Here is a 72,089-nt window from a genome sequence, read left to right on the forward strand (position 1 = left end):
GAGGAATTTGGAGGCTACTTCTAGGAGCGGTTTTGGGTTATTTCTTTCCTTTTTCGTTTTAGTTTTATTTTAATTATGTGTAACTAACTCTTTAGGAGGGCTAGATTGAAGTCCTAATTATGTTTATTTAATATTTCAATATTGGCGCATTTGTGATAATCATATTGTGTTGCTTAACTTGATTAATTCATGTTTTCTTGAATTCCTCATATGTGTTTGCTTGATCAACATATGCATGTAGTATAGACTAGTTAATTAAATCAATTTGGATGACCAAGTCCTGGGTTTAATAAGAGTAACAAAAGAAATCCACACTGGGTTCTTGGGTTAATCAACATGGGGAACCGGGAGTAGACTTTGTTCAATCGAGCACACCTCTGCACGAGTGCGATCGAGCACACTCGGGCAAAGAGTCATGTGACCTATTTTTAGGACACTCTCCCCCATTCCCCTCTCATTTTTTCCCATGCGCCGAGAACTCTCCCCAGCCCCCTTTTCACTCACTGCACACTACAAGTTTGCCTCCACTGGACTTTTCCTGCCACCACCGCACCTCTGCGTCGCCGTTCACCCCCTGACCGCCACTTACTGCCACACATCACTCACAACCCATTCCCCCATTGCCCATCTCCATTCTAACCCGATTCTTACCCACTCCCGCTTTTTCCCAAATTTTTGTTGGTAAAGCAATCTATGGGTGTTTCTCCATGCACGGATTGCTTCTGTGGTTGGTTTTCTCTATTTTTGCAGGAGGTTGGGCCATTTTTGTAGTGGTTTTACAGTTCTAGCTCGAGATACTACACACCACCTGGTCGATAAAAATCCTAAACCAAGCTGCACAATGGCTAAAGATCGAGCTTCGTCCTCTCGGTTTTCTGAAACTCAAGCCACCTCCTCCAGACCCACTTTTGAGCAGAGGGAGCTTCTTTTTAAGAAGAAATTTGCAATTCTAGAAGACTCCCAACACCTTGAAGCTACTAGCTAGGCAATTAAAGAATTCAAACGCCGTGAGTTGAAAAGAATGTACAAGCCCGTCACCTCCACTGCCTACAAGAAATTGATCACTCAGTTCTATGAGCATGTCTCTCTCAACTACACTAGGCCGGGTGTCCTGTCCTCAACAGTTCAAGGCAAGGATCTTGAGGTAACTTCAGTCGACATTGCCATTACTCTAAAATGCAATGATGAGCACCCTCTAGAAGAAGCACCGTTTGAGGCACAACCTCCCAAGTTCTACATTGCAGAAATCATCACGGACATGTGTGAGTGAAAATTTGCGAACAAGTATAACAAAGCTGGCAGTAGAGCAAAGATGCCTCCACGACTCTGGCTTATGGACTCTATTCTGCATCACAATCCATTCCCCTTGGAACACAAAACTCAAAGGCGAGATCTATTCCTCCAAACACTTTACGCCTTTCATAAAGGTTTTTGGTGTTCCATTCCTGCGATCATCTGGAGCTAGATTCACAAGTTCGGGAGTGGGGTGCATTTAGGGGGAGCTGAGAATACCAACTCATGGGGGTTGCTCTCTCCATATTTACTCACTCACATACTTCGAAAAAAGGGCATAAAGGGTATCTCAGAAGATGGACCAGTCACCAAGACCCTGCGGTTTGTCATAAGACAATGGAATCAAAGTTATTCACACATGCCAAGGGTACCTCAAGCACCAATAGCCGAGGCGGAAGAGCCTACGGAAGTAGATGAACCTATAGCTGAGCAGGAAGCAAAAGAAGATGAGGAGACTATCACTATGGGCGCTGCATAATATCGTTCCATCTGTGAAGAGATGGTTGAACTCTAGTCTGAGCTAGCAGATCAAAGACGAGAGGCCCAGGAGGAGAAATTCCTGGCAGACCAAAGATTAGTAAACCTAGAAGTAATGATGTTGGTCCATTATAAACCGATTGCCACCACCTTCAGGAGCATTGATGTACAAATTTAATTGTACTCGTAAGCGCACGAATCGTATGCAGTAAAGTGTGTGTGCAAGTGCGAGGCCGAATCCACAGGGAGACATGTTTGCAAAAATCAATTTTCTAGTTTAAACCAATTTTATCTTAACCTAGTTCCAAATTTTGTATTTATGTCATGCAAAAAAACATAAACTAAACTAAATGATTTGAAAACAATTAATGGGAAAAGTACTAAGGTTATCCGAATCTGCCTCGCCAAATCAAACAACATGTTCTTTTATTTTATGCATACAATAGACAATCAAAAAGTTTATACATTGTTCAAAAGTTGTAAACACACACATTAAATCATTCGATGAATCCATCCGTTAAAAGAATCACAATGGAAACGAAACAGAAGCACAAGAACGACAATAGGTCGTATTTTTGCTCAAAACAGTGCCTCCCGTCCATGGGTTACAAGAGAAAATGTTATATAAATAATTAAAAAAAAAATAGGGTTCGACGCTGCCAGGTCAGCGTGAGTGCGCTCGAGCACATCAGCTCTTCAGGGCTTCTGCGGCGTAGCACTTAAGCGATGTGTGCTAGGGTTGATGTGGACGTGCACTCGAGCATGCCATGCATGGGCTCGAGCGTAGGTGCGCTTGATCGTCGCTCTATGTGCTCGATCGCACTTCCAGGGATCTTCAATTCCTTTGCTTATTTCCACCCTCAAACCGCAATTTTCTCTCAATGACCTGCAACACACCAAAACTAACAAAATACATAAGAAAATAACAAAACTAAGAGCTTAACAAACATAAGTTAAGGGGCCCAAATATACAATATTTGGCACTCATCAATGAGCTCAAGCACGAAGTAAATGGGATCGAGAGCAAGCGCGCTAATTAGTCTAGTGCTGTTGGTGTGCTCGAGCTTGCGCAAAAGGTTGATGAGCGTAGGCGTACACAACTGAACTGGCTACTACCTTGGCTGGGAGTGCTCTCGAGCGTAGTAGGACTGCGCTCGATCGCACTTGCGTTGATGTGCGGAGAGTGCTACGACAGAAACTGGAAAACAGGGAAAACAAAACAAAAACACAAAGAAAAATCTTTTTTTTTTTTTTAATTAGCAACATGAATTAAACAAAACAAAATAAAATAAACTTGCAGATGAAAATCCTAATTATAACTAGTAGAAGGATAAAATCAATTAAGACATAAATTGAATTCAAAAATCAAACAATTCCCCGGCAATGGCGCAAAAAACTTGTTGTGAGTTTTAAATGATACTTGCAAGTGCACGAGTCATTTGCAATATAGCTTTTGCAAGTGCGAGGTCGAATCCATATGGAATTGTGTTTTTAAGAACAAAATATAACTAAAGTAATTTTATCCTAACCTAGTTCCAAAAGATTTTTGATTTTGAATAAAAGAAAGCATAAACTAAATAACAATGACAATAATCAAAAGAGATAAATACTAAAGTTGTGGAATCCACACTCACCAAGTCGGAACAACACATTCCATTTTCATTAATACCATCTGAAGTTCTCACAAATAAACTCCTATGTATGTTTTACTATGTTTCATAAATTAATCAAAACATCTAATGTGTCCATCTATTACACAAATCACAACAGATATCCGGATTAAACCAAATCATCCATTGTATCTGTAAGACAAATCACAAATAGATATCCAATTTCATTTTAATTAATAAAGATCCAAGCAAAAAACTAAATGAAACTCTCCTAAATCATCACATGTATCCGGGAATCACAATAGATATCCAAGAGTAATTTCAATAATTGAATTAAAGCAAAACAATTGAATTCTTAAAAACCCATAAAATCAAATGATAATGACTTACTTCAAAAATGTGTCGTTCTTCATTGGTGAGGCTTCATCCTCAACCTTAGTTGAGGATTTAGCTCCACATGATTATTACAAAATAAAACCTAAACCTAAAAACTAAACTAAAGAGAGAAAAACTATAGAAAATCGGACTTTGTCACCAGCCTACGTTTCTTAAGGCTTAGCCGTCATTTTATAGGGGTCACTAGCATTAAAAACCCTAAAAACCGCGCTGACACATATCTGGCAGACGAGTGTGCTCGAGCGCATGGCCAGTGCGCTTGATCACTCTCGGGCACGAAACTCTTCTCCTGCGGCGCAGCACTTGGGCGCTTATGGCTTGCTGGTGGGCATGGGTGCGCTCGAGTGCAACCCAGCTGGGATCGAGGGCACATGCACTCGAGTACAGGATGGTGCTCTTAATCCTACTTTGATGGCACTTTTTCCACCTTTCGTGCAAAATTCGTATTTTACACATTAAAGGCCCAGTTTTCCCTTACTAACCTACAAAACAACAAAATACCAAAACTAGCTCAAAATATCATAACATAATAAAGTTAAAGGATTAACAACTGGAAATTAAAGGGCCCAAATATACAATATTTGACACTTATCAGCTATTTCGGTCGGCCGTCCGATAGCTCCTATTTTCATGTTCTAGGATTGTTTTAGTCAGAACTAGGACTAATAGAAGGTTTTCCACAGATTTGGAGGACCCGAACTTGTAAAGGAGGTACTCGGAGGATTTAATCGAACCAGGTGAGTTTTAATTCACATAATGCTCGCTGTTATTTTTCATGACTGTACGTCTATTTTGTGTACCAAAATATGCATATTTGAAACTCTCATGATTTACACTTGTTGCACAAGAACTCTAGCATTTTTGAGAAAAACGTTATGTTGAATATGTTAACAAGGTGAGACTTGTAAAAAGCATGCATGTAAAATACAGACAAAGTAAATTGCTTCGTATGACATGGTACACCGGTACATGCAGTATAATGGCCATGGGTTTACTATACATGTTAACTTGATGGTCAAAGGTGTGAGTTATATGGGCCTTGGATCCAATGATTGTTTCGTGGCCGACACAGCCTTAATGGACAGTCACTACAGGACGGACATCATTAGTGGTGTGGGCCATCCGAGGTTGAACTCAGTCGTGCCGCTAGCGTTATGTACGGTTAGCGTACAATGGCTGGGGCACTAGTATTGTATTATAGGTCCCTCGGGACAGCGCCAACCCAGCTGAGAAGCGGTAATATCTAGGGTAGACCATGCTGTTGAACTATGACTGTTACCTTATACCATATGCATTTATCATATATTTATATCACATCTATGGAAAATTATCATGATAGAACTGTTGCATACTTTATAAAAACCAGAGTTCATTACAAAAACTGGCATGGGCATTATATGCGCTAATATTCACTAAGTCTTTAGACTTACCCCTTTATTTTATGTTTTCCCTTCTCCATTACAAATAATTGCGTGATTTAGCTAGCTTAGAGGAAGATGCCTTCAGAGCAGACATGGGTGACCACGCAGGATTTGATTCGCAACATTTTTGAGGACTTCGATCCAGTTTGCTTACATCTATGTGGATTGATGGAGGAAACACCTGAGTAGACATGATTGAGATTGTTATCTCTTTAACTTTTCTTTAACTTAGCATTTGATCTATTGATCTTTTGTTAAGACAATTATATTATGGGTTGTAACCTTATTTGATGATGGTCTGATGACCGGTTCATTTGATGATTATCTTTATATCATGAGGTATTTTGTTTACTCAGGTGTATAAATGTGTGATTGTGTATGTAATGGTCTTTTTTTCCTATAATTTAGAAAGTCTTCTACTGAGGTCTCTCATCTATGAGTGGTTGAAATCCCTGAGTCTTGTCCCGTGAGGGATAGGGCTGGGAGACGAACCATGGGATCAATTACTAGTGAATTGGATTGCCCATCGGGGTCGTTACAAGGTGGGAATACTCCTCCCCCATTCTCTAGGGCCTGGCTTTGCAGATTTGACTAGGCATCGTTGTTCTGCTGGATCTTTGCCCAGTTCTGGTTGTCGGAGTGCGTTTCGACCGCCATACTAGATATTTTTTTTATGACAAATGGAATTATCGTTCCCCCAAACGGCGCCAAACTGTTAGAACAGTTTTTGATACAGTGTGGACACGTCCTCCGAGCTCAATCCTGAAAAAGGTAAACACAAAGAGAAAACACCCTATGTTGAGAATAATCTCCCTCCGATGAAAGTGTATGTCTAAATAATTTAGCATGTCGTTGATACGTGGGGTAGAACTCTTCCTTTGATCTCATTTGAACTCTGATAGGTTTACTCGGTTTAGAACTCTTGCTTTGATCTCATTTGAGCCTTGTGGCGATCTTATCCGAGTCTTGTAGTTTGGTTTGGACTGAGAGTGGTAGCTGTGTGTAAACCCTAACATGATCCTTATGATACTAGATGATAAGCGTCAAATGTGTTTTCAAACTATTACAAAAAGGTGTTGATAGAGGGCCTTTATAATTATTGCAATTGGCTACAAAGGTTTTTAATAGAGGGCCTTTTCCATTGATCATCAATCTTCTTGTTTTCTTTGTTGGGAATAGGATTGCAAATCAAAGTATTTGCACTGCGGAAGGAATCGAATTCAGATGCCAAGATCCTTTATGAAAAACATGTGAAGAACTGTTACTATTTAAAATTAAATTTCAAGGACGAATAACACTTACTTGGATATCAATGGCCACTCATGACTTTGGGAAAAAATCTTTTTGTTCTCCAAGAACATGTTCTTTATTGTTCAAGAACACAAATAACAATTTCTTCTTTCTTTAAGAACACGAATAATGATTTCTTCTTTATTCAAGAACACGAAGAACGATTTCTTCGAACTTGGGGATATAAAGACATTTAGGTCTTCTTACCAATGACTGATAATAACCAAGAGAGTGTAGTCTCTTACTTGGCTTTTCAAATCTTAAATTTTTGTTCTTCGTGAGTTAACACAAAAAACTAATAAAGTTTTCATAGAGTTTCCAAAAACTATGATAAAGAATACTTGATTGAATGATTTGAAGGCCCTAGGCTCCTCTCTATTTATAGGCAAAGAGTAGGGCAAAGAATCAGGTTTAAGGAATGTCGGACAAAGGAGAAATTCTAATCCAATTAGAACTTTGTAATATCAATTCAATGGTTCATATTAGAGTAGCATGGACGGCTAGGATTAAATCCTAGCCTCCATGCTATGGCCGTGTGGTCCATGGAGCACTCTCCATGGGCCACACAGTTTCATGCTCTTGGATTGGGCTTGGGTTTCACCCGAAGCCTTTTTCCTTGTCACTAATACATAGGTCGAGTAATTAATCCATGGACTTATTTTTTCCACTTATGCTCATTTGGCCTTTAGGTTTTATCCCAATTGCAATTACATCTAATTTTTTTAGCCCATGTTTTAATTACATAAAACACTTAGCCCCATAAATAAGAAAGCCTTATGGTTAAATTACATCAGCTTGGTGAGGTACCTAAAGGAAAAAATGTTATTGACTTGAATATGTCCGTAATCATGTCACCTCGACATTTATTACGCAACAATATTCTAACCACAATTAATTCCACTAAATGAATGTGATTGAACTCTAATAAATATTTTTGATTTAAAAACAATTAATTCCTTTGACTTTTTGACTTATGATTCCTCCATGAAATATTCCGCAGCAGAATTAAAGCTTAGGATATTGCCACTTAATTCTCTACCTCTTTATCCTTGAGTCACTGATTTTATGTTATTCTCGTACATGTGAAAAACACATGTATATATATTTTGGTATGCCAACTAAAATACTTGGCCGAAGACTCTGAGAATAATATCCATAAAATCAATCTCAAGGGAAAATTTCTTGTCTTTTTGTTTACTAACAAAAGATTTGGATTCCTCTTGAAGTTGGTGTTCCCACAATGTAAGATGTAATTACCCAATGCACTGAGTTTTTGTTGACCGACGATATGTCTCACTCTATGATACATCTAAGTAATCAACCCTTCACATGTGAGTTCACGAACTTCTCAGGTTTTAAAATCAAGGTCTAAATAGTATTTAGGGAAAAGTACACTTTAACACCCAAAGTTTGAGCCGATTTTTAATTTGACCCCCAATGTTTCAATTTTTGTAATGCACCCCCAAAGTTTAAATTTTTTGCAATTCGACCTATCCGTGAGTGAAAGCCGTTTTGACTGATGGAAAAGTGATCACGTGACTTGCACGTGATCACTTTTGTAGTTTTCTTCTCAAAAATGCCCCCCACCCACATGTACTCTGTATGCCCATTTTTGAAAGCACAACTTTCTGCACTGAAATTTCTATTGCAACCCAAATTCCCTTTCTCCTGGTTTATGAATACAAAACCAAGAGGACAAGTGCAAACAGCCTTTTGATTTATGAGATCACAATACCTATTGATGCCACATATGCCATTAGGAGAGCATGCATCTCCTGGCACAACCCACTCGATTGACCAATTACCATTCCCATTCAAGTGATGAGAATACAGCCGTAATATCCCATCTGCATCAATTGTTGCGTGGTATGTCTTCCCATTAGAGGGGATCCCTTCATTAGTGATATTCTTGTGGTTTATACCAGTACTATTGAGCACATAGAGGTGGCCGTTCTAGTGTCAATGTTGTATTTTCCCCAGCAAAGCTGTATTTGATGCTTGTTGATACACAGCTTTCCGAGGTGGTGACGTGGCACGCCTGGAAGTGGTGCTGCCAACTTGAGGAACGCTGCAAACTACACATAGGAAAGAACAAACAGGATCAGAACCCCCGGTGGGGTCCCGGCGGGGGAGCTCCGATGCCTAAGTTAGACTTTGAGGAAAGAATATTTAAGCAACCCAAGTTTTCAGAGCTAGGATCGCACTTACCTTTGATGGAAATTGGGACCTGTATTTATAGGCATGGAGTGGAATTTTTTCCCCACACATCTCGGGATTCCTATCCCTAAATATCTGTTTTGCAATTATTTGGTAAGGGTAGGAATCCTAGGACAAGGTGATAAGGTTTTGTTTTGAATTAAACAACCTTTTGAATTTGAATAACAGCTTATCCCGCTTGTGTAGGGATTTGTTCGTAGGTGGATAACCTTCTATGTTGTAGAAAGCTTTTTTGAATGGGAGATAATGTTTACTGGGACTAGTTTGAATTTTTGCATATACTTAATTGTAAAATGACCGTTTCACCCTTGGCATCTGACTATTTGCTTTCGAGTTGCATCTCGGACTTCGCATCAGATACCTCCTGAGGAGTGGTCTCGGATTTATGTCTGAGTCTTCCTTGGGGAAAGCTTGTCCGAGACCTCAAGCTTGTCCGAGGCCTTGTCAGGTATTCCGTTTAGTCAAGATCGGGTTTGGAACCCGTTGGGCTTTTAGAACTGATTCATGACCTAATAGTTGCCCCCCAATTTTCTGATCTGAAAGATTATGGAAATTTTTGCCCAATGGATCGGCGTTCAGAAATTACACCCAAGTAAAAATCTGAGACCTTTGAGGTGGGAATTTTGAATTTCAGATTTTGCCGAGACGGTTGACCTGACCAAGGGCGTATCGGTTGCCCCACGCCGGGACAGACGTCCTTTCAGTTACCGGCTGCTAGCTGTCATGCAGGATTCATAGAGCCCCTTTTTGCAGCATTTATTGCACGCGTGCCTCGGGGAATCCTTTGGTATTCTTCGCTCTTATCCTTACTTTATAAAACCTCTCTCTTTTCTTATTTTCTCTTTTATTTGCACCAAGTCATCGCATCGTTTGTTCTTTTCTGATTTGCTCTTTCTTTTCTACTCTGCTTTTTCTCTTTTACTCTTTTCCGACCATGTCTCAAAAGAAGGATCAGGGTCTGATGGCGGTTTGGGCAAAACCTACCCAGCTTTGTGGAAGCCAGATCTGAGCTCGGCTAACGAGCGCCAAATTATATTGGACTGCTATATCCCAAAAATGGTGAAACTCCGTTTTGATGAGGACAGGAAGGGCGCCGTCATGGATGCTGGGAGCCACAAGGTCTGTCTTTAAGAAGAAATGTTTCGTGCAGGCCTCAGGCTTCCTTTCCCCAAGATTGTCCGTGAGATGCTCAGTCGCCTGAATCTGGCTCCCCACCAATTGGTTCCTAATGGCTGGAGGATGTTTTTCGCCTTTGTGGTTGTTTGGCCCATGGCCATTGGAGAAGGAAAGTGCTTGACAGTTTCAAAATTTCTCTGGATGTACCGACTCCAGAAGAATCCCAACAATGATGGGCTATATAACTTCCAATCATGACGGGGAAAACACTTTTTGATAGATAAGACCTTCACCAGTAACCACGGATGGAAAAACAAATACTTCTTTGCGCAGGGGCAATGGGAATTTGCTCCTGGAGAGAAAGTAGAGGGGCCTCGAATGCCCCGGGAGACGACTACACCCCATTTGGGTCTCCATAAGAATTTGTGTTTGTCAGAGGATGAGATGGTCCGAGTTAACACGGTTCTGTCTTGGGTTCAGAGGCATGTGTCTGCTATGACCTTCAAACAATTGATTACAACTAGTGCACTGAACCGCTGCTTATATGCTGGTCGAGAGGACGCCGGTGGGTCTCGGATGAAACCATCTCGTCCAGCCGTTTATTTGGGCCCTCCAGTGGCCAATACCCAAGGTGCTACCCCTCGGAAGCCTACGCTGGATAAAGGCAAGAAGAAGGTAGATGAGTCTCGGGTAAAAAAGGCTTTGCACTTAGTTGACGAGCTCGAGGAGCTCGAGGCTCCTCAACCAAAGAAAAGGCTGCTAGTGAAGGGCAAGGGTCCCGCTGTCGAGGTTGAGAAGGGGAAATCCCTCTTCTCCGATCTATTGGCTGCTCGGAAGAAGGTTAATCCAGAGCCTGACATGGCTCCGATATCGGCTACCAAAATATTCTCGCAAACCATCCTATTGCTACAACTCCTCTAGCAGCAACCCCCTTAGAACCTCCTAGAGCTGCTCCTACTACTGCTATCCCGGTGGGGTCGACATCACCGGTCCATTCGGGTCCCAACATTCAACATCTCTTAATAGACCCATTCTCAAATAGCTCTGTAGGGATGGAGCCGAAAGAGAATGGACTGCGCACCGAGGTAGATGAAGTGAGGCCTCGGGTCTTGTCCCCAATAGCCGAGGAGCGGCCTGGGGTTTCGACTCCGGTAGTTGAGGCCACGTCTCAACCCTGACCTTGATTCTCGAGGCTGAGGCTGGCACTGGTTCTGAGGCTTCCTCTCACTATTCCTTGGTGAAACCTCATAACGTCGAGTGGACTGTGGAAAAGCCCCTTTCTTGGTTTGTTGGACAATTACTGGGGAATCCGTTTTAGGCTTTGGTGGAGTTGGTTCTCCAGGATAGCTTGACAGGTGAACGAGGCATCTCTGCCAGGGGTGTGGCAGAGTCAATGTTATTCAATCAGTTGTGTGTAAGTATCACTCTTCATAGGGCTTTCTTTTTGCCTGAGTTGTATTCTATTTGATTTACTTTGTTTGTTGCAGGGATTTATGAAGTTAGTAGTTTTATACTGCTACTTCAGGAAATTTTTTCAGGAGTCTGGCTCAGAATCCGAGATCCTCCGAAGCAGGCTTGCAGCCTCTGAAGCCGAGAATGCAAAACTGAAGGATATGCTAGCTCAACAGGACAAAGAACTACTTCTTCTTGGCCAACAGTAGTCGGTGACTCAAGCTGAGTTTGCACAAGCCGAATCTGGGGTTTTGGCTCCATCTTCTGAGTTGCAGACCCTTCGTGCTGATCACTCAAAGCTCTAAGAAGATCATTCCATTGTAAAGGAAGATCTGCACCAACTCGAGGAGAAGCATGCAGAGGTTTCGAAGCAACTGAAGGCTTCTCAGGCGGAGGCTGTCGGCCAAAATACTAAGCTTGAAGAGGTTATCAAAGGCCAGGCAATTACTGAGGAGGGACTTAAATTCTTCCAGGGAAAACTCAAAGAAAAGAATCTACGACTCAAAGAAGTTGAGGCCCGATCTTCCAACTATTTACAGCAACTGTCGTATGCTTCCTAGACTCAGGATAGTGCCTGGGCGGATGGGATCATTCTCTGTTGCGAGACCTTTTGGTCTTGGGCTAAGGATCCTGCTTGCACTATTGACCTCGACATGGTGAAACCCGAGACCATCCCTGTTTTTGACAAGGCTTTAAAACAGCTTATCAGTCTCGGGTCGGATCTGATGCCTGATGCCGAGGGGATCAACAGGTTTGCTCATCAGCCGTTCTCGGGTTTCGAGGAGTCCTCGGGCGATGGAGGAACAGCTTCTGGACATGGTGCTGAGACCCCATCTGCTACCAAGGCTCCATCTCCAGACCCCAAGGAAGACTAAACTTTTTCTTTTGGCTTGTAATCAATAGTTAGTACATTTGATTCTTTTGTAAATGACAAACCTGAGACTTGAGTGAGATGTTTTTTATTTATTTATGGGAGTGAACTAGCAATATTTTCCGAACACCCATTCCTTTGAATGAATTAATGTTCTTAATATTTTCTGAAGTTTGTTTAATCTTTTTCAAGCACACCTTTTTTTTTTTTAAGGATTTCTGCTCTTGATAGGCTACTCGTTTGACTTTCTTTGAACACACCTTTTTCGAAGGTTTTACGTTCTTTACAAGTCACTAGTTTAACCTTCTTTGGACACACCTTGTTTGAACGTTTTACGTCCTTTACAGGTTACTAGTCTAAACCTTCTTTGGACACACCTTGTTTGAAGGTTTTATGTCCTTTACAAGTTGTCGGTTTTAACCTTCCTCAGACACACCTCGTTTAAAGGTTTTACGTCCTTTACAGGTTACTAGTCTCGGAAAGTTCTTAATTTGCCGGATGGCCTCTCGGCCGTTTACCCTGAGGGTAATTTCATTTACTTTGCTTTTGAAATACTCGAAAGGTGATTGAAGCTTCAGGGAGATTCTTTTTATTTAATCAAATAAAATGTAATGAAAATTACAAGGAAATAAGAATCAAACAAGAATCACCTTACTGAAATAAGATAGATAAAGTATTTTTTGAGGTGCTCGGCATTCCATGGCCTGGGGAGTACTTTTCCCTCCATGTTTTCAAGGTAGTAAGCTCCTGCCCTTCTGCACTCAATCACTTTGTAGGGTCCTTCCCAGTTTGGGGCTAACTTTCCCTCGGCCGGATCGTTGGTGGTAATGGTGGTCTTGGCAACACCAGGTCTCCGATCTTGAAGCTTTTGTGCTTGACCATTTTATTAAAATACCGAGCCACTTTCTCTTGGTACGCCGACATGGTTACTTGGGCCTGGTCCCGGTTCTCATGTAGCAAGTCTAAATGTAGTTTGAGACCCTCATCATTAGTCTCGGGATGAAAGGTCTCGACTTGGTAACTACCTGAGCCCACTTTGGCTAGTATGACTGCCTCAGTTTCGAAAGCCAAGGCGTACGGGGTCTCCTCGGCGGGTGTTCTTTTCGTTGTTCGGAATGCCCACAAGACTTTTGCAAGATCGTCTGCCCAATCACCCTTTCGATCTCCAAGTTTCTTCTTCAGAACTTTGAAAATTGTCTTGTTGGTAGCTTCTACTTGCCCATTTGCCTGGGGATGAGCTAGAGATGAGTAGTAGTTTCTTATATGAAGCTTTGCACACCATTCTCGAAATGACTCGCAGTCAAATTACTTCCCATTATCCGTCACAAACGCATGTGGAATACCATAGCGGCATACGACGTTCTTCCACAAGAAACGTTCTATGCTTTTGGCTGTTACGTTCACTAGGGCTTCTACTTCTGCCCATTTGGTGAAGTAATCCACTGCGACAACTGTGAACCGCACATTCCCCTTCCCACGAGGTAGTGGTCTAACTATATCTACCCCCCATTGTGAGAAAGGTCATGGCAAAGAGATTGACTTAGATCTTCAGGGGGTTGTTTTGCAATGTTGGCGAAGCATTGGCATTTGTCACAATTTTTGACTGTCTGCACCGAGTCCCGACTCATGTTTGGCAAGTAAAAACCGGCTCTGATCGCCTTATGTGCTAATACTCTTGCTCCCAAGTGACTACCGTAAATTCCTTCGTGGATTTCGCGAAGGACATAATCACCTTCTTCTCTTGAGATACACTTGAGGAGTGGTAGCATGAAGCCTCGTTTGTAAAGAATCCCATTAATGATGGTAAATCTGGCAGCCCTAGTTCTGATTTGCATTGCCGACTTCTTATCCAACGGGAGAATTCCCTGTTCCAAGTATTCCCTTATGCTCCTCTGCCATTCTGGTATGGTCTTGGTAACCGAGACCGAGACTGTCTCGGCTACGGCAGGTCTTGTTAAAGTCTGAATTGGCTCCTACGGTTCTTCAGTTTCGTTAGCTGCTACTGACGCCATCCGGGCTAGCCTGTCAGCTCTTTCACTCTCTTCTCTTGGTATCTTCACGATACAGAATTTCTTGAAAGCATTCTGTAAATCTTGTACTTTTAACAAGTATTGCTTCATTTACCTCCTCTGGGTTCAAACTGTCCTCGGATGTGTTCGACGATTACCTGCGAATTGCTTCGTAGTTCGACGAATTTGGCTCCCATTTCACGAGCTAAACCGAGTCCTGCTAAAACTGCCTCATACTCTGCCTCATTGTTGGTGGTCTTAAAAACCAACCTCAGGGAGCTACATAACTCTTCTCCATCTGGGGTGATTAATACAACACCGGCTCCACCATTTTTCCTCGTAGAGGATCCATTTACGTAGACCACCCATGTTTGATCTTTCTTCCATTCTAAGGTGACAGATAGGTTGGTGAATTCTACCAAGAAATCAGCCAATACCTGCCCCTTGATAGCGTTCCTTGGGAGGAACTCAATATTAAATTCTTCGAGTTCGATTGCCCAGTTAGCTAATCTGCCAGACAGATCTAACTTTCTGAGTACTTTCTTCAATGAATACTCGGTCAAGACTCTTATAGTGTGAGCTTGGAAATACGGGCATAGCTTCTTGGAAGGAATAGTCAGCGCAAATGCTAACTTCTCCATCTGAGGGTACCACTCTTCTACCCCCCTTAATGCTCTGCTGATAAAATAAACCAGTTTCTGAATGCCATCTTCTTCTCGGATGAGGGTAGCACTAACAGCTGTTGGGGAGACAGCTAAGTATAGATACAATGCTTCTCTTGGAACAGTTCTACTTAACGTGGTGTGCTCGTCAGATACTTCTTCAATTGCTCAAAGGCCTCCTCACACTCTTCAGACCACTCAAAAGCGTTCCTCAGGAGTTTAAAAAATTGTAGACACTTGTCAGTCGACCGAGAGATGAAACGGTTCAACGCTGCAATCCTACCCGTCAATTGCTGAAGCTCGTTCATATTCTTAGGTGATTGCATATCCAAGACTACTTGGATCTTCTCGGGATTAGCTTCTATTCCTTGGTTCGACACCATGTAGCCGAGAAACTTTCCCGAGGCCACTCTAAATGTACACTTCGCGGGATTCAGCTTCATCCCATATTTTTTCAATGTTCTAAATGTCTTATGCAGGTTGTCTACATGACCTTCAGGTAGCACACTTTTAACCAGCATGTCATTAACATATACCTTCATATTATGCTCGATCTGGTCTCGGAACATCTTATTCACCAGCCTCTAATACGTTGCTCCTGCATTTTTCAGACCAAAAGGCATCACCTTGTAGCAGTACAGGCCTCAGTCGGTAATAAACGCAGTCTTCTCCTGGTCTTCTGGACGTATATAGATCTGGTTGTAACCAGAAAAAGAGTCCATAAAGCTTAAAAGACCATACCCAGCTGTTGAATCTACCAACGCATCAATGCGGGGTAGAGGAAAGCTGTCTTTTGGGCAAGCTTTGTTGAGGTCTGTAAAGTCCACGCACATTCTCCACTTCCCGTTAGATTTTTTAACCAGCACCACGTTGGCTAACCAATCGGGATAATATACTTCCTTTATAAACCGAGCCTTGAGCAACTTCTCTACTTCCTGAGCGATGGCCATATTCCGCTCGGGGGCAAACTTTCCTCTTTTTTGCCTCACTGGCTTTATGCTTGGGTCCACATTGAGTTGGTGGAGAATGTCACTAGGACTGATTCCCGGCATATCTTCATGAGTCCATGCAAATACTTCAATGGTTTCTTGTAGAAAGGCTACGAGAGCGTCTCGGATTCCCGAGGCGAGCTGTGACCCTATCTTCAGTATTTTTTCGTCTCCCAGGTCCACGTCTTCCAAGGGCTCGGCAGGTTCCCCTTTCAGGGGGTCTTTGTTTCAGCCACCCACCATGCCGACCGTCAATGGAGCAGGATCTACTTTCTTAAGGGAAATATTATAACACTTCCTTGCAGCAGTTTGATCTCCTCTCACCTCTCTGACTCCCTCCTCAGTAGGAAATTTCATCATCAAATGGTAAGTTGAGGTCACAGCCTTCAACTTATTGAGGGACGGTCGACCAATAATCGCATTGTATGCTGACGGTAGGTCGATCACCAAGAAGTCCACCATAGTTGTAGACTGCCTAGGAGTTGTCGCCACTATAACTGGGAGGGAGATGAGTCCTATCAGCTGGACTTGTTCCCCAGCAAACCCTACTAATGGCGAATCAAATGGTTGTAGCCTGTCTCGGTCAACACCCATCTGTTTGAAGACCAGCCAGTACAAAATATCCGCCGAACTACCATTGTCCACCAAGACTCAGTGGATCTTATGGTTGGCGACCGTTAGCGTAACTACTAAGGCATCATCATGAGGGAGTATTACCCCCCTAGCATCCTCTTCAGAGAAGGATATAGCGATCACTTCCTTCTTCGCTACTTTTGAAGGTCTCCCTATTGACAACACTTCGTCATCAACCTTCGTTCTCCTTGCATAAGCTTTTCTAGATGAACTAGAAATTCCTCCACTAGCTAGTCCTCCCGAAATGGTGTGGATTTTCCTTACTACATCCTGATGCTGAGGCTGATGGGCATCCCGGTCTCGTCTCCGTTTTGCCTGCTGATTGTGTAACGGTTCAACATACCGATCTTCTCTCGGCCTTACTTCTCGGTTTCTGGGAGCTTCTCGGTTTCCTTCTAGTAACTGGGGCTCTTCATTTCTTCCTCGATTCCTCTCATCTGCCAGGAATTTCACCAACTTTCCATTTCTGAATTGATTCTCAATCTCTTGCAGCAAGGTTATGCATTCCTCGGTTAAGTGACCGTGGTCACGGTGATATTCGCAGTATTTATGGGGGTCACGCCTCTTAGGGTCACCTTTCAACTTGCTTGGCCATTTGAAGGCAGGATCCCTCCTTATCTCCATGAATACCTTATTCATGCTAGTATTCAATGGAGTGAACTTCGAGCTTTGCAGTTTCCAAGGGTCCATCCTCGGGTACGATGAGACCACCTTCTTTGACTTTTTCACATTCTTCTCTTCTTTCTTTCTACCACTAGCGGATGCTTCCTTCACAGTACTAGCCTTGGCTTCGAGCTCTTCCCTTTGAGATTTCATGAGAGCTTTGACAGTCTCTTCTTGATTAATGTACTCATCAGCCTTCTTCATGAATTGACTGAGAGTCACTAACTTAGTACTTTTCGACAACTCGGCCATCAATGGTCCTTTAGCCCTTACTCCGTGCATCAAAGCATCAAGTACTGTCTACTCATTCGGATTTTCAATTATCAGCTTCTCCTGGTTGAATCTGAGCATGAATTCTTTTAACGACTCCTCCTTCCCCTAGACAAAGGACAGCAAATAAGCTGGATTCTTCTTCCTTTTTCGGGTAGCGAAAAACTAACTTAGGAAGAGACGCCCGAGAGTTTTGAATCATCTATTGAATTGGCTGGGAGTTTTCCGAACCAATCTTTAGCTACTCCAGCCAAAGTTAAGGAGAAAGACCTACATGAAATTTCATCTGGGGTACCATGAAAGATGAAATGGGCATGAAGACTCTCCATATGGTCTGTGCGATCCCCAGTGCCATCATAGGTATTAACTCAGGGCATCTTGAATTTGTTAGGGAGGGAGAAATTCATGACCCGAGGAGTAAAGGGCAGATTTGTGTTCTCCATGAGCTCCCCTGCATTGGACTGATCTCTGCCATTGGCTATCAATAGGACCACCTCTTCGTATTTTTTCTTAAGATCCTGCAAATCAGCATTAACATTGCTCTCGCTATGCCCTTCAGTACGGCGATCCTCCTGGCGAGGAGACTGCTCCAGTCAAGATCTAGTATGACGAGACCTCTCGGGATTCACCCACTGACTGTCTTCTACATTCTGTACAGTTGTGTGATGGCTGACTTGAACTGAACTTGCATCATCCTCGTGATCATAACCTCGAGGCCTCTTCCCCCTATGAATTTCAGCGTGTCTCTCCTTCTCGCGCCTATCTTCGTGTCTTTTAGTCCTCCTTTCTTCTCGCTCTTGATCCCTTCGGCTATTTTGGCCTTTAGAAACCATGAGCCTAGTGGCGACATCTTCGTTATGCTTCTGCAAAGCCTACATGGATTCGGTCATCTGCTTCATGAACCCCGCTAAGTCAGGAGGTGCTCCAGTAGCCGCGCGAGGTATGTTAGGTTGAGGTATCAATTGAGAGTGGGAGTGTGTAGTCACCATATCGGAATGATAAGAATTGATCAAACGAAAAGAAGGATTCCCACAGACGGCGCCAAACTATTGATACACAGTTTTCCGAGGTGGTGACGTGGCACGCCTAGAAGTTGTGCTGCCAACTTGAGGAACGCTGCAAACTACACACAGAAAAGAACAAACAAGATCAGAACCCCGGGTGGTGTCCCGGCGGGGGAGCTCCGATGCCTAAGTTAGAATTTGAGGAAAGAATATTTAAGCAACCCAAGTTTTCAAAGCTAGAATCGCACTTACCTTTGATGGAAATTGGGACCTGTATTTATAGGCATGGAGTGGAATTTTTTCCCCGCATGTCTCGGGATTCCTATCCCTAAATATCTGTTTTGCAATTATTTGGTAAGGGTAGGAATCCTGGGACAAGATGATAAGGTTTTGTTTTGAATTAAACAACCTTTTAAATTTGAATAACAGCTTATCCCGCTTGTGTAGGGATTTGTTCATAGGTGGATAACCTTCTATGCTGTAGAAAGCTTTTTTGAATGTGAGATAATGTTGACTGGGACTAGTTTTAATTTTTGCATATCCTTAATTGTAAAATGACCGTTTCACCCTTGGCATCTAACTATTTGCTTTCGAGTTGCATCTCGGACTTCACATCAAATACCTCCCGAGGAGTGGTCTCGGATTTATGTCCGAGTCCTCCTTGGGAAAAGCTTGTCCGAGACCTCAAGCTTGTCCGAGGCCTTGTCGGGTATTCCCTTTAGTCAAGATCGGGTTTAGAACCCATTGGGCTTTTAGAACTGATCCATGGCCCAACAATGCTCAATACACATAGTCTACTGCAATTGGAGAACCTACTAGATACATCACAATGTTCCCATCATTCTGCATAACTATCCGGAAGTGTTCGGTCGAGTGTAGGGGGCATTTTGGGGAAGAAAGCTACAAAAGTAATCATGTGCGAGTCACGTGATTATTTTTCTGTCAGTCAAAACGACTTTGAATGATGGATAGGTTGAATTGCAAAAAATTTAAAACTTTGGGGGTGCATTGCAAAAATTGAAACATTGGAGGTCGAATTAAAAATTGGCTCAAACTTTGGGAGGGTAAAGTGTACTTTTTCCTAGTCTTTAGGTGATTTATTGTCTTTGCTCAATATACAACATCTTTATGAAAAGACAACTCCTTGGCATGTTTAGTGCTTTAGGTTCTCAGCACACTACACATCCATCCCGAAGTCACCGCTTCGCTTGATTAAGGTAGATAACCAAGATTCAATGTATAATAGTCTTACTCAAAATGGATGCCCAATTCTATTTACTAACTGTAAACTTTATACTTTGAAGATATAAAGATTATGGATTATGACCTTATATGATAACTATGTTACTCACGCCCATAGCTATATTCAATGTAATCGTAGGACCTTTCACATGCATAACAAATATGATTAACATGATAATAAACATGTAAAAGACATTATAAATATTATATGCTAAATTCATTTTAATCGGTGAATATAACATTTATATTCATTATAGACATTTGAATGTTAATATATATATATATATATATATATATATATATATATATAATCATTAGGATTCAGAGTATAATCCCAACATTCTTTTGCTAAGAAACCGAAATATGAGGATGGACTAATAATGGAGGGGACAACATGAGTATAGTTTTTGTTTCGTCTAAATTTCCACGATCTATAATTTTATTTGGGCAATTATTATGTGTTATTAAATTTTCTTTTATAGATTTGCCACGTGGTATTACGGCACCCCATCGACATGTGGCTATGCGTGCCACCCCACTTTTGAGGGTGGCCACCTCCCCTTGCAAGTTTGACACCACTTTCCTCCCTCATTATTTAAATAAAGTAAAAATTACTGTTGAAATCACTTGGCAAAACTGTTTACATGAAATTTTAATGCCACTTTAAAATATACGGCAGTAAATTGGAATAATGAAGCTATTATGAAATTTCCCTAATTTTAAATTGTTTAACTTTTATCACCTCAACACTTATTATATTACATATGATATACCGAGTGGTGTGTTATATTTCTTTTTTTTTTTTTTTTTGAAAAAAACTGTGGTGTTGTTATATATAACTGGATCATTGAAGTGGTGTGTTATATTTCGGTGGTGCATAATTGATGAAACAATTAATAAAAAATATGTCTTATTAATTTATCTTAATTATTTTATTAATTATAGACTGTCACGTAAATTTGTTAGACTTTATAGTAAAAGTTGTAATATTTTCAAACATTTTTCATAAAGAAAATAGTAGTTTTAAGGATACTATAATTTTTACTGTAAATCATTTACAAAGTGACATGGCAATCCATAATTAATGAAATAATTAAGAACACAAAATTTTTCAAAAACCAAAACACAAAACACTTTTCAAAATAAAGATATTATTTGTGTCTTTGAAAACACAAACAATCTTCAAAAAGTTTGCCAAACAATTTTCTTAAGTGCATCCCATAAAAACATTTTCTCAAGAGATATGTTATACATTTAATATTCTCGTAGCATTCTCAGTTGGCGTGGTATACTCTATCTACCCTTAAATCAATTTTAATTTTTTTTTTTTATATAAAAAAAAATATAGGGTAGATTGAGTCTGCCATGTCATCCTATAACACTCCTCAACTCTACATAACATCAAAAGTTTTTTCAAGTAAAAAATAAAAAAAATAAAAATCATTAACAAACATACCTAATTTTATCTTGTTTTTATCTTTCTTTTAAAATTCCGTCCATTCGAATGAGTTCTAGTCATTTCATCGTTTTGGCCTTTTCAATTTGGCATGATTATCATAGATTATTTTTTACTTCTTAAAAATTTAAAAGCTAATTTTGTTAAATTTTCATAGAAATTTGTCTTCATTAATTTTATTTAGAATACAATTAAGTATGAAGAACCTCTAATTACATGTCAATTTTGTGTTAAAATATGAGAAATATATACATAGATATTTGTGTGTGTGTGTGTGAGGAAGAATTGAAATGATAGCCAAAAAGAGCATTAAAAGGGAAATATAAATAAAGATGACAGATGTGGTACTAAAATTGAATTGTGGCCCCAAAGTTACGACGCATGGACAACACGTTTCATAGACCTTTGCAACCAATTGTCAACCAATCGGCAACTAATTTGTCAAACACGCCAAACCCCAAACCCATAAAAACCACCTAATCTTAATTTATGTACACTCTACACTATAATTATCTTCTTACAAATTTAACAATTGTTTAGAAAAAGAGGATTCAACTTTTTTAGTGTTCTTAAAAAAAAAAAAAAAAAAAAATTAGTGTCAATTTTTTAGTATTAAAAATGTTGCAAGATGTACTTAAAAATATTGAGTAATATTTTTTAAAAAAGAGATTTGAAGAGATGTATCCGAAGAGATCTACAATAGATCTAACAAAGAGTATTTATCTTTAAAAAAAAGGAAAAAAAAAAAAAAAAAGTTCACGTACCTCTTCCTCAAACTATAACCCAATTGACAATGTCTCATTTAAACTTTCAATTAGGATAATGTCCTCACAAATTATCAAAAAAATGAACAAAGTTTTCATTCAAATTGGGTTGGAGGAATTTCATTCAATCTAATCTATAAAAATAACACGCGTTCCTCGAACATGTGAGAAATACATGTTTTATTAATAGTATAGACAAAGTTGGAATAAACTTTATTAAAAACTTATGTGCATCTCACATGTTATTAAAAAAACGTGACACATGTTACTTTTATAGACTAAGTTGAAGAAAATTTCTCCAATCCTATTTGAAGGAAAACTTTGTCCCAAAAAAAATTGCCAATGACTTTTCCGAGGACAATGAAAAAACAAAAATAATCATAAACTTTTGTCAAAAATACAAAAATACTCCTATAAGTTGGAAAAAGTTTTTTTATTTTTAGCTTTTTATTTTTTGTATTAAAGTTATTTTCATCATTATGGGGATATTGACAATTTTTAGTAGTACAGATTGGTTATTGTGGCAATTAAAAATTTAAAAAAGTATTATTAATTAAATGATAGTTTGAAGAGTACGTGAACTTACCAACTTTCCAAAATATAAAAAAGAGAAATACTTTTTTATATTCATATATGTGAGATGGACTATAGAAAGCAAAATACAAAATATATATATATATATATATATAAAAAAACTAATAAAGGAATAAAAATAAATAAAACTGCGGCGTTATAATGTAAAATAAGAATAAAAAAAAATTAAATAAGAAAAAGGAAAAGGAAGTAAATAAAGAAAATGGGAATCCCAACAAACTGCCAATCATATCAAATGTATCCATATGCTACAGAGACAGTAACAAAAGCTATTTCTTAAGTCATCTTTACGTTAGCTGTCCTTCTCTTCCCATTTTTGACGCCTTCTACTCTGCACTCACTTTAATACTCTCTCTCTGATTGGAAAAACAAAACGAAAAGTAGAGAGAGAATCAGGCAAAACCCAATTCCTCTTTTCTGTTGATTGTTTCTCCAAAACCCTATATTTCTCTCTACATTTCTTTCCTTTCCGAGTATTTTTTTCCTTGTTTACTCTGCATTTATACTCCTCCAATTCGTTTCTCGTTGACAAAATCGAAAACCAACAAGATTCTCGCACACCCAAATCCTCAATTTTTAAAGCCTCTCAATTTCTCTCCAAAGCAATTCAAGACACCAAAAAAAGGAACCATTTTTTCTCTGAAATTGTAAACTTCATTGTGCGGATTTTTATTTTTATTTTTTATTTATTTATTTTTTCCAAATTTTGGGGTGTGTGATTCTATGGCTGCGGTGGCTGAGGTGTCCGGTGAGGCAGCGGCTGCCAACAACATGGATTCGAGACCCAAATCGGAATCGGAGCTCAATGTGCAGAAGCTTGTCGATATGTTCAAAAAGTTGAATCCTTTGGCCAAGGAGTTCTTTCCCTCCTCTTACTCACATCATCAGAGCAATAATCACTATCACAACAACGGTCAATTGTCGCCCAACTTTTTTCCCACCGCCAATAAGCCCTCCAGCAACGACAATTTTTCGACCAATCGGAGGGTAATGATCATCCTCACTCGATCTCTCATTGTATTTATATCGTTCTTTTCGCTTTTAATTTTTATCCTACGGTATGAATTATGGGGTTTGCTTAATTTTGTCATTTGTTTGGATTGTAGCAAAATGAGTTCTTGTTGGTTTTTGCTTATTGACTCTAGTATTTTATTATTTATTGGTGTAATGTGAATTCAGTTGAGTGACTGAATTGGTATATTAAGGGGTTTCTTTGGATTTTTTGTTTTCCCAATTTTTACTGTAGATTAGTGTGATTTGAATTGAGTACGAGAATTATCTGTAGTAGATAAGGTTCTAGCATCGATACTGTTATTTATTGGGGATCCCAGTAGCATTGGAATGATATCCAATTCCTCTTTGTTCAATTTTTTGAGTTAAACGAAATTCTCCATTTCTATTTGTAGTCTGAAGTTTATGTTGGTTCTTGTTTGTGTTCGTATTTAGTAGGGTTTTGGCTTTTGATCTGTAATTCTCTCTTCTTATTTTTCATCCACAAATTAATTTCTTTGTCATGGCTGTGTTGGAGTCTTTTTTTTCCTGTCCCTTTCGTTTGTAAATTTAATTTTTACTTTTATCAACTTTATTGTTTGTGTAAAGTAGAGTACAGCATTAGGTAATTTTCTAGTGTTCATGATGCCAATTGAATTTTTAACCAGTCCATGGTATGATCCTGAATATTTGTCCAATTATCAGTCTAATTGTTAATTCTGATTGAGATGCTGGAACATTTCAGTGAAGGTAGTTTTCCCAACTGCCCTTTCCTTTAGATGATGATAAAGCTTCATTGTTGGAAAGAAAAAGAAAAATGTTGAGAAATAGTTTCTGAAAAAGTTTCTTGCAATAAGCATTGGAGTTTTACGCTCTTTGTATGAGTTATATTTCTTCATTATATCGCTGAAGCTTTAAGTTTGTAATTCCCAGAGAAGAAACAACTATAACCAAGGGAGGAGAAGGTCAAATGCGAGAGCTTTCAAAGCTCAGCGGGAGGATAGTATTAGACGAACAGTTTATGTTTCTGATATCGACCAGCATGTAAGTGAAAATTATGGGAATTTCTAATAATCTTAATGGTCAAATGTATAAATATAAAGTCTTTCTTTCTTCTGATTTTAGAGCAATAAAATGTATCAATATAAAGACTTTCTCTTGTTCTGATTTTCGAGTAATAACTTCAATAAATCTATTTCTCTCACTGACTTAGGTCACTGAAGAGCGGCTTGCTGCCTTATTTAGTAGTTGTGGCCAAGTAAGTTTCAATGCTCACTCCATCACTGATTGATCCAATCTTCTGTTCAGTAGTTTTAGTACGATTGAAGCTAGGTGTTTGATTTTAATTCGTTGATAATATTTTACTTTGTTTAGAGCATTGTTTTCTGTCATTAGTTTGAACGCAGCTGGTTCATTCTAATTTATTTGTATCGTTCATTTTGTTCTGAAGAAAACTTATATCGTGTAAAGTGGAAGTTGTCACTGTGTTGCTATGCAATCTCCCTTAATCCTTTTACATCTTTAGAGCAGTTTACAAAAAAAGAAGATTGTGGAATACAGTCAGCAACTATAAATATTTTCTTGAGTGCTTTTATGGATGTTTCTCATTGCCATTGCTGCCCACCCTTAGATGCATTTGCTCCTTCAGTAGCTCCAGGATTAATAACATTTTTAGTAGAGAGCCATTGGTTGGCATGATACCTTGGCATGCAACTTCTAGCAGACTGGTTGAATGGTAGTCCCCCATTCTTTGTACTTTTCTTTTCTTTTCCTTACTAAAACAAAACTCATTCTCTTGTTTGGCTCTTTTTATTATTATTAATTTTTATTTCCCACTCTTCTTAAGGTGTGGCGTGTGAGCTGCTGGTGGTGTGTATCTGGGAGTTGAATTCTTCTGCATGTCATCTAGGAGGGTTTGGTGACTATTATAAAGTGTCTGCCTCCTAATACGTGTATTTGGGCATGCCCTTTAATATAGTTTTCTAATGCATGAATGATGTAATGGAACAAGTATATATGAAAACAAGTCAATTGAAGATGATATTGAAAATGTCACTTGAATAAGTACTCTAGTCATGACTGCTGGAAATCTAGAATGTGAAGAACATTGAGTGTAGAGGCCTCATGCATGCTGGAGATGTGTTCTCTCCAAGCATGACTGATTCTTGAGTTATTTACAAATTGGAATTACACGTGTTACTATAATTACCTCACGATTCATCAAAAAAAAGAAAAAAAAAATTACCTCATGGATAGCTAACGTACACTGGTAATGGTTTAACATTACTTCAAAGTCTGAACAATGGTATGCCATTTTCAGTCGTTTTAGGTTGTTTGGGGTTATGCTTAATAGTGTGGTGGATTTGTTTGCATGTTGGTGGACGGGTGGTCATTCTCGGAGTTTTGTCGTGTGGAAAATCGTCTCCCTTTGTCTTAAATGGTACATGTGGAAGGTAAGAAATGAGAGAATGTTCGAAGGAGTAATGTTACAAGTCACTCTTGTGTCCCTCAAAGAATGATGTGGCTCTTAAATCACCATTGAGCTTGTGATTTATCATTATTGGATTTTGATTAAATTGTGATTTTAAAAGTCACATCATTTTTTGAATGACACAAGAGGGACTTCTAAAATTACTATATTCGAAGACCAAGAGAGAACTTTGGAGGAGCTCAAGTCATGTTTCTTTTTTTCTCTTTTTACTTTGACAACTGCTTGTTTAGCTCATTTAGTGATTAGCTTTTCTAATTTCCTTGTTCTCTTTTCTTCTTCTACTTAGGCGTTCTCTTGTATACTTCTTGTGTACTAGTGTTGTGCCCCTATATGCTTTTTAATATATACAACATTACTTATCCAAAAAAAAAAAAACTCTGAACAATGGGTGTGCAGGACATGTGATAACTATGAAAGTCCTCAGGGTTTGGTACTTCATAGCTGTCAAATCAGACTTCACTAGTTAGATAAAGAATTAGTTGTGGTGGGGAGAGCTATAATTATTTTGGCCAGTCAATTGACATAATGACATTCAAATAAAATCAAGCTAGATTTAGTGTGATATACAATTTTTGTAAAACTGATATTCTCTTTTGCTCTGTCATTGTCTATTATATAATTTCCTTGATAGGTGCAATTCTATAAGAAGGTTCATCTTTTCTGATTACTGTTGTATATACCTCCAGTTCTCCATCACCAATTACAGATTCTTTGACTATTACCCCGTGTCTTCAAGTTTTGCCAATTTTATTCTCTTATGATGAGGTTTCAGTAAGTACATTATTTGAAGTTCTTGTTTTTAAGAAGGGTTCAAATCTGTGCCTTTTATGGATATATTTTATGTTATTTATTGGCTGAAAGGGTTTGTGGTATGTGCTTCTTAACAGGGGTGGTATACTTTTTTACCATGTTCTGTGATCATTTGTTGGTTCTTCGAGATAGGTGGTTACTGTGCATGCTAACAATAGTTGGGTTATGTTGCCTTGTGTTTATTCAGTAGTTAATACTTTCTGTTTTATTTTACATGCATTAGATATCCACTAGAACTAGTTATTGGTATTTTTTAGAGAAGTTGGGTGTATCCAGACCTTTCCACATATTATAATTTTTTAAGTCTTGATCTACTTTCTAAGGGAAGTTTAAGGCCATTTTTCTTCACCTTGATTGAGTTTGAAAATACTGCCTCAAATCAGCAAGATGAAGGGTGCTCAAAATTACCCATAACTCCTGAACAACCACCTTTCCCTTGCCAAAGAGCCATATCTAAAATGTCGCCTCCTCTTCTTATAAGTACAGGAAGGAGGGTGTAGTTGTAGGGTCAAAATCAACCTGGTAACATATGAATAAGAAAAAAGAAAAAACAACCGTTACTCTCTCTTTACTGCAATTTCTAAACTTCTCTTTTCTGCAATTTCTAGATATGCTCTTTAAAATTTTCCTACAGTTTAATTTAGCTTGGTCGAAAATCTTCTCATTTTCCAATCTGCACTTCAACTCATTATTCATTAATCTCCCGTGAATGTTCTTTTATATGTTCCAAGTGTCTGATAATGTTAGGTTATCACTTGGGTTGTGTTTTGCAATAGCTTTGACTGAATCTGTTCCTGTATTTTGTTCTTCTTAAAGCATTTGCCATTGTTTAAAAAATTGACTTTTTCGCGTTTTATATAAAAGGACATTATTTAATATTTGATGAAATGTTTACAATATTTCTTTATCTAATTCTTCTTCTGTACTCCTACACTTTCGAAAAGGTTTTGATTTTAAAGTTTCTAATAATTCCTCTCAACTTTCCTCCGCCTGAACAATTTTGTATCTGCCCTGCTCCATGAGGAGTAAAATGCTTAGCTTTATGCCTTTGCCTTTTCGAATATTGATAATATCTTTCTCTACTGATATGGTTTGTATTTTTGAGGGAACTAGGCTTTTTGATAATTGCCATTGCTTTGTACTATATAGTTAATGTGGTGGATGAGATCTGAAGTTCTATTGTCATTTTACTTTTGAAGGTTAACGATTGCCGAATTTGTGGTGATCCACACTCAGTTCTTCGTTTTGCATTTGTGGAGTTTTCTGATGAGCGTAAGTTGATTGTTTGAGCCTGCAAGTCTTCCAACTGGCTCTCTTCCCCCCCTTCCTAAAAATATAAATGGTAACCATATCTTACATGTTACATGGATCTTGTGCTAATAGATGGTGCAAGAGCAGCTCTAAATCTTGGTGGGACAATGCTTGGGTACTATCCAGTTAGGGTCTTACCTTCAAAAACTGCCATTCTTCCAGTGAATCCTACATTCCTTCCTAGGGTATGAATCAATAACTCTTGCCCTTTTTAGTTGTGTTAATTTCTACAAAATGCCAGCACAGCATTTGTGTCGTGAATTGACTAGTTATGAAGTTCATAACTCTTACCCGGACTAATGGTCTTGATTGACCGCTCTGTCAAAACAACTCAAAAGATAAAGAAGTATTGTTAATTTCTTATAAAGATTTTACTTATCAAAATTTCTTATAAATATTTTTGCTGTATTAGTTTTTGATGATTGTAATTTAACTGCAGTCAGAGGATGAACGGGAAATGTGTGCCAGGACAGTCTATTGTACAAATATTGATAAGAAGGTATTTCCCTTGGTTTTATTTGGAAGTATTAGCTTCCAAATATTCTGATGATACTTTTCCTAGTTGCATCTTAGTGTTCTGGATGATGCCCAATAGATTTGTCATTATGACTTTGTGCATGCATATCTAATTATTGTAGTTGAGTTACTTCATGAGTAGTCTTTTTAATTTTTCTGCCTTTTTTTTTGGCTTTGTCCCCCATAAAATGTTTGTTTGTAAATGCAGGTTTCTCAAGCTGAAGTGAAGAACTTCTTTGAATCAGCTTGTGGTGGTGAGGTTGGGACAGTACTTAAACATGATTGTGTTTTGATCAGATGTATTAAGTTTTATGATAGTTGGCATTGTTTTAAATTTACAGGTTACTCGCTTGAGGCTTTTGGGTGATCATGTGCATTCAACTCGCATAGCTTTTGTTGAATTTGCAATTGTAAGTTTTCATTTACAGCCTTGGAAGTTATTTATGTTTTCTGGGAAAAATTCAGTTTGGATATATTTACAATGCTTACACTTCGTATTTTATTCAGTTTGGATATATTTACAATGCTTACGCATCCTATTTTGTACTAGTATTGTTGGATATGTCAATAGTAGGCTACAGAGGCGCTACAGCGCTCCCTCACACTAAAAGCCCTTTCCTCCAACTGTTTAAAACTTGAATAAACTTCCTCTTTCTCTAAGGGTGAGGTGCTGCCTGGCTGTAAAGTTCAGATGTTGAAAATATTTTCAGCATGGAGCTTATGTTCATTATATCAGATGGGGAATGAGCTCTAGCATTTTTGAGGAACTGGGTGGTTCCCTGGAAGTAGCTCTTAAAAAATGGGTTGTCTGTTTGATATAATTGCATATATTGTTCCTCTCGTTTTCTCTGTAATAAATGGGCAATCAGCTCTAGTTTTTCTGAGTAACTGGGTGCTTCTTCCGAAGTAGCTCTTTATAAATGGTATGTATCTGTTTGACTCAATTGCATATACTGTTCTATCTTTTTCTCAGAAATAAAATTGATCCTTCGCCAAAACGAAAACATGTCAGCTGTATCTTGAGGTATATATAAAGAGTAATGTTATATAATCAACTCCCAACCCACTCCCATACAACTTGACTAATGTGGCTATTGGATCAACCTTTGTACCACATAAAGTGACCCTAAAGAGGACGTTAAAGATTTAAGGGAGGGAGTTTGTTACGCCTCGGTCCCATATTGAGAAGATGAGTAGCCTATATAGGGTTGGTGGTTTATAAAAGATATTCATGGGTGCTAAGTCTCATATTGTTTACTTACTATCTCATTGAACCATCAATTCCACATTACGTCAGACACATGCATATGCTTGAATTTGTGTCCATGGTTTATGCATAATAGATGTAGATATGAGTAAAGATTCATCCAAGTATTTATACCATATTGCTCCCAATTCCTCTTACCTTTGCTTGCAGAAAGGGGCTCTTGCCTAATGCTGTCACGTTATTTTGTTTTCCTGAGCAGGCAGAAAGTGCCATTGCCGCTTTGAGTTGCAGTGGGATGGTCTTAGGAACACAACCCATCAGGTGTGCTCCCCAAACTGGATTCTCCTTTAAGTACTCAACTAAGTTGTAAGTCATTATATTTGAATCATGTTGATTTTGTAGGGTAAGTCCTTCGAAGACACCCGTGAGACCGCGAGTTATTCGCCCGACATTGCACTAACTAATCTCATAGTCCCTCCTAGACTCATGGATGGAATTTGGTCAACTTTCCAGTTGAGAGAAACTTTAATGTATCGAAGGGGTGGTGAAACTTCATTTTGATTCAGTATTTCCCTCCTTTTCGTTGCAAGAGTTATATTTTTTTTTTTTATTTTTTTTTTTTTGTGACTCAGCATATCGTGACCTTGCTTCAATTGAAGTTTTTACAAGACCAGGTCTCGATCTTTGAGAATTTCACCTTGTTCCATCCCCTTTGTTTGGTTTAGTAGGCACTTCATGTTGATAAATTGATCAGGGTAGTAATATATTGGGAGTTACTAGAGAGGAAGGATTCAAGCATGTATTCTGTTTAGGTGTGAAGCCAAAGAAATGCAGAAGGCCCTTAACAGCAGTGTTGAAGAAGGGTTCTTTTTTGTGAGCCACTCAGGCAAGAAAACAGAAGGGGGAGCAACTATATAGGAGGGTTGATATCACTAATGGGTACAATTATCACAGAAGGCATTAATGGAAATGCTTTCACTTTGATTAGTAGAGGTGGCCATCTAGCGAGTTTATGCATACCGGCACAGGCTATTAGTGTGACGGCGATGAACTTTTTGGAATGACCAATCCGAAATGAAAATTCAAAAGATGACGAGCTTAGTTGCCAATCCAATGGACAATCTTGATTAATAAAAGGGAAAAATATAAAAAAGCCTTCCAAACTACTAGCAGTTTTTGATTTAGTCCCCCTAATGTTCCAAAAGTGATAAAGTAGCCTCCTAAACTACTAAACTATTGCATTTTTGTCACTCCGTTAGTCAAAATCGTTAGTTTGGACAGAAACTGCAAAATGTCGTCGTTTTATTATGGGTAAGTTATTACAATGCCTTTTTATGAAAAAAAAAAAAAAAAAAAAAAAAAATTGGGAAAAATATAAAAAAGCTCTCCAAATTACCAGCTTTTTTCATTTTAGCTCCATAATGTTCAGAAAGTGATAAAGTAACCTTCAACAAAAAGACGTCGTTTTGCAGTTTTCGTCCAAACTGACGGTTTTAACTAACGGAGTGGCCAAAATGTAATAGTTTGATAGTTTGGGGGATATTTTATCACTTTTGAAACATTAAGGGTCTAAATCGAAAACGGTTAGTAGTTTGGGGGGCTTTTTTTTTTTTTTTTTTTTTTTTATATATTTTTCCCTTAATAAAAAGCATAAATGAGCACTTGGAGTCACTTTCAACTATGATGTTATGAAGGCCTTCTCCCGGAACAACTTTGATGGCAAGTAAAGCAGCCCTGACTTCACCCACCGAAGAATCTAGCCCTAACTTCACCCACTTAGGCATAATTCAAGACTTTCTCCTTTGGGACCACTAGATGCTCTTTATGGTTTAAGTTTCTATACTTGTTTTTTCAATTGGATAAATTGAGGGGACTCTCCATGTTAAACGCTATTTCTTTGAGTCCAAACCATATCTAGGGCAATGGCTATGAACAACAAAAAGGAGTGAGAATTCTATGGATTAAGATTAAACAAATTATTAAGAAATAAAATCATTCTAATCCAATCCTTAATATTAGAACCAACGAAAAAAGATAAAGAGTAGAGGCTGAAGAGATTTGTGCCAAAAAAAATTCTGGAATAATGATAGTCAAGAAAAAGGTGTTCTACAGTTAGGGCTGTAAACAAGCAGAGTTCAGTTTTGGCAATCCTGGGTTTGCTCGTTTAGAGGGCATATAAACAAGCCAGTCTAGAGCTCAAGTCGAGTTGGAAAACCCCTACTCGAACTCGGCTCGTTGGGAAGGTATAGTAGCTCGGGATCGCTACAAGGGCAATTTCGAGCCAAGCCGAGTACTCGAGTGGCTTGATTCGGCTCAAGCTCGAGTTATACATAAGGTTTTCAAACAGTTGATTTCGAGTTCGAGTTCGAGCTCTGTTAAGAAGCCTTGCGAGTCTTAAATAGGTAACTCGGTTTGATTTAAGGCTCGTTTAGTGTGATTAAGGAATTAGGTAACTTGAATTGATAGTTGATTCAAAACAATTGCAAAAAAACCTAAAATTGATTGTAAGGAAAAAATTATATCAGGGACATGAGGCATTTACAATTACGAGCAACTTTAAAATGAAAATAAATAAATAAATTACAAAGAACATAAATGCAAATGAACAAAGAGATCAAGATTATATAAATGACCAAAATACAACTCAAATTACAACATTGTAACTATAAAGTGTCTACATAAATCAATTTGGGTTGCCAGTTGCCACATGCCCACACTGCATTCAATGAAAAAAATGTGTTAGATGTTTTTAACTCCCTTGCAAGATGTCAATGGAGCTTTATCACTTAAGATTTAGTCATTAGCGATTTGGCATGTACCTTTTAATAATTATTCAAAAATTAGATATGTAAAAACAAGGGAGGACAGAATGAACATAATTTGAGGCTTGAGGCAATTCATATAGCTAAACACACACATAACAAAGACCAAAATGTATACTAAAGTAAAACCAGCAGTAAAATGTGATGTACGTCAAATTATAATCACAACATATGTTACTTTGTTAGTAATAGATGGTCTTTCTTTCTTTCAAAAAAAAAAAAAAAAAAAAACTGGATTTTGCATATGCTTGGGCAGAACCACTAAATCATAAGCCTAAGAGAGTAACAAATTATTGGAATCAAATCATAAGATTAAGAGCTAACAGGGAAGATATGTACTCAAATGTTCAAAACTCAAAAATTAATAGAATCAGCCAAAACTTCTCCAATTAAAAGAAAAGAAACTACTAAATATAAACTACCTATCAACAAGAACAGTAGGGTCAACCACAAACAAACATGTAATCTCAACAACTAACAAGTGGGTTTAACAAATAAGGTAATAGTAGTAGACTAGCAGTAGTTGACAGTTTCACAAATCTTAATAAATACTCAAATGATCAAAAGTACATTCTAAACAATTGAAACTTCTCCAATTAAAAGGAAAGAATAATCTCATCAAGAAGAAGTTCAAGAACAGTAGAGTCAACAACAAATAGACAGTAACAGATATTGAATCTCAAAATGTCACAAGTATATATCACAGTATCAGTGTATCATAAACCATAAACAGATAGACATGGAATTACAAAATGAACAAGAGGGTATCATAAATCAGTTTCTGGGAGTAGAGCAGCATTAGGGGTGCAAAGGCGGTTACGGTTAGCGGTTAGTGGCAATAATCGCTAACCGTAACCGCCCTAGCGGTTAGTAAATTTCACTAACCGCAACCGCTAACCGCCTAGCGGTTAACGGTTAGCGGTTAGCGAAATAAATAACCGCCCGCTAACCGCTTTTTTAAAATTGAGCTTTTTTTTTGGGCTTTCTTTAGGGCTTTTTGGGCTTATTTTTTTGGGCTTTTTTTTACCCTCATTTTTTTCTTGTATTTTTAATATCTTCTTGGCCCCAATTGCTATAAAAAGTGCTCATATTGAAAAATCAAAAATATTTGACCCAAAATTTACATTTACTTGTACTTTAAAAAAAATTTCTTAAATATTAAATCATAACCGGTTAACTTTTTTAAAAAATAAAAATAAAAATTCAACACAACAAACAAAAAATGTTCAGAATTCAGACAACTGTCACAACATATAAAAAAAAATATAAAAAAAGTTCAACACAAAGCATATAAAATAAGTTCAAATAAAACATTAAATGATACAAATAAAACATTAAAACTTCATCAATCCTCTCATTTAATCCTCTAGCAAATCCTGTGGACATCAAAAGAAAAAAAGTTATAATATTAAACATAATAATATTAAGGCACAAGCATGTACACATATCAAAACGTGCTTAATAGAATTGTATTGTAATTAAAATACTATGACAATTCAAAAAATAATAACCTTCGTTACTAACAAACCTCTAGGCAAAAGATGAACCAGCACTTGAACTTGAAGGTTGAGTCACATCTATGAATAAATAATATATTGTTTAATTCAATTGAATCAATTGTGATTATCATTGTACATGAATCATATGATTAACTTGTAGACTTATGACTTATGAGTTATGTTATATTATATATGCATTATTTATTATTATATAATCATATAATTTAATGATCAAGTCATCATGTGATATAATCATATCAATTACAGTTATAATATATAAATTACTAAAATTATAATGATAATACATTAATACTTAAATTGTGTTTATAAGTAACACATTGATCATTGTTTAATCTAATGTCAATTACTTAATTTGATATTATACGAATCATATCATCATTGTACATTAATAATATGATTCACTTGAAGTGTTGAATAAAGTATTTGAATTGTCATTGAATCATATGGTTAAGTATTGATATTATACATTTATATTATTCATATGCATATGTAGACTTACATAGACTTATAAGTTTATAACATACATTGGAAATAAGTCTCTAGATATTTAATTGTTGTATTAGTATGAATTGGTATACTTATGAGTTATGTCATATTACATATGTATAATTTGTTATTATATAATCAAATGATTTAATGATCAATCTCATGTGATATAATCATATAAATTATAGTGATAATATATTAATACTCAAATTGTGATTTAATTATTTAAAAAAAAAATTGTGATTTAATGATCAAGTTATATGTATAAATATTTTTATAATCATAATTATAAAAATATATTATATAAAAAGGCGGTTAGCGGTTAGCGGTTACGGTTAGTAAACCCAATAACCGCTAACCGCTAACTGCTAGGCGGTTATAGCGGTTAAACGGTTAGCGGTTAATACGGTTAAGCGGTTAGAGCGGTTAACGGTTAGCGGTTAGCGGGCGGTTAAAAACCGCCCGCCTTTGCACCCCTGAGCAGCATCATAAAGACCTAAAGATTATACCAATAAACACTTTAATGTTAAAAAGTAGAGATATTCAGGCAATATGAAATCTAGAAAAATGAATAAGTTTCACAAATTAGGCAATGGTAGGCAAGCAATAGCAGGAGCTTGATTATGCACGACTGAAGAGCTTAAGACTATAGTTACTTAAAAATATCAATCTAGCAAGTGTGAAAAAGTGGAAGCTTTTAATGAAAGTTCTTTCTTACTCAAGGGATATGTACTGCATACACAAAAACAAAACAAAAAAAGTTAGATAATTTTACTCCCTTACGTTTCGTTAGTCAATGACTCAAAGTTCTTTGACCTTTGATAAACAAGTCAACGGAAGTTCAAATAACCATAAATTTTATGAAAACTATAAAAGAAAAATGGAACAAAGTATATTACCTCAACTCCAAGTTTCTATGCATTAATTTACTAGCTTAAAACAGGTTGTCCAACTTTCCAACAAAAGTATAATACATCACTTCAAAATACAATGTGACATTCAAATTGCACACTTAATATAAAAGAAAAGAAAAAAGAAAAAAAAAAAAAAAAAAAAAGAAAAAAGAAAAAGGAGACTGAATGAGTTCACGACAATGTAGGCAAGTCCACTTCAACCATTTTCTACAAAAACAAACACAAAGTTAATAAGGTGAATTTATACCAAAACATGAGTTAGTGAATCACTAAATTCATGAATTTATGATTGTTTTTTTCTTGATGCCATGAAATGTTCTCACCCAATCTGAATCACATAAGATCATCTCAACAGTTTCCGTTGATAATGATGATCTATGGGGTTCAACAACTCTACCACCAGCACTGAAAGAAGATTATGAAGCAACTGTACAGATGGGAACAACTAAAATATCTCGCATCATCTTAGACAAGATGTGGTACTACAAGGCATTGAATTTTCACCATGCCAAAACCTCAAAATCTGTTTCAATATGACATTGAAATTACATGCTTAATAAAAAAAAATGAGACTAGATCAGTTCAAAGTACAATGCATCTCTGACTAAATCACATTCACGACAATGTAGGCAAGTCCACATAAACCATTTTCTACAAAAACAAACACAAAGTTAATAAGGTGAATTTATACCAAAATAAGAGTTAATTAGTTAAGGGAAAATTACAGTTTACCCTATCAAAGTTGACAGCATTTTTCAATTCGAACACCAAAGTTTTAATTTTTGCAATCCACCTCCCTAAAGTTCAAATTTTTTGCAATTTGACCAATTGTATCCAAAACTTCCCACATTGCCCATGATTTTTATTTTTTAATTTTTTTTTTAAAAATTCGAGGTGGCCGTAGCCACCCCTTTGGCTATCTGGCCATTTTTGGACCCACCAAATTTGTTTTTTTTTTTTTTAACATAAAAAATAAAAAATAGGGGCAATATGGGAATTTTGAAATAATATTGGTTGAATTGAAAAAAATTGAAACTTGTTGGGGGTGGATTGCAAAAATTGAAACTTTAGTGTTCGAATTGAAAAACGCTGTCAACTTTGAAGGAGTAAACTGTAATTATAATGAATTATAATGTCAACAAAAGTATAATACATCACTTCAAAATACAATGTGACATTCAAATAACCACAAATTTTATGAAAACTATAAAAGAAAAATGGAACAAAGTATATTACCTCAACTCCAAGTCTCTATGCATTAATTTACTAGCTTAAAACAGGTTGTCCAACTTTCCAACAAAAGTATAATACATCACTTCAAAATACAATGTGACATTCAAATTGCATACTTAATATAAAAGAAAAAAAAAAGAAAAAAAGAAAAAGGAGACTGAATTAGTTCACGGCAATGTAGGCAAGTCCACTTCAACCATTTTCTACAAAAACAAACACAAAGTTAATAAGGTGAATTTATACCAAAATAAGAGTTAGTGAATCACTAAATTCATGAATTTATGATTGTTTTTTTCTTGATGCCATAAAGTGCTCTCTCACCCAATCTGAACCACATAAGAACATCTCTATAGTTTCAGTTGATAATGATGCTCTATGGGGTTCAATAACTCTACCACCAGTATTGAATGGAGATTATGAAGCAACTGTATTGATGGGAACAACTAAAATATCTTACACTGTCTTAGACAAGATGCGGTACTTCAAGGCATTGAATTTCCACCATGCCAAAGCCTCAAAATCTGTTTTAATATCTTCTCCATTCTCATTTTTATTACAAATGTAGACATCTTCTTCACAATAAACATCAAAATCAGTTTTTATTCGCCGGATCATGTCACTGCTTCTAACATGTTCCATATTGTAACGCCCCAGATATTAATTAACTGGTAATTAATTCCACAGTTCGTCTCTCGGCCTTATTCAACTCCGAACAAGACTCAGGAACCTCTACTCCTCGAAAACAGAGGATACTAAATAGCGGAAACAAAAAGATTCTATAAACATTAGTCATAACAACCAGAGCGTCTACCAAGGAACATTAAAATAGCTGAAATCACACTATACAAGTCATCATCTTTACAAGAGATTCATGCTATACCTCAATATGCAAGCATGCATAAAAGCTTTAAGTCTACAACATAACCCATAAGTACTAGTTATCATGAGTACCCGCCTAAGCTTGCAATAAGTCTTCAAGCATCTCCAAGGTCCAATCCTCCATAATAGCCGAAAGCTTCATGATATCCATCTTTGCTAAACTATCTATAACTGCATAGTTGTACATATGGAGAAAAATGGAAAATAATACAAGGGTAAATCTGACGACTTAGTGAGTATAAATGCACATGACGTACCCATCATTAAATGGTGAACTCAGTTGTTTATAAAACACATGGAACATAATGACAATTTATCATGGATGTGATATAGAAATAATATATGCTTATAATCATGAGTAATAATAATAGTTCAACCGTATGGTCTAACCAAGATATTACATTTTCTCAGTAGGGTTGGCGCTGTCCCGAGGGACCTGTAATACAAGACCGGTGCCCGGATATTGTACGCTACCGTACATAACATTAGTGGCACGAACGAGTCCGACCTAGGGTGGCCTACACCACTAATGATGTTCGTCCTATAGTGACCATCCATTAGGGAATGGCTTCGCCTTGGTCACAACATCATTGGATCCAAAGCCTACACATACACATATTTGACCATAAAGTTAACCTGTATAGTAAGCCCATGACCGTTATCCCGCATGTACCGATGTACCATGTCATACGATGCAATTAATCTTATTAGTCTTTTACATGCATAGTTTTACAAGTCTCGTTGTTATCTTATTAATCAACACACGTTTCACAAAAGAGAGTTCACAGTAGTTCCAAAATGTATTTCATGAGAGTTGCAAAATATGCATGTTTGATATATATATAAAATAGACGTGCAATGCGGAAAAAGTAACAACAAGCATCCATGTGAGTTTGTACTCACCCGGGTCGTAAGGCTCCTCCATAAAATTCCCTTGAGGCTCTATACCCTCGAATACTGAGAAATGATCTATCATTAGTTCTAAATCCAACTAAAACAAACCTAGAACAAGAAAATAGATGCTATTGGACGACTGGCCAAAGTGACGTTCCCTTGAATGCTTCTGACCGTACGTCCAAGCTCGTGGCCTAGTGTCCGCCCATAAGGTTTAGGTAGAACCTCATTTGGTTCAATCGTCCTCCTATCCTCCCAAACTGGTTCTAAAGCTACCAAAATGATTTCTAAGACTACCTATCTCAAAATAATGTCTCCACACAATACAAAACATGCTAAATCAAGATAAACTACTAAACCGCCAAGATTAAAGCATAACCTAGCTAAAAATTCAAAACCAATAACTGAGCTAGCAATTAAATAGCATAATAGCTAAGAAACGAGCTAGGCTTAAGGATATTACGTCCTTGAAGTGAAACTTCAAGAATCTCCTCTCTTCTCCACAAAACACACTCTCACAGAGTTCTGGGAGCCTGGGGGAATAATTGGGTGTGTGAGAGTAAAGGGGTAGGAGGTATTTATAGGAGAAGGTGCTACCAACTTCTCTGAAAAGTAGCAGACGTCCAGGTACTATTGGGGCGTACGTCCAGGTACTATTTACACAGCGGTCCAAAGGTTGTAGCGTACGTCCAGGTATTATCCAAGGGGTATTTCAAAAGTAGTGTACGTCCGTGTGGTCCCTAGCGTACGTCCATGTACTATTTGCAGAGTATGGCGTACTATTGTCAGCATACATCCGGTGGTCCCCATGCATACGTCCTCTACTATAGACAAGAGCATACATCTAGTAACCCTAGCGTACGTCTGGTCCAAAAGTCCAAGTCCAAAAATGCCCTTCCAGCTGTCCCTAGTGACCCAAAACTCAAATTAACCTTCTAACTAAGCTACCTAAACTTAGTTAATTATTTGGGTCACTACATTTTACCCTCATAAAAATTTTGTTCTCAAAATTCGTAGCCCCAAAACATGAGAAGAAGTAGTAGCATCACCTTAACGTTTGTAGTTTTACAAGGTTTGTGCTCAACCCATCCTTGGGAAAAAAATCTTATCCCATATGTTCTTCTGGCATTGAGCTCCTTTGTCCAATATAAAGTGATCCGCATCGGCATCCTCAAAAGTTGCACCAAATCCATTTGTAAGTAAACAAGAGTGTTGTAGTCAATGTTACCCACACTATATCGACCATCGTCAAACTTGACGACCAAAACGAGTGGTTTCACATGGAGTCGAGCTAGTGGGTATCCTAGACATGATGCTATACTTCCTAGCCGGAAGCAAACTTATCTTAATCGACAATTCTTAGATAATCCAAATGTAACGGTTACCCATAATCGTAACGGATAGACATACAGTCCAAGACAAATTAACCATGTGAATAAAATCCTTGAACCTCAATGTAAGGACATGAAAGACACCATACTCAATGTTTTCTACACTGTACCAGTCCTCGTCAACCTCGACACCCAAGTCGAGTCATTCCACATACAGTCTGAATCGAGGGGTATCTATGCCATAACCCTATAGAGGAAAACAAACTTTTTCTTACTCGACTATCCCTTTAACCAAAACAGGAATAGGTATACTATCCAAATATAATCTTAAGAAATCAAGAAAGAGCCATACACAATCAAACAAATGTGGATAGCGGTTCCGCATGTCCTACTCCACTTCTCACCATGATGCTTCCTCAACACCATGATCTTCACCGGCTCTTTGGTGTACGTCAATCCTTCTTGGATCTTCAAAGGTTCGTACTTCACCACAAAGTCTAGATTAGCGATGTACTTCCTTAATATTGAAACATGAAAAACATCATGTGTTCTCACCAAGTCTGGGGTCGAGGCAACCATGTATGCCAATCTCCCCTTCCTTTCCAAATCGCATTATTCCCCTCATCGATGATATCTTAAGGAACACACAATCTCCTACTTCGAGTTCTGAAGGTCGTCTTTGGTTATTGGCATAACTCTTCTACCGACTCTAGGCTGTATTCATCCCTTGTTTGATAGTAAGCACTTTGTCACGAGTATCTTCAATCATTTCGGGCCCTAATGTTTGTCTCCTTCCAACGTTGTCCCAATACAAGCGTGATTGACACTTACGACCATAAAGTACTTTGAAAGGCGGCATTCCAATAGTCACCTGTAGCAAACTCGATCAAAGGTAGGTACTAACTCCAACTATCTTTGAAGTCCAACACGCAAGCCCGTGACATGTCCTCCAGGATTTGGTTAGTCCGCTCCGACTGACCGACCGTCTAAGCGATACTAAACTTCAATTCTGTCCTTTTCTCGTCCTTATACATCTTGGTACTTCCGGGATGTATAGTATACAAAGAATGATGAGTCTTTCTCATGATCTCCTTTCTTAGTCCTCCGTCCTCCGACACACACTTATTTGAAATGGGTGAGCAACCCATCATCCTTAAGGCAAAACCCTTATGCCTTAGCAACTGCTTGATCTTGGTGCACTCAGGATTCTCCAACTGAGCGGCCTTAATCCTAGCAAGCAATTCTGATTCAACCACCAGGTTAGACAAGCGTGCATGTGTACCCTCATCTACCACTTCTACTCCCATCCTAGCGGATTCCATAACCAACTAGGGTTGAAAAATTCCAAGAGCGGCAAGTTCTCTGGTTGACTTCCTACTTAATGTGTCAGCTACTACATTAGCCTTGCCAGGGTGACAATTGACCTTGCCATCATAATCCTTAGATTAGATCTAGCCACCTCTTTTTCCTAAACAAACATCTATACCCGATAACTCCTTAGTCCATTCAGGTATAGAAAGATTCTCTAGAATATCTTAGCTCATATATACAAGATTCACCAATTGCCCTTTACCAGAATCCAAGTTCAAGAATACCATGCCTTAACATCCTTCTAATGGGCAATTAACAAAATCAGGAATCTTATCATTACACAAGCATCATAGCATAACAAACATCATGCTTTAACAAAAATCTTAGTTAATGTTACATTTTTAGGTCCAAAACCCCAAATCAAGTGCAAGTACAAAACAAAATACAACTAGTTGATGCATGAGTATACATCCTGTAATCTAGCCCCTAATTCCAAAACAAAGCGAACCCGCATGCCTTAAACAATTCTAGTGGTTACGCATATCCCTTGTCCTACCATCATTTCCATCCAGGTAGACCAGTACCATTCCTTTTGGCCTAGTTGCAGTTTCAAACGAAGTGTCCCATCTTGACACATCTGTAGCACAAATTCTTCCAGGATCTGCATTTTCCAAAATGCAGCCTACCACACCTATGGCACCAAACAACTCTATTTCTTGTTGAACCGCGACTCTTGGGGAGTCATCCTGCTCGAGCTCCATGAGTACTCCTGACAGAACTCTTCCTAGAATTGGGTCAATGTAATAGCCTCCTCGCTTCCTATGTCCATCACTAGCAAGTTTCGCTAAGCGTACCACCATCGCCTTGCTTCTCCAAAGAACTTGTAGGCTGCGTACTTGACTCTTTGCTCCTCAGTGCAGTCCATAACTCGTAGCAGTTCCCCCAAGTTTGTAAGCCAATCTCTCGCTTCTCCAGAGTTCAGGTTCCCTTAAACATCGGGAAAGGATGCTCATAAAACTCCTTGAAAGAGTAACCCTTGATTCCACTTGGAGTCCCTTCTCGTCGTACGTTGACAAAATCCTCCACCAAAAGACTTGCCATAGTTTCCAATGCTTGAATACCGTCCAGAACGTTCCTTGTCTTCTTATCGGGCTGGGATGGTCCCTTACCATCGTTGCTCCCAATGGCGTCGTATCTTGGTCGTGGTGACATCTCTGCAGTCACAACGATCATCAGCCCCTACTTCAAAATGCTACGTTGAGCCTCGCTTAAGACATCAAACCTAGTCACAAACCTATCCTTACTAAGGTCCTAAACTACTACCACCTTATCCAAAGACCTAATATAGATCTAAGCTTAAGACCTTATGTAACTATCTAGTGCAGATCAAACTTAATCTCCAAAGTTGCATCATCAAAGCGGTCCTAGTCCTGACTTCAATACCATATCGAATTCCTAAGATCCTCAAGTCCAACATCCTCAAGATCATCAAGATTCAAAACTCATTTGTATACATCTAATCCATCCTATGCCCTGGTAGATCATCTCCTACTGTCCCCAGAGCCAAAAGCTCTGATAAATCTAGACCTAATACCTAACAGATCAATTCCTATGGTCCGAAGAGCAACTGCTTTGATACCAATTGTAATGCCCTGAAAATTAATTAACTGGTAATTAATTCCACGGTTCATCTCCCAGCCTTATTCCACTCCGAACAAGACTCAGGGACCTCTACTCCTCGAAAACAGAGGATACTAAACAGCGAAAATAAAAAGATTCTATAAACATTAATCATAACCACTAGAGCGTCTACCAAGGAACACCAAAATAGCTGAAATCACACTATACAAGTCATTATCTTTACAAGGGATTCATGCTATACCTCAATATGCAAGCATGCATAAAAGCTCTAAGTCTACAACATAACCCATAAGTACTAGTTACCATGAGTACCGCCTAAACTTGCAATAAGTCCTCATGCATGTCCTAGGTCCAATCCCCCACAATAGACGGAAGCTTCATGGTATCCATCTCTATTAAACTATATATAACCACATAATACATATGGAGAAAAAGGGAAAATAATACAAGGGTAAGTCTGACGACTTAGTGAGTATAAATGGACATGAGGTACCCGTCATTAAATGGTGAACTCAGTTGTTTATAAAGCACATGCAACATTATGACAGTTTATCATGGATGTGATATAGATATAATATATGCTTATAATCATGAGTAACAGTAATAGTTCAACCGTATAGTCCACCCGAGATATTACCCCTTCTCAACAAGGTTGGTGTTGTCCCAAGGGACCTGTAATACAACATCGGTAACCCGAATATTGTATACGGTGTGGCACAACCTAGTCCGATCTCGAGTGGCCTACACGACTAATGATGTTTCTCCTATAGTGACCATCCATTAGGGAATGACTATACCTTGGTCACGAAACCACTGGATCCAAAGCCTACACGCACACACATTTGACCATAAAGTTAACCTGTATAGTAAGCCCATGGCCGTTATCTTGCACGTACTGTTGTACCATGTCATACGATACAATTAATCTTATCAGTCTTTTACATGCATAATTTTACAAGCCTCATTGTTATCTTATTAATCAACGCACGTTTTCACAAAAGAGAGTTCACAATAGTTCCAAAATGTATTTCATGAGAGTTACAAAATATGCATATTCGATATATATATAAAATAGACGTGCAATGTGGGAAAAGTAACAACAAGCATCCATGTGAGTTTGTACACACCCCAGTCGTAAGGCTCCTCCATAAAATTCCCTTCAAGCTCCATAACATCGAATACTAAGAAAAGACCTATCATTAGTTCTAAATCCAACTAAAACGAACCTAGAACATGAAGGCTATTGGACGACTGGCCAAAGTATCTTTCCCTGAAATGCTTCTGACCGTACGTCCGGTCTCGTGGTAATATGTCCGCCCAGCAGGTTCAAGTAGAACCTCAAAACCAATAACTGAGCTAGCAATTAAACAACATAACAGATAATAAACGAGCTAGGCTTAAGACTATTACCTCCTTGAAGCGAAACTTCAAGAACCTCCTCTCTTCTCCACAAAACACACAAAATCTCACAAAACACACTATCATAGAGTTCTGGGAGCCTTGGGGCATAAATGAGCATGTGAGAGTAAGGGGGTAAGGGGTATTAATAGCAGAGGGCACCACCAACTTCTCTGAAAAGTAGCGGACGTCTGGGTAGTATTGGGGTGTACGTCCGGGTACTATTTACACAGTGGTCCAAAGGCTGTAGCGTACGTCCAGGTATTATCCCAGTGGTATTCCAAAATTAGCGTACATTCGTGTGGTCCCCAGCGTACTTTTGTGTACTATTTGCAGAGTACGACATACTATTGTCAACATATGTCTAGTGAGAGTATGTCTGGCAACCCTAGCATACGTCCGGTTTGAAAGTTCAAATCCCAAAATGCCCTTCCAGCTGTCCCTAGTGACCCAAAACCAAAATTAACCTTCTAGCTAAGCAACCTAAGCTTAGTTAATTATTTGGGTCACTACACATATACCTTGATCGACCAATGAAAAATTTGGGAACTACATGTCTAACAGATGCACTTGAAGAACTAGCATTTACTTGAGCAGTTTGTTGTAAGATGAATAAATTATGAGCAAAAACATATATCTCATACAACTCTTGCATAACAGTCAACACATTTCTAATGTGAGTACCAGCTTTAGGCTCTGGATAAATTATTGGAAAATAGAAATTGATCAACTTTATCTTGTATGTCGGATCCAACACATCAGCTAAGGACATCAACAAATTGTATTCACCTCAATACTTATCAAATTTGTCAGTCATCTTAGTTGCCATTGATCTTATGTAATCATTCTTTTCCACACACTTAATACTCAATATTTCTTTCATCCTCCACACCTCAAGTAGATAAAGATTTGATGTAGGGTAGTCATTTGTAGATAAAACATTGGTGACATCATTGAAAACATCCAAAATCTGGTTCACATTCTCTACCTTATCCCACTATTTAGGACTTACTACCCACTGAAAAGTCTGATAAACTCTACAGTACCTAGGGAACACTTCTTTGAACCTAATGGCAGTCTCCAACATCATGTAAGTGTTGTTCCAATGTATAGGAACATCTAAAATCAGTTTCTTGCAAGCCAAATGCAACTGTTTCGCTATATCACTAAATACATTCAACAGCCCCTAGAAGTCATTAAATATTTTATACCATGCAGTACATAATCTATAATGTCCCCAATTTCTGCAAGCCCTGCTTGCACCAACAAGTTGGTAACATGTGAACAACATCCCACATGAAACAACCGACCCCCAATAGGCAAGGTGTCCCTCAACTCAAAATCATCGTTAATGATTCTAATGGCATAATCATTTGCTTTTGCATTATCAACAGTTATTGTAAGTATCTTATCCTCAATACCCCAATCAACAAAACAATCTCATAGTGCATCAACAATAGCAACAGAAAAATGTGGAAGAGGCACATTGCAAAAGTTCAAAATTCTTTTTTGGAGAAACCAATTAGAATCCACAAAGTGAAAGTGACCACCATATATGAAACTTGTTGGAACAAGTGGCTCATATTCTACTACTGGCCCATTGGGTGTAATTAGTTTATGTGGACCTCAGGAAAAATAAGTTGTGAGGGGTATTTTGGGGCTTTCCAAAATACTTACAATTATGGTTTTCTTATAAATATGTTATGTTGCAACTCTAAATTATTGAATAGTGAAATATTGCCGTACTCTCTTGTGTACATAGGCACATTGCTGAACCACGTAAATCTATGTCTCGAATCTCTCTTGATCTCTTTACTTTTTCGATTTTATACTATTCATCATTGTTGTGCACGGTGACAACAATTGGTATCACAGCCTAGTTCTACGATGGCTGGGGTTGGCACATCTTCTGTGAAATTCGACGTGATAACTTCGGGTTATAGCAAAGACGTGTCAAGGATTTATTGGTGCAACAAGGGATAGTGAAGGCGTTATATGGGATGAAACTAGAAGGTATGCCGGATATAGATTGGAAGGAACTTGAGGCTAAAGTGGTGACTACTATTCGTGTAGCATCCCGGCTTTACCAGGCAAGCCGTAAGTGGACTTATCTAAATTCTCACATTACGCTACTACTTTTTCCTTACTAAATAATACAGCGAGAAACCAGTAATAAATTTTTCTTTTCTTTTTATAACCAACACCCGCTAATAAATAAATACTAGAGCTTCTATTATACATTATTATGACATCATAACTTTATGCATAATACAATGAGTTACAGGCATCATAAATACAACTAAACTAACCATACTAACTTATGGAAAGATAGCTTTTCGAATGTAGAAGCCTCCTACAAGTCTTTAGGCTAAAATTCTAATCAGGTGTATGGATCCTCAACTACAGCCTTTGAAGTGACATCTGTTGAATCATTATGGTTTTACAGGTAGAAGTGTGAGTCTATGACTCAGCAAGTTCAAGCAAATTGACCATTTATAATGTGAGCCCATCTTTATTTGAAAATCAATCTTATCACTAGTGTTTAGTAAACTGCCATGTATGCAGTGTTTTCGCAAATGAGTTTTAATAAACGTATGGCTAAATGGTAAACCAGATGACAGATAATTTGATACATAGTAATAAATCGTAATAATATTTTCATGCGTTTTCTTACTACATAATTAACTTCACATTTCATAATATGAAGCGGTAAAGCAGTTCATAACATAATGAGTACAACATCAATTAAAAATAATCATAATTTAAGTACATAACTTTGCATAACATATTATATCATAACATAACATAATATTTCATAATATACATAACATCATAAGTGAATTTATACTCCCATTTATCCCCTAGAGTTTGCTAAGTGTTACCCCACTTAACCGCAAAATTGCTAATAATGTATCCCTCTCATAGCTTTTAGGTGTTGAGCGTGTAACCCCACTCAACCGCTAGGCTGTTAGGCAACTTTGTTTCCCCTTTCCTAACATCGGGGTGTTAGGCGCATAATCCCCCCTGACCGCTGGGCTTTACATGCATTCATACATAACATCATATTTTTCAAATCATCATTCTTTTCGCAAATCTTGTATTCCTTCCAAACTCAACCACTTTTCAAAAATCATTTCATTTGGAAACACATTTTCATTTAACACATATGTAAAACATTTCAAAATATATTCATATGTGTAATTAAAATAATAGGGCTCAACAAAACATATAAAACATGCTTTTTTAAAATAATGCAAGGTTAGTAAGTTTGAACTTACCTTTTGAGCATAAAGTTCCTTATACGAAGTTTCATTTGTTTGTACATTTTCTGCATTAATATTGCATTTTTCACATTAGCATGCATTTATTTTATTTTATTCCTAAGCCTCATTTTAAATCCTATGATCCTTAAAATATCTCGAGAAACATTATTTTCATGCTTTGCCCTTATCCTAAAAATTTGGACAGCATAACGACATTTTTACAATATCTTGGTATCAATTGGGCATCATAATGACATATCTAAATATCTTAATACTATTTGGACATCATAACGACTATATAGCAATTTTTATTTTTATTTTTATTTTTATTTTATTATTATTATTTTTTTTTCATACGGGAATTAATATGGCATTAGTGTAATATCTAATAAAAATCTCTAGCATTACTTGGGCATCACAACGGCGCTATTGTAAAATACCTAATAAAATTTAGGTAGCACAACGATGCATTTGTAATATTTGAAAAGGATGATTGAATATAATATTCTTCCCTGAGATATTCAATCACACTTTCCCAATCAATTTGGACATCATAACGACATAATTTAAATCCTAATAACTAGACTTGACATAAACTAAGGATAAAAGAATTTATACCTAGCAATCCCACTTTGAATAAGCTTCAAGCCTATATTCTATGGATTTCTTTTTCTTTTTCTCTCTTTTTTTTTTAACTGCGTGAGAAAGGGAGAGAGTTTTTTTTTTTTTTTTTTCTAAAGAGTTCATTCACTGCGTGGGCTATTATAGGGGAATGTTGGGACATGGCTGGAATTAATTTAATTGAGGGCTGCTAGTAAAACAACACTTGATTGCCGCCAATAGAATGAAACAAAACTTAACTGCCGCAAGACTAAGTAGGAACAAAACCTAAACAGCCGTGATTTTATTGTAGGCATGAACAGTGACATGAACAGTATGCGAGGACAGTGCACGTGAACAGTAACTTCACTGAAATCTTACTTTGTAACATGGGTCCACCATTTCCAGAATTCGTCTCCCACTCCTTTTATTAGCATAACATTTTTCTATGAGCCTAGTTCAAACTGTCTACTTCTCCATTATTAAATATATTAGATCTAACATAAGCACAATATTTATACTATCTCTATTTAATTAATAGAATCTTAGATGTTAAATCATCTAGCCTAAACCAATCACTTCTTAATTCAAATTAAAGATGTATGATTTAGACGTCAAATATATTTTCTAGATGTATTTGATTAAATTTAAAACTAATATTTATACTAAAGTATTTTTAGTCATTTAATAAATTCCTTGGGTGTCACACCCTCTCCTTCTTATTGGAATTTCGTCCTCAAAATTTAAATGTAACATATACGCTACCATACCATACCAAACTATAACATGTATCTATGCATGCTTATAACTTGAGAACACTCAAACTACTATGTCTCGTGTCAAATCAATCCCTTGACTAGTATACTGCATATCACTATAGCATAAATTTTCATGCTGACTTTTGTCATCTTGTCATCCTATCTGAGATCACCATATCGTATCACAACTTTTATTCTAAGGTTTCCAATCCTTATGCGACATGTATTGTGACAACTAAAATTCCTCGAGCACTGTCTCAATCAAGTACCTTCATATTGTGTATCGAGTCATTCAACTAAAAATTCTCTTACACATTAAAAGGCTCATCTCCAAAGTGCTCAATGGATTATAGTATCACCCTCATCCAAGGATTAAATGATAGTCTTAATACTTTATTTCACCTTATGACATCTACCTATTATCAATAATACTTTATAATCTCTCTTGCTAAATTGACTACCACAAGGTCATCAGTCATTTCATTTGGGATAGTTATTCTACGCATTGTTTTCCTCACCCATGGTTTCAACGTACATATATTCTAATACCAGGACCAGTCTTACATGCCCAAATTATAACGCTCGTATGTATATGCACATGTGTAGGCTTATTAAATCTAGTGGTGTAAACATCTTTCAATATCTATTTGTTTCTATATCAAACATACTCTATTTTCTATCTCTTCATCCCAAGAAAACAATCTGCTACATTGATCGTTTAGCTTTAATGTGTTCATCATACTGCCAAATTGCTTCATAATCCATATGGAACTAGTTTACTTGAAACGACGTTGTCATAGAACTCCCCTCCTTAGGACAAAACTCATTATTCTAACTTACAACCTAATGAGGATCATTCATAATCTCTTTATGCCTTAAATTCTCGTATATCCTTTCATAGTGATCTCTGAGCTAAACATTACCTCTTAGCAATCAAATCCTTAGTTGCAGTAGAGTTCTATCTCACAATTTTTTGCCATTAAATCTAATATAACCTCAATGGCATTCGATTGTACTTTATACATATAAAAGGCGACCTCCATGCCTTCATATAAATTTGTCTATTTTCTACAAGTCCTATTATCATTTATTTTGTAGTTCCTAGCAGCATAACTTGAAATATTTAACTAAATCTTTCCATATGCTAATATCCTCAATAATTTTTTAATCAATTTATTCAAAAAGGGTGTAAAATAATAATTCCATATATTTCTTAATATTTCTTAATATTCGAGATCATGCACCGCCGGCATAATTATCCAAACTTCTATTTATATCTAGGTACCAATCCTTATTTAATGGTACCATTATTTGTTTCTTGTTTAAGCATAGATACTATAATCCTCAAGATATAACATAATGAAATACCTATTTTAGTCCTAGATGTCTATTCTTTTACTCGTATCTCAACCATGTTAGGTAAATTGTTTATCCTTATAATAGAGATCCATTTTGAGAAACTCACTCTAGGTATATCATATTTCTAAACTCTTAATATTATTCATCTTAAGATTTAAATCCCATTCACCAAGCTATTTTCCAATCATTAATCCTGAATAACATATTTTTCTCTAATTCTCCAATGTTTATCAAACATATATTAAAATCCCGATATTCAATCTCTTGATTCTAAAGTTGCTCCCACTATGGCAAATCAAACAAGTAGGGAAAATTTCTTCTATATATTCATGGGGCAGCAATATAGTGCTTATCTAGTTTATCAATCTTATCATTCCACAAATCTGTAAAAATAATAAGCATCAAAATTCAGCAATTTATGTCTCCAAAAATATTATTTCATGACTATACCTCAAAAGTGACACTAAGTATCAAGCCCTTCTACTCACAATGTCATTTTTATTTCCATACTTCAAGTTGGCCTATGATTGGCATAGTCCACACCTTTTGCTAGACCTTTCAAGATTGACTACTCGACTTAACACTTAGACCTATTGGACTTATCTTTCCTTTAGACTGATCATAGCCTATGCTCTGGCATCGATACCTACATAGATCCAAGAGATTTAAATTCTAATAAAATCAATTTCCTACGGTCCTAAGAGCCAACTACTCTGATACCATTATGTAGCGCCCCGGCTTTACCAAGCAAGCCGTAAGTGGACTTATCTAAATTCTCATGTCACACTACTACTTATTCCTTGTTGTGAGTTTTAAAAGTACGTGCAAGTGCACGAGTCGTTTGCAATATAGCTTTTACAAGTGCGAGGTCGAATCCACAGGGAATTGTGTTCGTGTAAATAAACTTCTATCTAAACTAATTATATTTTAACCTAGTTCCGAAATTTTGGGGTTTTGTAAATTGAAAATAAACAAACAAAAACTAAAACAAAATGAAATTAATCAATGGATAAAATACTAAGGTATTGGAATCAGCCCTCACAAACTCATAGCAACAACTTTCACGTTCATCAATATTTTTCGACGTTTCAAGCGACACATTTTATGCATGTTCTATTTTTGCAAAACAAATGTATCAAAACATCCAAAGTATCCGTTCTTTGTACAAATCACAAAGGATATCCGATTTAGTTAAAATCATCCAATGTTCCGTGCTTTGCACAAATCACAAGGGATATCCAAATTAAACCAAAATATCTGATGTATCCATCGAACAAAAGACAATTGATATCCAAAATTTAAGCAAATAAACCAAGCAATCAATTAAAAGTGATCAACAATTAATTGAACATAAACAGAACAATGAGAAATATAATTCATATAATTGGAAAAGTGTCAATTTACATGAAAGTTATCAGTTGCTAATCATTTGTGAGGCTTCTTCCTCAAACTTAGTTGGGGCTTTAGCCTCTCATGAAAGTGAAAGAAAATACAACAATGTAGGAATTCATAGAGGTTTAAAGGCATACAAAGAGAAAAATCCAATTGAAAACCACCAAAAACACTAGAAAACCCTAGCCTTTTTGCTCATATTCTCTCCAAAATTCGTCCCTAGCAGCCACCTGGACGGCCTGCGTATGATGGCTCCCCGTTTCCCCATAAAAATATGATATTTATAATGTTAATTAGGGTTTCGGCACTGCCAGGTTAGCCGAGTGCGCTCGATCGCACTCGAGCATCAGGTCTCCTGCGGCATAGCGCTAGGGTGCTTCTGGCTTGATGTTGGGCACAAGTGCGCTCTATCCTAGGATGGGTGCGCTCGAGCGCACTCGTGCATGAGTTCCTCTTAAGTGGTGCAATTGCGCTCGTGCGCTGCTGTGCCCATGCTCGAGCGCATATGCACTCGAGCGCCAGTGCGTGCGTTCGATCGTGCCCTTCTAGAAATGCTCTTTTCTCAAATTCTTTGCAACATTCACATTATGATTGCAGTTTTCCCTTAGCAACCTGCAAAACACTAAAAAACCAAAACTAACACAAAACATCAGACTAAGACACAGCTAAAGGCTTAACAAATGTAAATTAAGGGGCTCAAGTATGCAATATTTGACACTCATCAATACCCCCAAACTTACATTTTGCTAGTCCCTTAGCTAAACAAAACGAAAAACAAAATGAAAGCAAAAAGCATAAATCCGCTGTTGTGGGAGAGATAATTGCATTTAGCATCTGCAACAAGCCTTTTAAACCCCTAGGCATCCCTAATGGATGAGTGAAGTCTCGTGAGGGCTTAACAGCCATGATACCCACAAACATTTTCAAGACTATGTTATTAACAAACATAGATTTCCACACAAACACGTGGTTCTTAGTCATAAGCATGCTTAACAAAATAAACACCACAATCACACCATCAGGACATCCAAAATCAATTCACTCGTAGATGGAAATTTGAGACAGCACATGATCCATTAAGTACAAACAGAGATTAACATAGAATCATGAGGCTTCAATCTACTCAAGGTTTTTGTGCACTTCAAAATTTAAAGGAATTTTGTCAAATACAAAAATAACCAAGGGTTAAGTCAAGATTTGCTTCGTCTTTTTTTTTTTTTTTTTTTGTGTAGGTTGTGCAATGCTCGGCTCCCTTGAGCTTTCAAATTGACCTATGTACCAAGTGTTGGGCCAATGACTCCCAAACCAAAATGGTTTTAGGGCACTAGATGTAAAGACATCCCAAAGGGCTTAATGACTCAAGTCAAAAAGGCTACGAAGCGAAACCAGCCATACAATCAAACATATTGAATTCACATCTTTTTACAATGCTTAATGACGCAAGATGTCTGGTTACTCAATAAGAAATTCAAACTGATATATATATATATAATCTATTTTTAAGCTAAGGTTTCATCAACAATTCATCCTACAAATCTCAAAATACACACCATTCAATTCAAATCTCATACCTTACATATTCTATGCTAATGTGCTCGTGATGATCAACTCAAACATGTGAAGTCACTCTAATCCACAAATGAGTCAAAAAACTCAGATTCCTAATGATGATGATGGGTTCAAGATATTAAACAAGAAAATGCAATGCGAACCAAAGTTATAGTGTAACTCATGCTCAATCAACAACATAGCACAATTTTTTTTTCTTTTTTTAGTCGAAATAAATAGATAAAGAAAAACAGACAAATTAAAATAGGCAAAGAGACACAAACAAACAACAGACAATGTGTTTTTGCCATACCCCCAAACTTAAATCACACATTGTCCTCAATATGGGAAAAGATACAATACCGAGACGTGAGGAAACTGGAGTGTGAAAAGTGTTAAGTGCTAAAATATTCATATTTTCAGCCTTTAACTTATATGTTTTAATCCTTTGGTTTTAGTTAATTATATCATTTTAGTTCTTTTATGTGTTTTCTTTGATTTTGTAGGTCATTGGAAGAAAAAGAAGCAAACTCAGAAGTTTTGGACGAAAAGGAGTTATTTTGGATTTTGGAAGGCTCTGGTAGAGTGATCAATCACAGGGAAGCTGCAATCGAGTGCACAGGCAAGGATGGCACATTGCAAGGCAACCACGATGGAGTGCAAGCATCAAGCGAATCGATTACAGACCTGCGATCGATCGCACACGGGCTGCGATCGACCACACCTGTGCGTGATGGCCAAGACAGCTGCTAGCCTTAATAAGGAAAGAGCAGTTCTAGGGTTAGTGCGAACTAGGGCTCAAACCCTACGATTTTTAGGGGTTCTAGAGTGTTCCTAAAAGCTTATAAATAGACCCTTAAGCCTCTAGAATAAGACACTTTGGAAGGAGAAGAAGAAGAGCTCTTCAAGTTCAAGTTTCAAATTTATTCTTTTCCTTTCTTTTATTTTATTTTATGAAGATGTTTAACATCAACTTCATGTGTAACTAATTTATTTAGTAGGGCTAGATTGAAGCCCTAGTTATGTTTAGTTGATATTCAATATTGACACCTTTGTGATGATCTTGTTGTGATATCTAAATTGATTAATTCTTGTTTTCATGAATTCCTCATATGTGTGTGCCTGATCAACATGTGCATGTGGTATGGGCTAGTTAGTTAAATCAATTTGGATGACCGAGTCCTAGGTTTAACATAAGTAACAAAAGTAATCCACACCGGGTTCTTGGGTTAATCAACATGGGGGACTGGGAGTATACACCCATACCCTAGGCCTCATGTGTTTGTCAATTTCCACAGAATATATGCTTTCCTAAAGAACAACTTAGTATACACCATGCTAAATCCTTTAGGAAAGAAAAGAGTTAGAGTATACACCCATGTCTAACTCGTTGCTTAGGGAAATCTATAGCTTAAAGAGTATACACCCATGCCCTTAAGTTGACAAACATTAGATAGACATAACATGATCAAAACATTGGCATATTGACATATTAGCTAAACATAATTATTGGTGGACATCAAAGCCCTACCTTTTTATCATTATCAACTCAAATCTAATCTTTTGTTTTATTTTACGTTGGGAATTTATTTTAGACAAAATTCAGCAATCCTCGTGGGAATGACCCCGTGTTTGCACACTATACTACTATGTTAACCTCGTGCACTTGCGGGTAAAATATCCAATTATTTGCCTATTAATTTAGGTTGGTAAAATATCCAGGGCGTCCCACAAACTTAAACACCAGAACACCTATCACAAAAACTAACAGCAAAATTTTCTCACAAAACAGGCGTCATAGATCAATTGATGTTAAAAGAGAAACGAGAAATAAAAATGAAAAAGGAAAAAAGAAAACATGAATTAAAATGCGGAAAATAAAATGGACCAAAAAAAAAATTTATAGCACTTTCCCCAATCATTCGAATGTGCAACCAATCCCTTCCACCCTTTCTTCTTTAAAATTTCATAGCCCTCAGGAAGGATGTTCTACCATCTTAGGTAGCCAACCTTGTTGCTTAGAAGGATCTTAGGATGATGGTTCCTAGATTTGCTCGCTTGTTTGCATAGATCCTTGAGAGTCTTGTCATAAGATGGCTCCTTGAGACATTGAATAAGTGAAGCATGTGGTTCATGATGTGTCTCAAGAAGGATAATAATGAAGGGGTGAGCTTCAGTACTCACTTCCTTCTCACTTGATAGATTTGGAGTTGACGGGGGCTCAATTTGCTCCTCTCTTTCTTCCACCTTATTGTCAACATTTTCCTCACTCCCAAGTATGGTGGTGCTTTGGACATGCTCATGTGAAGACTTGCTAGCATCGTCCTCATCAATTATGTAGTAGTAAATGAATGGACAATCTTCCTGGTGATAAGGACTATAACAATATGAACATGACTTATGAGGTGCGTGAGTGTGAGGAGGCTAGGTATGGGCACACCTAGCTGCCATGAGCAGTTGGAAAATGTTGCATTAATGATTCTTGAGGACGATAATTGCAATGTGAAGGCATGGAAGAATGGTTATTGAACTGCGGATATTCAGGATGGTGCAGTTCATGACATTGGGGAGCATAATTTCCTGTAGTTTGAGCATGCCACGAGAATTCAGAATGGTTGCTCCAGTTCGGGTTATAAAAATTGGAATTAGATTCCAATCTCGTACTGAAGAAAGAAGTGTTCATTTGCTCATAAGAAAAACTGGAAAATTGCCCATAGGATGGACAATTTCAATTTTGATGATGATGATTGGAGCAATATGAACATGGTTCATGTGAGATGAGTCGGTAAAAGCGGGTGTCCTATAATTAGTTGAGACATGTTGCCACCAATTTTTGTTAAATTCATCCAAAGAAAACATGCTTACTCTCACTCTTTAAAACAAAAGCACACTTCCGCATGAAACATTAACCATTCTTCTCAAACTCAGAAACTAAAAGACTTACAAAACAGACCAAAATCAAAGTTTTGGCTCAAATTCAGCTACTAATCCTTTTTGGTGCAGTCTGCGGAGGTGCGCTTGAGTGCAAGATGGGAGGGATCGAGCGCAGGTGCACGCGGGTCCTCAGTTGGTGCTGCTTCTGCGCTGGTGCTCTCAAACGGCACTGGCTTGCACTCGAGCGTACGTCTGCCTTGCTTTTTTTTCTTTTCTTTTTGTTAGTAATTGTAAACATAAACAAATAAAATTAAATAAAAATTTTAAAAAAAATTTTTTAAAAAAAAAGCTAACTAAACTAGTAGAAAAATAAAATCAATTTAGACAAAAAATTTATTTTCACAAATAAAAACAGTTCCCTGGCAACAATGTAAAAAACTTGTTGTGAGTTTTAAAAGTACTCGCAAGTGCACGAGTTGTTTGCAATATAGCTTTTGCAAGTGCGAGGTCGAATCCACAGTGAATTGTGTTCGTGTAAATAAACTTCTATTTAAACTAATTATATTTTAACCTAGTTTCGAAATTTTGAGGTTTGGTAAATTGAAAATAAACAAACATAAACTAAAACAAAATGAAATTAATCAATGGATAAAATACTGAGGTATTGGAATCAGCCCTCACAAACTCATAGCAACAACTTTCATGTTCATCAATATTTTTCGACATTTCAAACGACACATTTTATACATGTTCTATTTTTGCAAAACAAATGTATCAAAACATCCAAAGTATCCGTTCTTTGTACAAATCACAAAGGATATCTGATTTAGTTTAAATCATTCAATGTATATGTGCTTTGCACAAATCATAAGGGATATCCAAATTAAACCAAAAGATCCGATGTATCCATTGAGCAAAGACAATGGATATCCAATATTGAAGAAAATAAACAAAGCAATCAATTAAAAGTGATCAACAATTAATTGAATATGGAAAGAACAATGAGAAATATAATTCATATAACGTCAAAGTGTCAATTTACATGAAAGTTATCAGTTGCTAATCATTTGTGAGGCTTCATCCTCAACCTTAATTGGGGGTTTAGCCTCTCATGAAAGTGAAAGAAAATACAACAATGTAGGAATTCATAGAAGTTTAGAGGCTTAAAAAGAGAAAAATCCAATTGAAAACCACCAAAAACACTAGAAAACCCTAGCCTTTTCGCTCATATTCTCTCCAAAATTCGTCCCTAGTAGCCCCCAAGACGGCCTCCGTATGAAGGCTCCCCGTTTCCCCATAAAAATATGATATTTATAATGTTAATTAGGATTTCGGAGCTGCTAGCTCAGCCAAGTGCGCTCGATCGCACTCGGGCATCAGATCTCCTGCGAGGTAGCACTTGGGCACTGCTGGCATGATGTTGGGCACAAGTGCACTTGATCCCGGAACGGGTGCGCTCGAGCACACTCATGCATGTGTTCCTCTTAAGTGGCACAGTTGCGCTCGTGCGCTGCTGTGCCCATGCTCGAGTGCCAATTCATGCGCTCGATCGTGCGCTTCAAAAAATGCTATTTTCTCAAATTGTTTGCAATTTTCACATTAAGACCGCAATTTTCCTTTAGCAACCTGCAAAACACTAAAACACCAAAACTAACACAAAATATCAGACTAAGAAACAACTAAAGGCTTAACAAATGTAAATTAAGGTGCTCAAATATGCAATATTTGGCACTCATCATTCCTTACTAAATAACACAACGAAAATCCAATAATAAATTTTTCTTTTCTTTTTATAACCAACACCTACTAATAAATACATACTAGAGCTTCTATTATACATCATTACGACATCATAACTTTATCCATAATACAATGAGTTACAGGCGTCATAAATACAACCAAACTAACCATACTAACTTATGGAAAGATAGCTTTTCAAAAGTAGAAGCCTCCTGCAAGTTGTTGTGACAATTACCCACCTAAATTAATTGGCAAATAATTGCTACGTTTTACTCACAAGTGCACAAGATCAAAACGATAGTATAGAGAGCAAGTACGAGATCATTCCCACGAGGATTCTATAAATTATGCTTAAAATGATTTTCCAAATTAAATATTTAAATGTCTCGAATTGAAAGATTGAATTGAAATAATAAGAACAAAAGGGTTAGGGTTTTGATATTCACCGCTAATCATACTCAATTAAGATAAACAATATGTCAATGCTACAATCATACCGGTATACTTAATACTTGCCAACCTAAGGGCATGGTATCTACTCCTGAAGCTATTGGTTTTCCTAAGCAACGAATTAGGCATGGTATCTACTCTAATTCCTTAATCTCTAAAAGGATTTAGCATGACACTAGGTTGTTCTTCAAGAAAGCATAAATCTATGAAAATTGACAAACACATGAAGTCTAGGGCATGGTATCTACTCCCTATTCTCCATGTAAATTAATCCAAGAACCCGTGAGGAGGTTCTTTTGTCACTCTATTATGCCTAGGAGTCGGTCATCCAAATTGACATAAGCAACACATCCAAACACATTCATATGTTGATCAAGCACATTCATATGAAGAATTCGATTAAACAAGAAATAACCAAGTTAAGTACTCAAATATAATTGCAGCAAATGCGCCATTATTGAAATCCTAAAGAGACATAATTAGGGCTTCAATCTTGCCCAAACTTAAATATTAGTTACACATAATTAAAATAAAAAGGAAAAGAAGAAACCGAAAACGCTTCATAATTGAGCCTCCAATTTCTCTCCCAAAGATTGTATATAATTTTTGGTATATCTTTCTCAATGTGTAGAGGCCAATTTGTAGGATTAGGAGAACCCTAGAAGCCCTAGAAACCCTAACAAAATAGTAGGTCAGTCTTCTAGTCCAAATAGGAGACTGAAAGCCCAATCTGAAGTGAAAAAGGGGTCTGGTCGCATGCTAGGCACTCAAGCGCATCAGAGCCCAATCACACTTGACTGCGCTCGATCATTGCACTTTTGCGCTTAAGCACTTATGCACTCGAGCTTGGCTGCTTGTGTGATCGGGCCCTGATGCGCTCGATCCTAGTGGATTGTGTGCTCGAGCGCTAATGCGCTCGAGCTTAGCTTGGCCTGTGATCGGTCCTATAGCTCCAGCTTTTCCCGAAAATGCCTTTTAATCTTAGAACTTTCCTGAAACACTTGCTTTTCTTCAAAAACCTAAAAACTGCAAGAAAACACAAAACATCAAATTATAACAAAACTAAGATATTAACATATGTGAATTAAGGGGCTAGAATGTGTAACATTCAGCACTTATCACCCCCCCCCCCCCCCAAAAAAAAAAAAAAACTTACATATTGCTAGTCTCTTAGCAATAGGAAACTGAAAATAAAAAGAACATAAAACACCAACTACTCTACCTCCACAGTCGTGGGAAACACGATTGCATTTAGTATATGCAACAAGCCTTTTAAACCCCTAGGCATCCATAGTAGGACAAGTGAAGTCTCGTGAGGGTTTAACAGAAATGCTACCCAAAAACATTATGCAAAGTTCATATCATCCATAAGATTGAAGTATCACGTAATACAATGATTTTCATTCATTAACAAGCTTAAAAGGATAAACTCCTTGAAAATAAATTGGAATTCCAAAGTCTAACCACTTACAAAAGACAAGCTGAGGCATCACAAGTTCAATTTAGTGTAAAGTGAACTAATACATAATTATGAGGCTTTAAATTATTTCCAATGTGTAATGACTCAATACCTCAAAGTTCACTGGGATTCCATAGGAATGAATAACCAAGGCATAACAATAAGAGCATTCTTTTTTTTTCTTTCTTTCTTTCTTTTTGGTCAGGTTGTGTAATGCTTAGTTCCCTTAAGTTTTCTAATTGACCCATGTAATGAGTGTTAGGCCAATGCTTCCCAAACCAGATGGTTTTAGGGCATTAGGTATAAGAACACCCCTATGGGCTTACTAACTCAAGTCAAAAAGGCTATGAAACCAAACTAGCCCTGACTTCAACCAATCAAAATTCATACCTTTTGACATGAACACTCAGTGCTTAATGAGGCAAGAGATCCAGTTACTTAGTGAAAATCTCACAATGATCAACTTTTTTTTATTTTAATGCCAATATATCCATCCAACAAGTCACCCAGCTTCACCCAAGACATTGAAAACATACACAATCAGGTTCACATGTCATACCTCACAAACGATGTGCTAATGTGCTTGTGGCAATTCAAATCAAAACAAGTGAATTCTCAAATGCCAACAGTAAGTAACAAGACTTAGAATTTTGGCCATCAAATCATGTGTTCAACATTCCAAGCTTACCAATGAAATTCAAATCACAGCTTTTAGATCAACCAAAGTCTCAAGAATAACATGAACATGCATTTTTTAAAAATAAAAAATTTTGGACAAAGTGTGTGTTTGTGTGTCTCCCATTCCCCCAAACTTGAATTTCACATTGTCCTCAATGTGCAGAAAAAATGGAAAGATCATACCCAGGAGATGAGAAAACTGGTTGGAATAGTTATGGCTCGTAACATACCCCAAACTTGAATTCAAGAACACTTTTTTCCTAAAAACAAACAACTAAAACAAAACGAAGGAAAACTAAAAATAATAAACAGAAAATGTAACAAAAACAAAACAGAAAATTCTAAAGGATATGGCTTTTCAGTGCATGCAGTGGCCTCAGTACCACTAATTTGGGCAGATGTGCTCGAGCTCCTGAAATGGTCGAGCGCTTTTGGTAGTAGCTTCAGTACTACTATTCTGGGGCAAACCTCTCAAAGAACTTTGTGGCCAACTCCTCCCAGTTGTGAATAGAACTTCCTTAACATTATCTTTTAAGGACAAAGGAAAAAGAATTAACCTGATTGCTTTTGCGGTTAGGCCATGGATATTCTGCATTTTGCATAGGTCGACGAAATCCCGAAGGTGCAAATATGGGTCCTCTAGAGGTGTGCCTCTATAGTGTGGGACCATATTGAGCATAAGCAGAGATAAATTGTAATTGCTCTGCACAATGGGCTGGAAATCAATGCATGATGGCTGGTTGAGGTTTTGGGGAATGAAGGAACTCTTCATATGTCTTCGTACTGGTGGTGGATTCTCAACATGTTCTTCTTCCATGTTTCCCTTAACTTCGAATTCTTCTTCTATTTCGGGGTTGTCCTTTTGCCTTTGTCGAATGGTCCGTTCAATTTCTAGATTGTTCGGAATGATGGCAAAATTCTAAAGTCGACAACCCTACATAACATAAAAAATTAAATCAAATTCTATAGTTAGTGCAGCTTCAGTGTTGTTGTCTGGATGTGCTCTCAATCGCTGTGGAATTGTGATCGATCGCAGTGGTGCACTCGATCTCCTTGGACTGGGCACTCGAGCGCCCTGCCGCAGAAAAATTAAAATAGAATGAAAATTACAGCAGCTTCAGTGCTACTGTCTGGCTATGCCCTCGAACACCCTAGAATGGGTGCTCGAGCGCACTACTGTAGAACAAAACAGAACTGCAAACAGAAAACCGAAACAGATGATATGAAATTTAAAAACAAAATTAACTAAACTTAAGGAAAAACTTCTAAACAAAATTCAACGCAATCCCCGACAATGGCGCCAAAAACTTGTTGTGACAATTACCCACCTAAATTAATGGGCGAATAATTGCTACATTTTACTCGCAAGTGCACAAGATCAAAACGATAGTATAGAGAGCAAGTACGAGATCATTCCCACTAGGATTGTGTAAATTATGCTTAAAATGATTTTCCAAATTAAATATTTAAATGTCACGAATTGAAAGATTGAATTGAAATAATAAGAACAAAAGGGTTAGGGTTTTGATATCCACCGCTAATCATACTTAATTAAGATAAGCAATATGCCGATGCTACAATCATACCGGTATACTTAATGCTTGCAAACCTAAGGTCATGGTATCTACTCCTTAAGCTATTGAATTTCCTAAGCAACGAATTAGGCATAGTATCTACTCTAATTATTTTCTCTCTCAAAGGATTTAGCATGACACTAAGTTGTTCTTCAAGAAAGCATAAATATATGAATATCGACAAACAAATGAAGCATAGGGCATGGTATCTACTCCCGGTTCTCCATGTTGATTAATCCAAGAACCCGTGAGGAGGTTCTTTTGTCACTCTATTATACCCAAGACTCGGTCATCCAAATTCACATAAATAACACATCCATGCATGTTGATCAAGCACATTCATATGAGGAATTCGATTAAGCAGGAAATAACTAAGTTAAGTACTCAAATATAATTGTAGCAAAGGCGCCAATATTGAAATCCTAAAGAGACATGATTAGGGCTTCAATCTAGCCCTAACTAAAATATTAGTTACACATAACTAAAATAAAAATGAAAAAAAGAAACCAAAAACGCTTCTTGATTGAGCCTCTAATTTCTCTCACAAAGATTGTATATAATTTTTGGTATATTTTTCTCAATGTAGAGCCTATTTATAGGATTATGAGAACCCTAGAAGCCCTAGAAGCCCTAACAAAACCATAGGTTAGTCTCCTAGTCCAAATAGGAGACTGAAAACCCAATCTGAAGTAGAAAAGGGGTATGGCGGCATGATTGGCACTCAAGTGTGCTTGATCCTAGTATCTTGTGCGCCGTGCTTAGCTTAGCCTGCGATCGATCCTATAGCTCCAGCTTTTCCCTAAAATGCCTTCTAATCTTGGAACTTGCGAGAAACGCTTGCTTTTCTTCAAAAACCTAAAAACTGCCAAAAAACACAAAAACAACACAAAACATCAAACTATAACAAAACTAAGAGATTAACATATGTGAATTAAATGGCCAGAATGTGTAACATTCAACACTTATCACAAGTCTCCAGGGAAATATTCTAATCAGATGTATGGATCCTCAACGATAGTCTTTGAAGTGACATCTAAAGAATCATTGTGGTTTTACAAGTAGAAATGTGAGTCTACATCTCAATAAGTTCAAGCAAATTGACCATTTATAATGTGAGCCCATCTTTATTTGAAAATCAATCTTATCACCAGTATTTACTAAACAACCATGTATGTAGTGTTTTCACAAATGAGTTTTAATAAACTTATGGCTAAATGGTAAACCAGATGACAGATAATTTGATACATAGTAATAAATTGTAATAATATTTTCTTGCATTTTCTTACTACATAATTAACTTCACATTTCATAATATGAAGCGGTAAAACAGCTCATAACATAATGAGTACAACATCAGTTAAAAATCATCATAATTTTAGTACATAACTTTGCATAACATATCATATCATAACATAATAATGTGGTATTTTTGTGACCAAAAATATCAATAATAAAAATAACCACTCGCAATAGGACGAATCTTTGTAGGATACGGCTATAGAGAGGGTGTCGAACCTCAAGGACTGCAGGGGTTTTATTATCAAAATTCGAAAGATTAAAATTAACTTAATTAAAAAGAGAATTGTTTTGATTTTCTTTAAAACTCAAAGTGCATGAAAATAAAAGAGATTTAAAATAAGAGAGAGTGTGTAAAGTATTGACTTCACCTCTATCCGTACAACAATGGTTAATTATAATTAATCCTAGAAATTCATTCTATGCATGTTATAAATAAACAAGAAACTACCTTATTAAAGAATAAGCATAATCTATCTTCGGTTGGCACGGATAGTCCACTTAACCACTAAGATGCAGTACGACCAGTCTTCCCTAGGTATAAGTTATCAAATTCTTTAACAGGATACATACAATCAATGAATAAGTGTAACCCATCTTCGGTTGGCACGGATTGTCTACCTAAATTACACTAAATTAGGGTGTAGTACAATCTGTCTTCCCTAGGCATGGCCTATCAAATCCTATTGATTATATGTCAATTAAACCCATTGTATAACCATCATCCTCATAATTACAGAAAACAAGAATGATTTGAGATCAACAAAAGTAAAATACTTTCTAAGACAAGAGAAGAATTTCACAAATATTGATATTGGAATTTAAAAACAATTGCATTTAATAATTAAAAACAAAATCAAAAGGTAGCAATTCTCATAGTTATACAATCAACATGCATAAATTGAAAATCTAGAAATTAAATACAATCAAACCATTGTGCTTGGATAGGGTTACATCAACACCCCACGAACGGGTTTAGCCGCTCATGATCTTCTAAGCTCCAAAGACAATTTACTGAATTTTTACTCTAGAAAGCGGTCTCTCCTTTTTCTCAATGCTTAGAGGCCTATTTATAGGGATTAGGAGAACCCTAAAAGCCCTAGGAATCCCAGAAAAATGGTATTTCAGTCTCCCACTCGGATTGGGAGACCTAGAAAAACTTTCCTTATCAATTTCGGACTCTTTTTACTCTCTGCCGTGCGTGTGTGCTCGAGCGCACTGTAGCTACGCTCGAGGGTACTATAGCTACAGTACGTGCTACAATAATTTTGCTACAGTAACTCTGCTACAGTACCGCTACAGGAAAAATGCTACAGTGAATCCGCTACAGTAAACTGCATTTTGAGCCCAAAAACAATGATTTTCTTGTATCTTTATTAAACACCTGAAAACACAAAAACAAAACAAAATCAAACAAATAACAATGCTAAGGAATTAACATATGCAAATTAAGGGGCTTGAATGTGCAACATTTGGCGCTTATCACATAACATAATATTTCATAACATACATAACATCATAAGTGAATTTATACTCCCACTTATCCCCTGAAGTTTGCTAAGTGTTACCCAACTTAACCTCAAGGTTGCTAATAATTTATCCCTCTCATAGCTTTGAGGTGTTGAGCATGTAACCCCACTCAACTACTAGGTTGTTAGGCAACTTTGTTTCCCCTACCTAACATCGGGGTGTCAAGTGGATAATCCCCTACTGACCGCTGGGCTTTACATGCATTCATACATAACATAATATTTTTCAAATCTTCATTCTTTTCGTAAATCTCATTCTCCTTCCAAACTCAACCTCTTTCCATAAATCATTTCATTTGGAAACACATTTTCATTTAACACATGTAAAACATTTCAAAATATATTCATGCATGTAATTAAAATAATAGGGCTCAACAAAACATATAAAACATGCTTTTGTAAAATAATGCAAGGTCAGTAAGTTTGAACTTACCTTCTGAGCATAAAGTTCCTTATACGAAGTCTCCTTTGTTTGTACATTTTTTGCATTAATATTGTATTTTTCACATTAGCATGTATTTATTTTATTTTATTTTATTCCTAGGCCTCATTTAAAATCCTATGATCCTTAAAATACCTCAGGAAACATTATTTTCATGCTTTTCACTTATCCTAAAAATTTCTGCAGCATAACGACATGTTTACAATTTCTTGGTATCAATTGGGTATCATAATGACATATCTAGACATCTTAATACTATTTGGGCATCATAATGACTATATAGCATTTTTTTTATATATATATTTTCATACGGGCATTACTACGGCATTAGTGTAATATTTTAAAAAAATCTCTAGATTTACTTGGGCATCACAACGGCGCTATTGTAAAATACCTAATAAAATTTAGGTAACACAATGATGTATTTGTAATATTTAAAAAGGATGATTGTATATAATATCCTTCCCTAAGATATTCAATCACACTTTCCCGAGCAATTTAGACATCATAACGACATAATTTAAATTCTAATAACTAGAATTGACATAAACTAAGGATAAAAGAATTTATACCTAGCAATCCCACTTTGAATAAGCTCCAAGCCTATATTCTATGTATTTCTTTTTCTTTTTTTTTTCTCTTTTTTTTACTGCGTGAGAAAGGGAGAGTGTTTTTTTTTTCTTTTTTTTTTTTTTTTCTAAACAGTTCATTCACTACGTGGGCTATTTATAGGGGGATGTTGGGACATGGCTGGAATTAACTTAATTGAGAGCTGTTAGTAAAACAACACTTGATTGCCACCAATAGAATGAAACAAAACTTAACTACAACAAGACTAAGTAGGAACAAAACTTAAACAACCATGATTTTATTTTTGGTATCAATAGTACATGTGAACAGTGACATGAAGACATGAACAATGTATGTGAATAGTGCACATGAATAGTATGGGTGAACAGTGCACATGAATAGTACGTGTGTACAATATGCATGAACAATAACTTCACTGAAATCTTACTCTGCTGTGTGCGTTTACTATTTCCAAAATTCATCTCCCTCTCCTTTTATTAGCATAGCATTTTTCTATGAGCTAAATCCTCTAGCCTAAACCAATCACTTCTTAATTCAAACTAAAGATGTATGATTTAGACTAATATTTGTACCAAAGTATTTTTAGTCATTTAATAAATTCCTTGGGTGTCACAATTCGGCTTTGTCTAGGAGATGACAAGATGTATCACGTAATGGATGAAGAATCTCATGTTTGAAACTGGAAAGTTGGTATATGTCAAAGTCGTTGACGTACAAGTTCTATCTAAAGCAGCGGTTGTATGGCTTGAAGATGACGGAGGGCTCAAAGCCAACACATCAACGTGTTCAATCAGGTAATCGGCAATTTGAAGAGGGTTGATGTGAAGTTCAAAGACAAATGCAAGGCGTTGATGCTATTGAATTCACTACCAACTTCTCCTACATTAGAATTTGGTTACTACTCTAAAATGGGGAAAGGAGACCTTGGAGTTAGAGGACGTTACAGGAGCCCTGTTGGCTTTCCATGAAAGGAAGAAAAATATTAATGAAAATTCTCAAGGAGAATGGCTAGTTGTAAAGGGTAACTATGAGCATGGAAGAAGCAATAACAAGGGTGATTCAAAAGGCAAGAATTCTCGGTCAAAGTCCAGGAGGAGGAAGGACATCAACTGTTATAAGTACGGAAAGAAAGGGCACATGAAGCGGGACTATCCAGATAGGAAGAAGAAAAAGGACGACGACAATAAAGGTTCCTCAAAATCTGCGAATGTAGGGGAAGACAATTTAGATGATGCAGATGGCGATATGCTTTCTGTTGCATCAAATTCAGAGCATCCTGTGGATTCTTGGATTCTGTACTCAGCATGTTCGTTTCACGTGACATCCAACAAAGATTGGTTTGACACCTACAGGTCAGTTAATTCTGATATAGTTCTATGGGTGATGGTGCACATTGCAAAATTACTGGCATAGGTAATTTTAGAATTAAGATGTTTGATGGTGTGGTTAGAACGTTATGTGATGCTAGACATGTACCAGACGTGGAAAAGAATCTAATTTTATTAGGCACCATAGATTCAAATGGTTATGGTCATAAGTCTGAAGGTGGAGTAATAAAGGTGACTAAGGATGCGATGGTAGTGATGAAGGGGCATTCTGGACTATGTTCATTATGATGTGGGGACCAGTGAGGACAGCATCACTGGGAAGACATATGTATTTCGTGATCTTTATTGATAATCTCTCCAGAAAGGTTTGGGAGTACTTCATGCAGCACAAATCAAAAACATTTGTCAAGTTCAAGTTGTGGAAAGCTGAAGTGGAGAACTAGATTGGGAAGAAGGTTAAGTGCCGCAGGACAAATAATGGCACTGAGTACACAAACAATGAGTTCAGGGATTTTTGAGTGAAAAACTCTAAATAGATAAATATCACAGTTTATGCAGAATTAACAAATATTTATCAAAACAAACAATTACCAAAATATAAACAATCATACACAAGGATTTTTGTGACGAAGATGAAACCTTTTAGAAACCGATCTAAAAGTAAAACCTTTTCGAGGTAGCCAAACCCAAGAAATAACTATCAAAAGATTATTCAAAGATTACAGACACTAGGAACACTTACAACCCTTTGCAAGACCTTGGCTCTGTAAGATCAACAAGCCTACAACTCGTCTCCTTACTCACAATCTTCTTCAACGTCATTCTCCTTTACCGGACCCTTCCAATAGACTTCTCAATAAAGCTCAATGAAACTAACAATAATTCTCTAAGAGGAATAATCAGGCTCAACACAAATTTTCTCTCTAAGTACAGCCTCTCACTAAACCTATGGTAGAATTTCGTCAATCTCTCTCTTTATAAAGATGTATATATACTCCCGACAAAACCTTAGACATAACACACTTAAAATTACGTTTTTGGGCCTAAAACTTACGGGGTGTCCAGACAGGTTAATGGGCTTTCTGGATAGGGCCTTGTGGACAGAAACAAAGTTTCTGAAAATGCTGTCTGGACATGGGGAAGGCATGTCCAGACAGGGCATGCAATGGGTGAAATTGCATTTTGGAAATGCTGTCCAACCTTAATCAACAGCTCCGATCGATGGGCGTTTATGGTTCGATTGAACTGAAATCTTGCAGGGACGTTCATGACACATGAATCTACATTATGAACGGTGAAGATTGGATTCTGAGCATTCTATATCAATGTTTGAGCCCGTGAACAGTAGCCTCTGCATTTTGGAACTGAATTAAGCCAACATAAGAACTAACAAACTCCCCCTTTGGAAATTCGGTGACAAAACCAAAATGCCGAGCCAATCCCATCATCTCCCCATATTTACTCCCCCTTTTTGTCACAGAATGACAAAAGATCTTCATATTTCCTAAAACACTTCACAAAAAACATCAAGGCATATGTGGAACAAGAATACATAAATAAAACTCATGATAAAAAAATGACGTAGAATGCAAGATCATAAAGAAACATCAGCAAAACTCCCCATCAATGTATGACTCAATTATCAACAAGAAACTGGAAAAGCAAAACATGTTTCTTTCCCTCAAAAGTCAAATGAACACACATGATATACACATCAACGACTTATGTATTGCACAATGAATATCCCAAACATGCTTCAAATATGCAAAATATACATGAGCCTAAAAATGGCACTAAACTTATATTGCTTAACCCAAGCAAAGAAAATGTTCCATTTAACCCATGCTTGTGTGGTGTGTGTAACCCATCCAAAGAGGAAAAATTTCAACTTACAAAATCAGGAGAAAATTTCACTGCTATGAGGTTTTGGCAAGTATATCAAATCAAAAGTCAAACCTTATCATACTAGGGCCTAGCCACTCTTATCCTATACATTTCTCTTTGCAAAACATTTTGTACAAGTTTGACACAGTGAAATAAATTCCTTTTGGAATATGATCTTTTAATTTTACTTGTTTCACTATTTTGTTTAGTTTTCTCTTTGAGAAAGTATCCTTAAACTTTTGGTGCTTATCATAAAAGAAAAAGCAGGAATTTTTAAGCCCTAGGTTCAATAGCATATGGTCAATTTGAAAAATATGACTAGTCAAAAACCTCATATGGTTACCTAACTGACCTCACAAATAAAGTGAAACAAAACCTCAATTTAAGCTTAAATGTGCACAAGAGATAAAGCATAGGCAAAATGTAGCACTTAAGCTCAGACATTAGGTAACCACAAAAACAAGTCCATTGACACAAATTTTCATCTCATACATATTAAGAACAGTTCAAGATGCAAGGAATTAAATCCATAAAAAGCAACATGAGAAATTAATGAACTATCTAGGTGCATAAGACAAAATAAAGAAAAGAAAATAATAATAATAATAATAATAATAATAATAATAATAATAATTTTGTCTTTTTGTTATTTTTCACAAAAGAAATGCACACAAACAAAATACAATTTCAAAACAAAATAAAACAAAAATGCAATGGAAAACGAAAAACAACATGCTCTAGGATATGCAAAGATATGCAAAAAAATCAATCATAGGCATGTGGGTGACTCACCTAACATAAGGTGAGATCATCACCACTCCATCTCAAGGGATGAATGATATCATCCTTCCTAACCCAAAGTCAAGAAATCTTAGGTCTAGACTTATGGCTTTGCTCAAACTTATCTAGCTTAGATAGCAATTCTCTCATCATTATGACCAAACCCTCGCTTTCTTTCCTAGAATAGGAATTTTCATTTATATGCACATGAGGTTTCAAATTAAAGCAATGAGGTCGAATGTGACCCACATTCCATAGTGATGACATGTAAGGACAAACCTTTGAGAAGGTAAATTCTTAGGAGGATGCACGACTCTAGGTGTAGGGTAAGATGCATGAGGCTCAATGTAGATTTTCTTACCTTTCTTACCTTGAGGAGTCGGAGCAACTGCTTGCTTTTCTTCACTTGAAGATTCTTCTACTTTCACTGGTTTAACAAAAATAGGCTTTGAAGTAGAAGCACGGTTAGAAGACAAAAAAGCAATTTTATCAAGTCCTAAGCCAGATCTATTACTAGAATGCTTTTGAATATGCAACATTTTATCAAGCTTTTCACTAGAGAATTTACTCAAGTGATTTCTAGATGCAATCAAATCATTTTGAAGGGCTTTATTTTTAGCAATTAACACATGATTTTCAGATTTGACAGTATTGCAAACAACATGTGAATCACTTAAAGATTTCAACAAATTATCCCTTTCAAGCTCAAGATTCTTAAAATCCTTAACAATTTTCAAGTTAGTATTTCTAAGCATAGAAAACTTTTCCATTAAATTGTTAAAGGAGTTTTGAAGATCATTAACCCTGTTTGATTCATTATCAGAGGCAGACTGAACATTTGATTGATTAGAATCATCAGAATCATAGGATGCAACAAATGCCACATAATTATAAGTTTCTTCCTCATCAGTGTCACTTAAGGTAATATTGAAGGCTTTTTGACCTTTTGGCTTATTACTCTTGAGGTTAGCACAATCCTTTCGCACATAACCATAGCCAGAACACTCATAACATTTTGAACCACATGGGTCTCTTTCATTTCTATCATGAGTACTCTCTTTTTGTTTTCAAAATTTCTTGGAAATTCTATGTTCATTCCTAAAATACCTTTTAGCTATCAAGGCAAGTTCCTCATCATCTGGTGAATCCTCATCAGATAATTCATCAGAGTTCTTCCTAAGAGTTCTAAGGGCAATATCCTTATTTTTTCTAGGTTGAGGCAAGGAAAACTCATAAGTTTGAAGAGCACCAACTAACTCTTCTATCCTCATGGTATTACGATCAGTGCATGACTCAATAGCAGTTATCTTCATTCTGAATCTTTTAGGGAGTGATCTCATAACTTTTCTAATAAACTTAGTGTCAGCAACTTTCTTTTCTAGATTGATCATGGAATTTCTAATTTCACTAAGTTTACCAAAAAATTCATTGAATGTCTCATCCTTTAACATTTTAATATCCTCAAACTGAGAAACTAACATTTGAAGTTTTGAAGCTTTAACAAGATTAGTTCCTTCATACGTAGTTTCTAGGATCTCCCATGCATCCTTGGCACTATCACAATTTGAAATTCTAGAGAACTCAGTTTGTGAAATTGCCAAGCATAGAGCATTCATAGCTTTGTCAATTGCCATACGAGTTTGTTTTTCAACATTAGACCATTCAGTTGTTGGCTTATCTGGAGCTTTAAATCCAGATTTAATGACATGCCAAACGTCTATAGATTTTAAGAAAAATCTCATACGGGACTTCCAATAGCCATAATTTGATCCATCAAAATTAGGCACAGTGTTAAGGGTTTGAGACATCTTAAACAAGAAACAAAGATCACACTCAAGAATTTAATCCTTCACGGAGTGAACCCGCTCTGATACCAATTGAAAAACTCAAACAGATAAATATCACAGTTTATGCAGAATTAACAAATATTTATCAAAGCAAACAATTACCAAAAGATAAACAATCACACACAAGGATTTTGGTGACGAAGAGGAAACCTTTTAGAAACCGATCTAAAGTAAAACCTCTCCGGGACAATCAAACCTAGGAAATCACTATCAAAAGATTATCCAGAGATTACAGACACTAGGAACACTTACAACTCTTTGCAAGACCTTGGCTCTGTAAAATCGACAAGCCTACAACTCGTCTCCTTGCTCACAATCTTCTTCAACATGATTCTCCTTTACCGAACCCTTCTGATAGACTTCTCAATAAAGCTCAATGAAACTAACAATAATTCTTTAAGAGGAATAATCGGGCTCACATAGATTTTCTCTCTAAGTATAGCCTTTCATGAAACCTATGGTAGAATTTTGTCAATCTCTCTCTCTATAAAGATGTATATATACCCCCAACAAA

General features: G+C 37.0%; 2 protein-coding genes across 6 annotated transcripts; one reads left to right on the top strand and one right to left on the bottom strand.

The window, feature by feature from the left end:
- Positions 1-12,938: 12,938 nt before the first annotated feature.
- On the bottom strand, positions 12,939-14,793 carry LOC148586899 (uncharacterized). The gene is made up of 3 exons (XM_088514384.1): positions 14,268-14,793; positions 13,487-13,642; positions 12,939-13,381 (listed from the first exon to the last, which is right to left on the bottom strand). Exons 1-3 carry the CDS (start codon positions 14,791-14,793, stop codon positions 12,939-12,941), a joined length of 1,125 nt encoding a protein of 374 aa, XP_088370510.1.
- Positions 14,794-22,727: 7,934 nt separating this feature from the next.
- LOC132175143 (polyadenylate-binding protein-interacting protein 9) lies at positions 22,728-30,453 on the top strand. 5 transcript variants are annotated; one of them, XM_059586982.2, is made up of 10 exons: positions 22,731-23,416; positions 24,353-24,463; positions 24,633-24,677; positions 27,920-27,992; positions 28,104-28,216; positions 28,471-28,530; positions 28,756-28,806; positions 28,889-28,957; positions 30,014-30,075; positions 30,157-30,453. In XM_059586982.2, the coding sequence occupies exons 1-10, from the start codon at positions 23,153-23,155 to the stop codon at positions 30,212-30,214; spliced, it is 906 nt and encodes a 301-aa protein (XP_059442965.1). In that variant the 5' UTR covers positions 22,731-23,152; the 3' UTR covers positions 30,215-30,453. The 5 variants fall into 5 exon arrangements, with proteins under 5 accessions (XP_059442968.1, XP_059442966.1, XP_059442969.1 ...); XM_059586985.2 differs by lacking the exon at positions 30,157-30,453 and having other exon boundaries at positions 22,728-23,416; positions 28,756-28,801; XM_059586983.2 differs by lacking the exon at positions 30,157-30,453 and having other exon boundaries at positions 22,728-23,416; positions 29,965-30,055.
- The last annotated feature ends 41,636 nt before the right edge of the window (positions 30,454-72,089 follow it).

This window comes from Corylus avellana, chromosome 3, assembly GCF_965113065.1.
Source record: "Corylus avellana chromosome 3, dhCorAvel1.hap1.2, whole genome shotgun sequence".
NCBI lineage: Eukaryota > Viridiplantae > Streptophyta > Magnoliopsida > Fagales > Betulaceae > Corylus > Corylus avellana.

Bases quoted from the DNA above. Each gene is read 5' to 3' on its own strand.
- LOC148586899 (XM_088514384.1), bottom strand. From the start codon at position 14,793: ATGGAGAAGTTAGCATTTGCGCTGACTATTCCTTCCAAGAAGCTATGC. The intron at 13,643-14,267 runs GTAAATGAAGCA...AATGGGGGGTAG, and splicing joins ACAGTTTGAACCCAGAGGAG to ATATAGTTAGACCACTACCT. The intron at 13,382-13,486 runs GTATTCCACATG...ACTCATCTCTAG, and splicing joins GAACGTCGTATGCCGCTATG to CTCATCCCCAGGCAAATGGG.
- LOC132175143 (XM_059586982.2), top strand. From the start codon at position 23,153: ATGGCTGCGGTGGCTGAGGTGTCCGGTGAGGCAGCGGCTGCCAACAAC. The intron at 28,531-28,755 runs GTATTTCCCTTG...TTGTAAATGCAG, and splicing joins GTACAAATATTGATAAGAAG to GTTTCTCAAGCTGAAGTGAA. The intron at 28,958-30,013 runs GTAAGTTTTCAT...TTTCCTGAGCAG, and splicing joins CTTTTGTTGAATTTGCAATT to GCAGAAAGTGCCATTGCCGC.